The sequence below is a fragment of the Aulostomus chinensis genome, chromosome 21 (assembly GCF_037954235.1).
Source record: "Aulostomus chinensis isolate RoL2024-O1b breed Wild chromosome 21, RoL_Achi_v1.0, whole genome shotgun sequence".
NCBI classification, from domain to species: Eukaryota; Metazoa; Chordata; class Actinopteri; order Syngnathiformes; family Aulostomidae; genus Aulostomus; species Aulostomus chinensis.
The window spans coordinates 23414385-23486473 of NC_141340.1; the positions used below are offsets into that span (position 1 = coordinate 23414385).

The 72089-nt window shown below is 45.6% G+C and overlaps 1 protein-coding gene across 2 annotated transcripts; it reads left to right on the forward strand.

Moving 5' to 3' along the window:
• The first annotated feature begins 16305 nt into the window (after window positions 1–16305).
• Window positions 16306–22724, forward strand: hccsb (holocytochrome c synthase b). 2 transcript variants are annotated; one of them, XM_086191063.1, is made up of 8 exons: window positions 16306–16463; window positions 16934–17057; window positions 17131–17178; window positions 17257–17390; window positions 17701–17849; window positions 18284–18403; window positions 18483–18569; window positions 22180–22724. In XM_086191063.1, exons 2-8 carry the CDS (start codon window positions 16955–16957, stop codon window positions 22376–22378), a joined length of 840 nt encoding a protein of 279 aa, XP_086047189.1. In that variant the 5' UTR covers window positions 16306–16463; window positions 16934–16954; the 3' UTR covers window positions 22379–22724. The 2 variants fall into 2 exon arrangements, with proteins under 2 accessions (XP_086047189.1, XP_086047190.1); XM_086191064.1 differs by lacking the exon at window positions 16306–16463 and adding an exon at window positions 16565–16583.
• The last annotated feature ends 49365 nt before the right edge of the window (window positions 22725–72089 follow it).

Genomic DNA, 72089 nt, shown 5'->3' on the forward strand with positions numbered 1-72089 from the left:
GAAAGACACCAGATGTGTCAAGATGATCTTTAACTCCCACCTCTGGCAGAGCTTTGAACCCATCCTTGGGGCTGTGGGGGACACTGAGTCTGAATGGAGCCTGTTCCGCTCTGCCATTGTCAAGGTGGCTGTAATGGAGGATGACTATCGGTTGGTTCCGACGAGGTTCTGGCAAACCATCTCTTGCCACAGGGAGGGAAGACAGCAACTTGCCCACACTGTCTACAGTGGGGACAGTGGCTGCTGACGTCAAGTGGGGAGATAATTGGATGGTGGAAGGAATATTTATAAGAACTCTTCAATCCCACCAACACATACTCCATGGAGGAAACAGAGTCAGGGGAGGACTTGGGGAGGGGTCATCTAATCTCTGGGGCAGAAGTCACCGAGGCAGTGAAACAACTCCGTGGCGGCAGAGCTCCGGGGCTAGATGAGGTATCTCAAGGCTCTGGATGATGTGGGGCTGTCTTGGTTGACATGTCTCTGCAACAGTGCCTTTGGAGGGGCAGACCAGGGTGGTGTTCCCCATCTTTAAGAAAGGGGAGCACAGGGTGTGTTCCAACTAACGGGGGATCACATTCCTCAGCTTCCCTGGAAAGGTCTATGCCAGGGTACTGGAGAGGAGGGTCAGGGCGATAGTCAAACCAAGGAGGAGCAGTGTGGTTTTTATCCTGGCTGTGGAACCATGGACCAGCTCTTTACCCTCGCTCGGGTGCTTGAAGGATGCCCAACCAGTCCAAATGTGCTTTGTGGATTTGGAGAGGGCTTATGACGGTGTTCCCAGGGGCATCCTGTGTGGAGGGGGGTACCCTAGGAGTATGGGGTGGATGGCCACTTCCAAAGGGCCATTCAGTCTCTACTGAAGGAGTGAGAGCCTGGTTCGCATTGCAGGCAATAAGTCAGACTTGTTCCCAGTGAGGCTTGGACTCCGCAACAGCTGCCCTTTGTCACCGGTTCTGTTCATAACTTTTATGGACAGAATTTCTGGGCACAGCCAGATGGTAGAGGGTGTCGAGTTTGGTGGCGGGAGGATGCCATCTCTGCTTTTCTTTTTAGCTCCATCAAAAAATGACCTCCAGCTCCTGCTGTGGCAGTTCAAAGCTGATTGTAAAGTGTCTAGGAAGTGTCTAGGCAGCAAGCAGCATTCCAGTGGATGGTGTTCCACTGACATGGTGGTAAAGCAATGACTGCAAATACGCTCACATTGCCATTACGGCAAGACGCTATCTAGCTGTGCCTGCTACTTCAGTGCCTAGAGGTCTACCCTCTCCCCAGACAGTGTAGCTACCCTTATCTTTCTGAAGAAGAAATTGAAATTATAAGCTCTGCTTTGTTTTCCTTCTTCCATTCTTTTTTGATGATGTGGGCCTAGGCTAGTTTTTAATTCACTCTCTCTGTTTAAAAGAAGGCAAGGCAATTTTATTTGTAGCCCGTTTTCCCCACCAGTTTGTCTCAAAGGGCTTCACATGGCATCATAACAAAATCCTCTGCCCTCAGACCCCCACATGGACTGAAGAAAAACCCCATAGAAAACCTTTAACAGGGAAAAATCTGAGAAACCTCAGGGTGAGCAACAGAGGAGGGATCCCTCACCAGGACGGGAGAGGAGGGGAGAGAAGAGGGCTCCATGTAACCTGATGTGCCCCCCAGCAGTCTAAGCCTATAGCAGTGTTGTGCGCTGAAGAGCGAATTGGTCAAAAATAATGATAATTGATAATTATGAATGTAATTATCGATTAATATATAAATTACTAATTAATATTAAATATTAATTATACAGGGCACCACCCTGATGAGTTCAGGGAACTATAATACGACCGAACTTGTAACAGTTACCAGTCTCTAACAGAGTTGATCCACTAACAGTCAATATCCTGTACCATTAACTACCTGGGACAGCTCTGATGTTGAAGGAGGAGATCAGAGCACTGCTGATGCTGAGACACGTGACCACAAGTTGGTACACAAAGACACTACGACTTCTCTCATGTAATAAAAATATATTTATAAACACAGTGTATCAATCAATCAGCAACACGTTGGTACAACTGTTATCTAACGAAAGACACAAGTGATAATATGTGTGTGTGCGTGTGTGTGTGTGCGTGTGTGTGTGTAAGTGAGTGAAGCAGGGGAGGGGGAGTATGGTTGCCTAGCAACCAGTTAGCGTCGCAGCAGGGCTAAAAGCTAGGCTAGTTAGCTGAGGCTAGCTAGCCGCTAGTTAGCACGGTGGAGGTAGAACTTACGGAGTGTTAATCACTAAGCGGAGCGCTTAGCAAGAGAGAGAGAGAGAGAGACAGACAGAGAGAGAGAGAGAGAGAGAGAGAGAGAGAGAGAGGAAGGAAGGAAGGAAACTTCTTGAGAGGTCACGGTTATGAATAACTAACATCAATAAATAATATATAATGCAATGTCATTTCTGCTAATTACAGGACTTCGTCACATCAACAGAGCATTCATAGACATTATACAACACACTCAGCTATTTCTCTGCCCAGAAAATGCCTAGTAAAGGGAATCCTTACTTGACTCAGTGGAGCGGTAAGGGATTCAGTTTCCGTGTTCCGGAGCGCGGTTCGGCTCGACTCGGAAGGCAGCAGAGTGGCGGCGGGGCAGCCTGCAGGGTCTGCTGGAGTTACTGGTGGGAAGGATGAAGACGCTGGGATGGGCTTTCTCCTGGGACCAGTTCACGCGGGTTGCGTGGCTCGACGGTGGCTTCTCTGGACGAGTGAACAGGAGGGAGAGAGCTGTCCTTCTGGAGACTCTGTCGTCGCTACACTGTACTCGAGGTCCGAGGTGGAGAACCGGAGGGTGGGATCTTCTTGAAGACTTGCGAACCACCCGAGGGAAGACAACCACAGAGAGAAGAAGATCACCGAGAGGCGAAAATCACCGAATCTCCTTCGCGCTGAAGTTTTGTATATGGAGGCCGATGATGTCACTTCCTGTGGGATGATACTGGCTCTCAGCCAATAGCATTTGACAGGTTCTTGGATGTAATCAGTGGCCAGAGTTCTCAGAGGAGGGCCAGTGGTCAGTGTGATAACCCCCACTTTACGATTCTTTGTCTGAGAACATGTGGTCACTTGAATTCGGGCTTTGAAAAGGGGGTGTTAGGCCTCACAGGCCGTAAGCCTTTCTTCAGCTGGACTGATTGTCACATTTCTGAATTAATCTCTTGGTCTGGTTGAGTTGGCACAACAGCAGCATAGCTATCAATGGTTCAGAGCTACCTGAACCAGTCCTGACTGAAAGCTCTGTCATAGAGGAAGGTCTTAAGCCTGGACTTAAAAGTAGTCAGAGTGTCTGCCTCTCTGACCCATGGAGAGATGCTGGTTCCACAGTAGAAGAACCGGTACCTGAAGGCTCTACCTCCCAGTCTGTTTTAGATAGGATGGAGCTTCATCATTGAGAGCCTGATGAGTCAGCAGAAGGATTTTGAAGTGGATTCTAGATCCTACAGGAAGGAGAGAAGCTAAAGTGGAGAGATGTGTTCTCTCTTCTAACTCCCTTCAGAACCCTGGCTGCAGCGTTCTGGACCAGCTGGAGACTCTTTAGAGAGTTGTTGGGACATCCTGACAGGAGAGAGTTGCAGTGGTCCAGCCTGGAAATGATAAATGCATGCACCAGTTTCTCAGCATCACTCTGGGAAAGGATGTTCCTAATCTTAGTGATACTGCAGGTGGAAGAAGGCGGTCCTGGTCACATGCTTTATGTGGGAGCTGAAGGAAAGGTCCTGGTCAAAAATGACCCCAAGGTTCCTTGCAGTTGTCCTCAGGGTCAGGGTGATGCCATCTAGAGTAGTGATCTGGTTAGAGAGGTGTCCCTGAGGTGTTTAGGTCCAAACATGATGACCTCAGTTTGATCTGAATTTAGCATTAAGAAGTTAGAGGACATCCAGGATTTCATGTCTTTCAGGCAGTCTAGCAGATTAGTAAGCTGGCTTGTGTCGTCTGACTCCATCGACCAGTAGAGTTGTGTGTCATCCTCATAACAGTGGAAGTTGACTGAGTGCTTCTGGATTGTGTCACCTAATGGGAGCATGTAAAGAGTGAAGAGAATCGGTCCTAAAACTGAACCCTGTGGTCCACCATATGTAACTCTGCTATACTCAGAATGGTCATTATTAATATTAACAAACTGAAACCTGTCTGATAAGTAGGACTTAACCCATTTTAGGGCAGTTCCTTTAATACCAGTTTCATGGTCTAGTCTCTGTAGCAGGATGCTGTGGTCGATGGTGTCAAATGCAGCACTGAGGTCCAAAAGGAAAGAGACAAGACCTCTGTCTGAAGCTATAAGAAGATCATTAGAGACTCTGACCAGTGCTGGTTCAGTGCTATGGTGTTCCCTGAATCCAGACTGGAAGGCTTCAAAGAGCTCGTTGCTGTGCAGATGTTCATGTAGCTGCTCCAGGACAACCTTCTCAAGGATCTTGGAGATGTAGGGAGGTTGGATATTGGCCTATAGTTGGCTAACACATCTGGGTCAAGAGAAGGTTTTTAAGTAAAGGGTTGATGACAGCCACCTTAAAGGCCTGTGGCTCATAACCTGAGACTAAGGAAAAATTAATTTGGTTCAATATGGACGTGTTGACTAGAGGGAAGGCATCCTTAAGGAGGCTTGTTGGGATGGGATCCAGCAGACAAGTGGCTGACTTGGAGGAAGTGACTGCAGAAGTTAATTCTGACAGGTCGATGGGGGAGACGCTGTCCAAGTGAGCACCAAGTCTGGGAGGTGCTTCTATGGGGACTGTAGTCTGTCCTCCATTACTGGCAATCTTTGTTCTGATGTTCACAATCTTTTCAGTAAAGAAAGATAGGAAGTCGTTACTGCTGAGAGTTGGGGGATGCATGGCTCAACAGCACTATGGTTCTTGGTGAGCCTGCTCACGGTGTTGAAGAGGAACCTGGGGTGGTTCTTATTTGGATATAATTTTTTAGGGTAAATTCAAATGTGGTTAAGGAGTGATCAGACAAGACTGGGTTCTGAGGAAGAACTGTGATGAGGTCAGCTTCTATTCCATAAGTGAGCACTAAATCAAGGATGTGATTAAAAGTGTGAGTGGGTTTGTTTACCCTCTGACAGAAGCCAATGGAATCAAGAAGCGACTTAAACGCAGTGGCCAGAGAATCATCATTGACGTCCACATGGATGTTAAAGTCACCCACTAGAATGACTTTGTCTGAGTTCAATGCCAAGTTAGACAGAAAGTCAGGGAGTTCTTCTAAGAACTCAGAATAAGGTGCAGGAGGACGGTACACCCCAGCAAGTAAGAGTGGTTTCTCTGCTTTCCAGTCTGGGAGGGAGAAGCTGACAGTCAGGCTCTCAAATGAATTAATGAACAATTAGGTGGAGGGTTAATGAGCAAATTTGACTGATAGATTGCAGCTCCTCCTCCTCTGCCAGTGGTGCGAGGTACATGGTAGTTAATGTAACCAGGAGGGCAAGATTCATTTAAACTAACACACTCATCTTGCTGCTCCCAGGTTTCAGTGAGTGCTAATACACCAATCTGGTAATTAGTAATTAAATCGTTCACTAGGAGAGACTTGGATGGGAGAGATCGAATATTTAGCAAACCACATTTAATAGTTTTACTGGGTTGGTTTGCTGGAGCAGTGGTTTTAATTTGAACTAAGTTGCTATAAATTACTCCTCCAGATTTGGGTGTAGGGTTATACAGCCTCGGGGCAGACACAGTTTCTATAGGCTGGGTGGGTGACAACACCAAGGAACCAGCAGAGGGCGTGCTAACCTGCAGCTCTGCCTGCTGGTCTGAACTCTGGGTGCTTGTCAGGGATTAGTATTGCTAATAAATTGGCCTCTGTTCCTAGATAAGAGAGATGCACCATCCAAAGTAGGATGGACGCCATCTCTCACAATCAGACCAGGCTTTCCCCAGAAGGAGCTCCAATTGTCTGTGAGCCACGTTATTATCTCAGCACCACCTGGACATCCAGCGATGGAATGAACGCATGCGGCTAAACATGTCGTCACTCGCTAAATTGGGCAGCAGGCCAGAGAAAACTACGGAGTCCAACATTGTTTTAGCGTAGTTGCACACCGAAGCCATGTTTACTTTAGGTCATTCTGACTGGCGAAGCCGGGTGTCATTAGCGCCGACATGTATTACAATCTTCCTGTATTTAACCTTCCGTTTTGACAGAAGTTTTAGATTTGCCTCAACGTCGCCCGCTCTGACCCCTGGGATGTACTTTATGCTGGCTGGAGTCTCTACCTTCACGTTGCGGAGAACAGAACTGCCAATAATGTCTAGGTTTCCCTCGTGATGTCACCCAGCGGGACTGGCTAGTTCCCGGCTGCTCGGGAGCTGCGGGGGAGCTGCTAGCGGTGGCTAGGCTAGGTGGCTCCGCACCCGCTAAGGTAGACTGAGAAGCTCCTGAAGCTAAGGGACTAGCGCTAGCCTCCATGGTGCGGAGCCGAGTCTCTAACTCACTAAGCCTCGCCTCCAGGACTATAAACAAACTACACTTTTTACACGTACCATTAACACTAAAGGAGTCAGAGGAGTAACTAAACATCTGGCACATGGAGCAGGAGAGGGAGGGAGAGGTGGGGGAGAGGCGGAAAGAGAGAGAGCAGCCATAGCTAGTGTGCTCAGGTGAGCTAGTGGACCTGTGGCAAATATAACAAATAGAATGAAGAAGTTTCAGAGAAAAGTCCTGCTAAAGACTGAAGTGACAGAAACCTATGTATTACACCAAGTCGTAGTATACAGTGGTGCTTAAAGCGATTAAATTCGCAGTACACCTGAGGGAGGATTGAGAGAGTCGAACAACACAGCGACAGTATTACAGGCAGGAAATGACGTAACACGCTCACCGTAAATCTCGAGGAGGGAGGGAGCAAGATGATTGTTACAAGCACAGTGAGTTCTCTGCTAGGCCATTAAAAGCTGTTCATGTGTCATAGTTGGATGGTTTTGATGACAGTGTCATGAGGCATATGCACTTCAACAGTTGCATAGAGTTGTTTTGGTTCATCTCTTCTGTTATAGTTTCTGTAGACTGGAGCAATGTGGACCAAATCAGTGAGGAGTGAGTGGAGCATAGAGATGGAGGACATGATGCCAGCCTGTTGGTGGAGAATGGTAGTGTTTTTTGGCCTCGTCAAGGAGCAGCAAGAGCCTTGAGGGGCTGCAAAGAACCCGAAGAGACATGGAAGAAATTTCCATTGATAAAGGTTGACGTTCAATTAGGTGTGTGTTTGGAAAGATAAAGAGTTGCATACTGCACACATAAGGTACAGACATAAATAGGGACATGTCTTAATTGATCTCTTTTACATGAACTTTGAAGTATCTATGGGTGTCTCTTACAAGAGAAATTAACATAAATGTTAGTTTGATAATTGAGTTCACACAGTTGCTGTAGTGTATTCCAAGACGTCCTCATTTGTAAGCATTTTACCATCCCTATATGTAATAATGCCTTACAGAAGACAAGAATGAATTTGCTACAACAGCAGAGTTGAGTGGATCCAAAGAGGAGTCACAGAACAGGAGGATGCCAAAAAGAAATGCATCCCAACTATGGAATGGGTATGTATTTCACCTCCGCTACTTTGATAATTTGTGAGACGGTATTTTTTTTTAGAAGTTTATTGCCTAAAAATAACAGGCAATTGACAGTACAGAACAGAGTCGCCTTGAGATTGGGCTTCAGTCGACATGTTCGCATGGATGGGGTCACAATGTGCAGAAGAACAAGGGGGGGGGGGGACAAAACACAAATCAAAAGACACATCTAGCTGCATGTACAAATACTGTATTTGCACATATATACATATGTATAGATACATGTACATATCCAAATCTATAAAGGTTATACATTAAAACAATAAGGTAAAAAATTCCTAACTAAGGTGGTAAGTCACTGATGACCATCTCCTTTCAAAAATAACTGGAGTTGGGCAGTCAAGATTTCCATCATGTCGACGTTTGATCTTTTGCATCCATTGATCGATCTTGGGAAAGTTAGACTTCATCCAGTTTATTGTGATCATTTCTTTTAGCAACCATCACCAAAACATGCAGAATAAAACATTTGTCTGTGCCAAACAGATGTCCTGGTAATGCTTCCAATAAGAACAATTGAGGATCGAGGGGAATGTCTGCTTCCAGAATTTTCTCCAACTCTTCTTTGATGTTTTTCCAGAATGTCTGTATTTTCGGGCAGTCCCAAAATATGAGAATGATCACCGACCTTACCACAGTTTCTCCAGCATTTGTTGGTACAGTTATTTTTAAAAACACAGGTTACCAGTGAAGTTCTAAAGAATCTCATTTTTACCATCCAGTCAAACTCTTTCTGACTGCCAACACCTCCATGAGATCCAGAACATACATTTTCCCTATCATCATCCTCTCATTGTATTCAGCTCCAGTTCCCACTGTCCTTTAATATGTACAATTCTACAATATCATTTAGCAGATGCTTTTGTCCAAAGCGACGTACAACACAAGCAAGAATTTAGACCTTTAATTTTTATATAACAGACATACAACATCACACAACCCAGTTAGTGCTACATAATCACTAAGTGCTGGGTCTTGGACCCTCTGACTGATTCTACCCCAAAGAGGAGAAGAGTCAGGTTAAGTGCCTAGGTACTCTCAATGTAGAGTATTTTCTAACTTGTCCAGCATTAGTTTTTGTAAATATGGGATACTGTTTTTTTCCTTGTTGATACAAGCTATTCAGATAACTAAAGTGAGCCTCGATCATGGTTGGTTCTCTCTAATATGATCCCAGTCTACATGTTTTGTGATACAGTGTCTGATTTGCAAATATCTATAGTGATCTCTTACAGGTACACTGTAAAAAATGGTTTGTTGTTTTTACAAAAAACAATTGGCAGCTGTGGTTGCCAAAAATATTTTCCAAAAAATGCAGTACAAATGTAAACAGTTGTACAGAATAAACTGTCAATTTGAGTTTAAAACTGTTAGATTTACATTTAAGATGACATTTAAAGAGGACTTCCGGTTATGGCGTCAAGGTGAGCGGATGTGCTGAGCAAGCGCTCCCAGTCTGATCTTTTAAATCCCCCAGATTTGAGCTATTTCAACCCACAGAATCTCTGAAATCATTATGTTAGGTGGATAATGAAAAGGAAAAACTAGGAACAAGTCAACCCAGAACCAAGAAGAAAGTGGAAAAAGCCCGACAGGAAAAGACAGCGGAGCTGTAAACAACAAGCACGAGTCTGTGTAGGTTCTCATTCATCCAGGTCATCGTAGATCGAAGCGAAGTAAAATCTGGTCAACTGGATGTAAGTTTAAGTTTAAACTTACGTCCAGTTGACCAGATTTTACTTCGCTTCGATCAACGAGCACATGGCATTAGCAATGGAAAACCTGCAAGCTAGCATCGGGGCCATTCACAAAGAAATACAGGCTATTCGAGCAGATGTGAAGGTGGAACTAGGTTGTTTTAGTGACAACCTCACTAGGGATATGAAGAGAGATTTGGCTAGTTTCAGAGAAGACGTTAATGAAAAACTGAACAAAATCATGACCGATTTGAAAGAAACCAGAGAGAGCTGAAGAGGCAACGCAGCGAGTAGCTGACATGGAGGAATGGACCGCCGCGGCAAATGAGGTACTAACTGAAACTCTGAAAAACCAAGAGCAAATGCAAGCCAAACTGACTGACTTAGAGGCCCGCTCACGAAGAAACAGCATTCGCATATACGGGATCCCCCGAGAATCCAAGGGTTTATTGAAAGTCTTATTAAAGCCAAGCTGCCGCTTCAAGACACGGACTTTGGCATACCGCGCTGTCACCGCGCACTGGGTCCCAAATCACCGCAGAATGCCAGCCCCCGCTCGGTTGTGATTTACTTTCAGGAATACAGAACCAAGGAGCTGGTGCTTCGCTCCGCGTGGAGAAAAGGAGAGATTCGTCTCGAGCAACAAAGGTTATATTTTGACCAAGACTACCCAACAGAGATCCAAAAGAAGAGGAGAGCTTACGCCCCCATCAGAAAGCTACTAAAGGAAAAGGGTCTCCGTTTTCAAACCCCACCACCGGCCAGACTCCGGGTGTTTTTTGACAGCGGCCCCGTCATGTATAACAGCGCAGCGGAAGCTACGGAGGACCTAAGAAAGAGGGGACTCGCACCGGATGACATCACCAGAGAGGGGCCCTCTGCAGCGACACCGGCGGAGATACTGAAGAAACTATCCTGGGAGATGGTGAAAGCCAAGCGACGGAACCCAGACACACACGGAGAGAGGGCGTGGAAAAAGGTCAGCGGATTCCGCCGTGACATGGTGGACACAGCCTCCACGCCAAGGTGAACATCACTTCATCAAGTGATTACCTCCGCGGTAAGATCTGCCCACGCACAGTGACTTAAACCAGCACAGGAGTAAAAACTGATCCATTAAAAAAAAATAAGACACTGTGTATCTCTCTTATTTTTGATTCTTTTTATTTTATTCTTTTTTCATAACCCTGTAATCTGTAAGCTAAATACCTACCTGGGTTGAATGCCTTAGTTTACTGCTACTAGATAATATATATCAGACTGCTGGACTGGGAGCCTGTCTAAATTACTCCGAGCGTGCACTGATCTGATACTCACTCCTGAGTTATCCCAGTTTGCACTGGAGGCCCTTCATATATTGCAGGTTTCCCTCTCCAACTTGAACTCCTCTTCAAGAGGAAATTCTGTTATGGAAGCCGTTTCTTTTTTTACCTGTGTGTTCTTAAGTTACAAGTTCCTTGTTACTGTTACTACATATGTTCAAGTGTTAAGGTCATCATGGGTACATATAATGGAGGGGACTACTGAATCCAATGATAAATGCCTCAGCAAGAATATAGAGTCATAACGCTGAACGTTAACGGGCTACAGAACCCAATTAAAAGAGGAAAACTTCTAGCCAAGATGAAAAGAGAACAACAACACATAATATTCTGGCAAGAAATTCATATGGTTAAAACTGAACACGAGAAATTGAAAAAAATGGGTTTTAAAAATACTTTTCTTTTCTTCATATGCAAATGGAAATGCAAGAGGAGTCGCAATACTTATTGCAAATAAGGTGGACTTTCAGCTCTCCAAACAGATCGTGGACAAGGAAGGGTGTTTTGTCTTGGTGAGGGGAACACTAGACTCGAAAGAAGTAACATTACTCAATATTTACAGACCACCAGGACAGGATAAGTCAGAAAGATATCTTTCTGATTTAATAATTTGCAATAATCTGTCAATCCGCTAAGGTCCGCCATGGTCGATTCTGGGCCAACAATGCGCGCGTGTGCCGATTATCTCACATCTGTTTACTAACGGTAAATGGGTCTATAGCTTCAGACAGAGGTCTCGTCTCTGTACTTTTGGACCTCAGTGCTGCATTTGACACCATCGACCACAGCATCCTGCTACAGAGACTAGACCATGAAATTGGGATTAAGGACCTGCCCTAAAATGGTTTAAGTCCTACTTATTAGACAGGTTTCAGTTTGTTCATGTTAATAATGACCATTCTGAGTATAGCAGAGTTACATATGGTGGACCACAGGGTTCAGTTTTAGGACCGATTCTCTTCACTCTTTACATGCTCCCATTAGGTGACATAATCCAGAAGCACTCAATCAACTTCAACTGTTATGAGGATGACACACAACTCTACTGGTCGATGGAGCCAGACGACACAAGCCAGCTTACTAATCTGCTAGACTGCCTGAAAGACATGAAATCCTGGATGTCCTCTAACTTCTTACTGCTAAATTCAGATAAAACTGAGGTCATCATGTTTGGACCTAAACCCCTCAGGGACACCTCTCTAACCAGATCACTACTCTAGATGGCATCACCCTGACCCTGAGGACAACTGCAAGGAACCTTGGAGTCATTTTTGACCAGGACCTTTCCTTCAGCTCCCACATAAAGCATGTGACCAGGACCGCCTTCTTCCACCTGCAGTATCACTAAGATTAGGAACATCCTTTCCCAGAGTGATGCTGAGAAACTGGTGCATGCATTTATCACTTCTAGGCTGGACCACTGCAACTCTCTCCTGTCAGGATGTCCCAACAACTCTCTAAAGAGTCTCCAGCTGGTCCAGAACGCTGCAGCCAGGGTTCTGAAGGGAGTTAGAAGAGAGAACACATCTCTCCACTTTAGCTTCTCTCCTTCCTGTAGGAGCTAGAATCCACTTCAAAATCCTTCTGCTGACTCATCAGGCTCTCAATGATGAAGCTCCATCCTATCTGAAAGAACTCATTAGTCCCTCCTGTCCCACCAGAGCACTCCGCTCCCAGAATGCAGTTCTGTTAGTGACTCCCAGTATCTCTAAAACAGACTGGGAGGTAGAGCCTTCACGTACCGGTTCCTTTACTGTGGAACCAGCATCTCTCCATGGGTCAGAGAGGCAGACACTTTAACTACGTTTAAGTCCAGGCTTAAGACCTTCCTTTATGACAGAGCCTTCAGTCAGGACTGGTTCAGGTAGCTCTGAACCATTGATAGCTATGCTGCTATAGGCTTAGACTGCTGGGGGACACATCAGGTTACATGGAGCCCTCCCCTCCTCTCCTCTCCTCTCCTCTCCTCTCCTCTCCTCTCCCCCTCTCCTCTCCTCTCCTCTCCCCCTCTCCTCTCCTCTCCTCTCCTCTCCTCTCCTCTCCTCTCCTCTCCTCTCCACTCCTCTCCCCTCCTCTCCTCCTTGGTGTCTCTCAGTCTCTCTGTGTTTCCACAGATCCACCAGAGTTCCAACCGCCGCCTGCATCGCCCCCCACCCCCCCTTTTATCCCCTACTATTACACCGGCCTGCGCTCCCCTTCCATGAACCAGTCTACCATCCAGTCCCCCATCAAGCTGGCTTGCTCTCCCTGCCTCCCCTTCCATGAACCAGTCTACCATCCAGTCCCCCATCAAGCTGGCTTACTCTCCCTGCCTCCCCTCCCATGAACCAGTCTACCATCCAGTCCCCCATCAAGCTGGCTCGCTCTCCCTGCCTCCCCTTCCACGAACCAGTCTACCATCCAGTCCCCCATCAAGCTGGCTTACTCTCCCTGCCTCCCCTCCCATGAACCAGTCTACCATCCAGTCCCCCATCAAGCTGGCTCGCTCTCCCTGCCTCCCCTTCCACGAACCAGTCTACCATCCAGTCCCCCATCAAGCTGGCTTACTCTCCCTGCCTCCCCTCCCATGAACCAGTCTACCATCCAGTCCCCCATCAAGCTGGCTTGCTCTCCCTGCCTCCCCTTCCATGAACCAGTCTACCATCCAGTCCCCCATCAAGCTGGCTTGCTCTCCCTGCCTTCCCTTCCAGAAGCTTCCTTCTTCAACTGTTATTAACATTTCCATGTTTCCTCCATTCTGTGTTAAAAACTCTTTTCTTGTCTGTACCAACATCTCCTGTCCGTCTGTCCCTCCTGGTGAGGGATCCTCCTCCCCTGCTCACCCTGAGGTTTCTCCCATTTTTCCCTGTTAAAGGTTTTCTATGGAGTTTCTCCTCAGTCGATGTGAGGCTCTGAGGGCAGAGGATGTTGTTATGATGCCATGAAGCCTGGAGACAAACTGGTGGTGGAAACAGGCCACAAAGAAAACTGCCTTGCCTTGCCTTACCTTACTCTCCACCTCCTTTTCTAGGCTGGATAGTTTCTTTCACTGCCATGAAGCATTAAAACATCCACTTCTGAATGGGAGGAGAACTGCCGTATGTTTGAGTTTTTCTGCTCAACATCTCCCATTTCCTGTCCCTTCTTTCAATGCATATTACATCGGCGTTTATCAGTTCTGAGGCACGTAAAAAATGTTAAAAACTGTCCGAAGAGTCAAAACTGTACACATGACACACAAATATCTTTTCTTTTTGCCTTTATCAAGACAAAGACATCTTTTAAAAAAAGAAGAAAAAGCAGTCCTTTATCTTGGTGAACATGTATGTACTGGTGCTGCTGGTGAGACTTGAACTTTTGCATTGTCTGTTTCTTCTACGCTCTTGGACAGTTGTGCAATGTTTTTTTTTTTTTCATTTCTGACACTTTGGGGGGGGGGGTGGCAGGTGGTTTTCAAACTGAAAGGCAGAGATGTCATTCAAATGCAAAATCAAGATTCAGCATTCAGATGTAGTGTCTCAGCTGGTCCTGGGACTGTGCTCTTCTGGACTGAGACATCAGGTGTTGGACCTGGAACCTGCTAAAGTCACTCTCCCAGTTTGGGATCCCAGCCCCCAGTGGCACTTTTGCTGCCTTCACCCCCACATTTCCTCCAGCTCCTCTTCCAGCTCCTGGTCTCTATCCAGCTCCTGGTACACCATCCTCTGGTGCTGCTGTCTCTTGGATGCTCCATCTGTCACCACCACCACTTTCTTCTGTTTGTGGTCCATCAGCACCAGGTCTGCTTGGTTAGCCAGCACCAGTTAGTTAGCTTAGATCTAGAAGCCCCCCAGGATCTTAGCTGGGTCGTTCTCCACCACCTTAGGAGCGTCTTCCATCCTGACCTTGAGACCTCCAGCCAAGACTCTGAGCAGATGTTCTGGTCCACGATGCAGACACTTGGTTCCAGTGCTCCACTGAGGCTCTCCCTACATGCATCTTCCCCCATGCTGCTATTTGGTAAACTGTGTCAGGGGCATCTTGGCCCAGCTTGATCCTAGGGTCCTGTGTGGTGGTCTAGATCCCGGCCTGCTCCTGGGGTCCAGTCTGGTGGTCTAGACCCCGGCCTGTTCCTTGGGTCCTGTCTGGAGGTCTAGACTTCAGCCTGCTCCCAGGGTCCTGTCTGGAGGTCTTGACCCTGGCCTCTACCCATCTGGTCCTGGTGTCTCCAGTCCAGCCCCTGGTAGGATGCTTGATATCAGACTCTTCTCCTATCTGCAGGTGGTTCCTTCCTTGCAGGAGCTTGTCCCTCCATCATGGCTCCTCCTCTTCCTCTGCAGCATCAGGTTTCTACTGCCTGAGGTTTTCACTCAACAGTTCATCTTTGGGGGACATCTTCCTGATGTAGTTCTGGATCTTGGTGGTCTAGTCCTGGGCAGTGGCTCTGATGCTCACCAGTTCTGGGCCTCCCTTGCTCCTCTTAGAAATCAGTCTCAGGATTCTAGACCTGGGCTGGAACCCTCCCTGCAGGGTGAGGAGCTTCCTGGTCCTGGTTTCAGGGGCCACAATCTCCTCCTTTGGCAGCTGATTATCCCAGCAGGAGATCTGGTGACTGGCTGGGCTATGTGCTGATGGCTCAGACCTGGTTCTTCCCATTCACTTCTCTGGACCTCTTGACTCTGTGGAGGTGTTTATCCGTGGCCAACCGCCTGTGGGCTCCTCATGCTTCCATTAGTCTTGGGGAACCGAAGGTTGTTGTATCTGTCCTGATCATTTGCTGCCTTCTAGTAGTTCAGCCTGTCGGTTCTGACCATCGTCCCTGTCTTTGGTACCATCTGAGCACACTGATCTAGTCTGAATGACATTGACTAGGCCATGTTATATTTAAGGGGTTTTATGTGTACTTTCATATAAATCTCTTTTTCCTCTGTTACCATACAATTGTCAATGACAAACAAAGATCTTGTGACAACTGAATTGTTTTAGTCATCATTCATTTACTGTTCTGGGCCGAACTGACAGAAACTAAACGTGAAATGGCATTTTACCGCCCTCTGGTGGTCACACACGGCAGCTACAGAATAAACATCCATGCATGTTCTCCCTCTTCTCCTGTTAAGTGTGGTGGGGGTGGAGCCTATCCCAGCAGCCTTCCCCCTGGACAGGTCACCAGTCCATGGCAGGGCCAACACATAGAGACAGACAACCATTGGCTCTCCCAGCCACGCCTACGGTCAATTTAGAGTCTGGATTAACCTGGTCCCCTCTTGATGTCTTTGGACTGTGGAGGAAGCTGGAGTACCAGAGAGAACCCAGCAGGAACAGGGAGAACATGGAGACTCACCCAGAAAGACCCCGTGCTGCAGCTGGGGCTCGAACCCGGAACTTCACGGGCAGCAGGCCTGAACTCTCGATGATTAAGTGTGCTTAATATTTAACAGTCCTATTTTTCCAGCAGCTGCATGTAATGAATTTGTCAAACTGTTGTCATGTTTAACATGTCGTTCGTTTTTTTTTTATTAAATTTTGTTTAATATGTTAATTCCAGTATTTTTACTCAAATCCTATATCAATAACATGAAATGTTAGATAAAAAACTATACAATATTTCAACAAACTGATTCAAGTCTATATGTGTTTATTTGTTTGTGTCTCTTAGTTTTACGCACAACTGTTGACTTCCTGTTTTTGCTAGCACTTGTTATGACGTCACACCAACTGTGTCACCATGTGCTCAGTTTGCGTAAAGACACCAAAGGACGTTACGGTCTTCTCGGCAGAGCGTGATGACGAGTCACGTACGTAAGTTCATGTAACTCAAGCGTGTCCTGCACGTTGACATTGGAAAAGAAGCGAGCAGAAGAGGACGAGCGTCGCCGCCCGCTGGTGAGTCTCTCCCCGCGTCCCCGGGTCCAGTTTTCCGGTTGGTGGCGCGGCGCGGACGTGTCGTCCCGAGGACGTCTCGATGACGGATGTGAAACATAAAGAGGCGAAGAGACGGTCAAGGTAGCAGCTAGTGTTAGCGTGGATATTAGCTTAGCTGTTAGCAAGGCTCGCTAAAGCTACTCAGCCCGTCAGTAACGAGCCGGCTGAGAAGGACGACGTACATGTCTATGACGTCAGCCGGGTAGTTACCTTGAAGACTTCGTCCCGCATCATGGCTTTCCGAGACAAAGGGGGACATTACTGGCAGAATCAGCTTCCGTCCCTGCCGGGTGAAGGACTGGCCTTAACGCCAAACCACCACCAGCTGAGATGGGTGTCTGGCGGGACTAGGGGTCGGGGTCCCTACTGTGTTGGATGTGGACATAGAAGTGCGTGTTCCGTGCATGTGCTAATCTTAGGTATCCTTATAGTTTGTGTCCGAGCCAGGTACGATGGGAGCGTCCGCGACCTCACCCGCTGCCCCGACGGTCAGGGCGGAGGCCATGCTGGAAGGCCCCCCTCAGGGCTGCCCCACTCCGGCTCCAGTTGCTACAGGTGATGCACGTCTTCATACACCTGGAGTTATCAAGGCAGAACTGTGGCCAACTCATGTCTGTGTGTTTTTCAGGGGCTCCACCTCCAGGGTGTCCCATGCATCAAGCTCAGCCTGTCCAAGGTGGGACTGCTTGACATGTCTTATGTGTGTGTGATGGTTGGAGACGGCCCAGTGTTGCATGTCTCTGCTCTCTTGCAGTATCTCCCCCGTCTGAGTGTCCCATGCACAGAGCAGAAGCGGGTCCAGCCCACCAGAACCGGGCCTATGAGTTTGTTGAGTGTCCAATGAAAGCAGCAGCAGACGGGAAGAGTGACATCGACCCAGCAAACATGGTACCAGCTCCAGCTACACCGGCTCTGTGTTCCCAGACATGTTCCTGACAGCGCAGTATTCCATGTATATTGTACTTGTTGGTGCTTCAGATCTCTCTTACAATACTGGGTTATTGTAGGAAAGCAAACGTGTTTTATCTGATGTCACATTTTCATTTGCTTGTTTGATGTCAGTTCAACTTTTTGTCCAGGTGGTACTGGTTGACTTTTTGTTCCTGGTCAAAGTGGTTGAGTCATCAGAGACATTATCTGGATTAAGACATCAGGTGTGTGTGCGTGCGTGCGTGCGTGCATGCGTGCGTGTGTCTAGATGCCTCCTCCCAACCAAATCCCTGCTCCGGACCAACCCTTCCAACTGTCCATCTCCAGAGAGGAGTCCACCATTCCCCGCCACGGCACAGAGAAGAACTGGGTTTACCCATCAGAACAGATGTTCTGGAACGCCATGCTGCGGAAGGGGTCAGTTCCTCATCACACACAGAACCATTCTGAGACTCGTGTGAAAGAGCTGCTCACATGCTAGCTGTGAATCAAGCCAAAGCCTCAAATGAGATGGAAGTGTTTGCTGGTTTCCCAGCACCTTTCAGCTCAGTAAACGAGAAGCTGCGTGTTTGGTGATATAAAAACATCAATGAAGACTCAGTCTGTATTTGTACTTCTATTACCCGTTAGTAGTACGGCTGTGTTCCACAGCTTGACTGATGCCCTCAACGTGTTGGGATGTAGCAGGAGGCTACGCATGTCCCCCCACCACCACATACACACACACACACACACACTCAAGATACTGAACAAACAGGTGTGTGCATGTTTGAGAAAGAGTCAGCTGACTAAAGCATCAAAGATGGCTGCAGGGCTGGCATCTGTGTGTGTGTGTGTGTCCCATGCTGCAGGTGGCGCTGGCGTGACGATGACCTCGCCGCTCCAGATATGACCAACATCATTAAAATCCACAACCGGAACAACGAGCAGGCCTGGGAGGAGATTCTGAAGTGGGAGGCTCTGCATGCAGGGTGAGTCTCAACATCCTTGATGTTCATCAGCATCCACATCGTCCTGGTGTGCGAGTCAAGGGCTTCCTCTTCCTTCTAGTGAATGTCCATGTGGACCCACCCTGAAGAGGTTTGGAGGGAAAGCCAAAGAGTACTCCCCGAGGGCCCGCCTCCGCCACTGGATGGGGTGAGTCTGTACATGTACAGGTTGACCTTCCATGGTGACAGGGGTCACAAAACTCATGTTTTTTTGCTCCACGAGGGACTTTTGCCGGAAACTGGTCTTGATCATAGAAACTCAAACCAAGATAATTGTGTCATGTGATCAGAAATTGTGCTGTTTAATCTGCAGTTGAGGTGATCAGGTTATAGAAATAGATCCTCTGACTAATAGTGGTGAGATAAGAAATCAATAATCCACTTAGAGAAATCAGAGCCATCAATAACAATGTCTGCCATTGAAATATGAATTATTGCTTGAAGCTTCAGTTTCAGGTGTATTTTTCTCCATTCAGTCAGAGAAGCAGAGAAATACGGCCCTCAGTGTGATGACACAGCAGAGCAGAATAAAATGTCTTGGTTGTTGTCATTATGAACAAGTGTACCTCCTTGGAATGTAGCATGTGATTCGTCCATATGAAGCAGAGGAAGACGATGATACCAGTGAACGTGTTGATGGGGGAATTTCCAGAGATCATTTTCACTGCCGAGAAGCTTGACCAGATTTGCCGGTCACTGTGTCAGCAGCAACAGGTGGCGTCAAATAGCAATTCAGTTGACTTTATTCATCCCAGCAGTCTAATTTAGCTGCAGCTTACCAGTCACACAAAACAAAGAACAACCTCAATTGCCGGAGCACCCAGACAGCGTGTCACTGGCACCGGAGCAGCAGCCGGCACCACACAGCAGGGACCAGCGCTCAAGTAGATGAATTCAAGATAAATGAATCAGCAACAATATCATACATGGCCTGTTTGGTTTCTGCCATCAGCAGCGTTTCGATGCTGATGGCAGAGGGAATGAAGGAATGTGCATAGCTGTCTGTTTTTCTGTGGGGGGTTGAGCACTGTCCCAGGGCAGTGACCAGAACTCCTGACTGGGAGCAACTCATGAGCTGTCCGGGTGTCTGGACCACTGGTGTTTCCCAGAGTGAGCTGAGGTCTGTCAGCTGATAGTCAGGGTTAGGGCTGGGCTATATCACGATATATATATCGTCTGGACGATAGAAAGTGGAGGAAGAAATAAAAAATAAAATAAACTGTTCATTCATTGAATTTACCAAAAATGAGCTATATGGTGATGTATATCGTATCAGGATATAAAAAGAGCTATATGGTGATGTATATCGTATCAGGATATAAAGTGAGCTATATGGTGATGTATATCGTATCAGGATATAAAAAGAGCTATATGGTGATGTATATTGTATCAGGATATAAAATGTGCTATATGGTGATGTATATCGTATCAGGATATAAAGTGAGCTATATGGTGATGTATATCGTATCAGGATATAAAAAGAGCTATATGGTGATGTATATCGTATCAGGATATAAAGTGAGCTATATGGTGATGTATATCGTATCAGGATATAAAGTGAGCTATATGGTGATGTATATCGTATCAGGATATAAAGTGAGCTATATGGTGATGTATATCGTATCAGGATATAAAGTGAGCTATATGGTGATGTATATCGTATCAGGATATAAAAAGAGCTATATGGTGATGTATATCGTATCGGGATATAAAAAGTGCTATATGGTGATGTATATCGTATCAGGATATAAAAAGAGCTATATGGTGATGTATATCGTATCAGGATATAAAAAGAGCTATATGGTGATGTATATTGTATCAGGATATAAAATGTGCTATATGGTGATGTATATCGTATCAGGATATAAAAAGAGCTATATGGTGATGTATATCGTATCAGGATATAAAGTGAGCTATATGGTGATGTATATGGTATCAGGATATAAAAAGAGCTATATGGTGATGTATATCGTATCAGGATATAAAGTGAGCTATATGGTGATGTATATCGTATCAGGATATAAAATGAGCTATATGGTGATGTATATCGTATCAGGATATAAAGTGAGCTATATGGTGATGTATATCGTATCAGGATATAAAGTGAGCTATATGGTGATGTATATCGTATCAGGATATAAAGTGAGCTATATGGTGATGTATATCGTATCAGGATATAAAGTGAGCTATATGGTGATGTATATCGTATCAGGATATAAAGTGAGCTATATGGTGATGTATATCGTATCAGGATATAAAGTGAGCTATATGGTGATGTATATCGTATCAGGATATAAAGTGAGCTATATGGTGATGTATATCGTATCAGGATATAAAGTGAGCTATATGGTGATGTATTTTGTATCAGGATATAAAGTGAGCTATATGGTGATGTATATCGTATCAGGATATAAAGTGAGCTATATGGTGATGTATATCGTATAAGGATATAAAGTGAGCTATATGGTGATGTATATCGTATCAGGATATAAAGTGAGCTATATGGTGATGTATATCGTATCAGGATATAAAGTGAGCTATATGGTGATGTATATCGTATCAGGATATAAAGTGAGCTATATGGTGATGTATATCGTATCAGGATATAAAGTGAGCTATATGGTGATGTATATCGTATCAGGATATAAAGTGAGCTATATGGTGATGTATATCGTATCAGGATATAAAGTGAGCTCTATGGTGATGTATATCGTATCAGGATATAAAGTGAGCTATATGGTGATGTATATCGTACCAGGATATAAAAAGAGATATATGGTGATGTATATCGTATCAGGATATAAAAAGTGCTATATGGTGATGTATATCGTATCAGGATATAAAAAGAGCTATATGGTGATGTATATCGTATCAGGATATAAAGTGAGCTATATGGTGATGTATTTTGTATCAGGATATAAAGTGAGCTATATGGTGATGTATATCGTATCAGGATATAAAGTGAGCTACATGGTGATGTATATCGTATCAGGATATAAAGTGAGCTATATGGTGATGTATATCGTATCAGGATATAAAGTTAGCTATATGGTGATGTATATCGTATCAGGATATAAAGTGAGCTATATGGTGATGTATATCGTATCAGGATATAAAGTGAGCTATATGGTGATGTATATCGTATCAGGATATAAAGTGAGCTATATGGTGATGTATATCGTATCAGGATATAAAATGAGCTACATGGTGATGTATATCGCCCAGCCCTAGTCTTGGTGCAGACTGTGACCTTGAGGCTGCTCTTGTCCGTCGCAGACACCCATCACACCAGCAGATGAAGGAAACATTGAAAGACTTTGAACGAATGCTGAAACTGCATCAAATGGTCTCTGAGACGGTAAAAGACTGAGAGCAGCTGCGGCGATTCCAAATGATTCCAGCTGGGTGACCGACACAGACCGGCTTACGGCAGCCTGACCACGGTGCCTCGTCCAGTCGTACACATATCAAGCCGCCATCATTAGTTTCACCCGATTTACTCTCAAATAACATCATATGCCCGCTTAATTAAGTGCCGATAAATATTGCAGTTAATTTGTGGTTGACATGCGTGCTTGATGGTGGGGGGGCGACCCGCTGCACCACTACTTGGTCTGCGTGTCAAAGATGGAAGACTCTCTGAACCTGAAACCTTGGTAGACTCGAGGTGCAGAGCCAACTGTGCTCAGAGGGTTGGACCAGCTCCTTGTTCTGTGTCTGCTCCTGATGTATGTCCCTGGTCTTCTCCTCCACTGCAGCTATGAGCTGCCCTTTGACCGCCATGACTGGATCATCGACCGTTGTGGGAAGGAGGTGCGCTACGTCATTGACTACTATGATGGGGAGGTGAACAAAGACACGTACCAGTTCTCCATCTTGGACGTCCGCCCTGCCTTTGACTCTTTAGATGCAGTGTGGGATCGCATGAAAGTGGCGTGGTGGCGCTGGACCTCCTGAAGAAGTGCTGCACACACACACATTTCACTGTAGTAACTTAACACGCACAGATGGTGAGACATTGATGTTGGGACGTGAGCTGCTGTGTAAATGATAAATGGACTCATGAAGAAGTATGTGATTGTTGCCTTCTGCAGAATCTGTTAGCTTGTAGGAAGCTTCACCTGTCGGAGACTGCACCGGTCATTTGTGCTGGTGCGGATCAAACACAAACTTGGTCCTGTCAGCAGGGGGACGAGAGCCAGGGCCTTCAACACAGTACAAGAGTGAAATAGAACTGGTTCCAGCTTTGTGTCTCTAAATGCAAATGAATAAATCTGAACTTTCTCCTGCGGGCTCTGTTGTCTTTGTCCAGAACACAATGAGGAGATGTCAAGGGAAGATCATTGGAGGACAGTTGTGATCCAGAAATGACGTGTCACTCTGAAGGCCTGGAAGTAGAAGCTTGTGTTACAAGTTTGAAGCCTGGTGCAGTGAATGCTATAAAGATGACGGCCCGGTAGCTGTGACCCACACTGACCTACATCAATACATGACCATGGTCGCTAACCCTGCAGATTGCGACGAGGTCGTTAGAATCAGATTCCGATGCATGAAAGCAACATGAAGTGTGAGTACCAGAAATGGATGTGACAGAAGTTTTCAAGGGTAACTTCCTGCCTGTGGACTCAGACCCGGAACAGGACAAGCAGCACAGACGGTGTGACCCAAACATGCTGCTTATTCAGTCAGTGCTAGCTGTTAGCATGCTAGGCCTCACAGCTGCTGTGGGTCCAGGTTGATGGTCATGGTAGACTAATCACTGAAGAAGGAAGAACTGAACATGTTTCTATTCCTCTGTAAAAGCAAGAAATTGGGGTCATGTGGGCGCCTTGCGGTACTTCAGGCCTTCACAAAGCGCTTCCACTTCTCACTCAGCTACTGCAGTTCTGGCCCACCAGGTTTGGCTGAGGGATGAAAATCATATCCCACATCATCAGAAAAACGTTACTAGAGATGCAATGCAAGAATAAGAGGGTCACATGCGAAGGGGTCATTGTGAATGCAGGACGGGTTGGTCCTCTTCAGTCGGCCCTGAGCTGGTCAGCAGGAAACACTGTTTCTTCCCTCGCTGTCGCTCTTGTCTGGAGCTTTGAAGAAGGCGGACGACTTGACGGAGCATTAAGAGTGTATAAGATGCAAGAATGACACAGACATGCTGGATGCTCGAGTCTCTAAGTGAACCATTCATGTAAAGCTGGTACGCAGCTTGTGAATGTTCCATGATGGAAGTTCTTCCACTGTGTCCTGGTTCAACCAGGCTGACCCGGTGCTGGTGTGACGACGAGGAGACGGAAGAATTGAACCAGGTGAGAGGATGAGACCCTCATTCACTTCAGTGCATAAAACTTTGAATTCTTCATGTATTCATAGTTGATAATATCGTAATGAACCAAAATATATCAGTTTTAGGTGAACTTGTTTTGCATGCTATCACATTGAATGCCATCACATCTGTAACGTCCAGTACCATAACATCTCGGAACCAAGCACGTTACAAGTTACGGAATGTTTTAGTATAATTTAATAATTTACTACAAACTAAGACGTAATAGTGGAGCTGACGATCCTGTGAAATGTCATGATGTATATACTGGGTGGGGCAACTCAAACTGGACCAGTACTCAGCATGTTTCCACTGTTACCTCTCCTATAGACCTGAGTCATAAAGGCCGACAGCTACCATGAACTGTCTGAGACCTCACTGAGATCTCTAGACCTGAACCCACATGATTTGCAGAACAAAGGGTCGTAAAAACCAACTAAAACACCCTAAAATGACACCCACACCCGAGTTTTAAAACACATCACTGAAATTCCATGACTCCCACTGGATGAAAAGCCCCAGAAGTGACCCAAAAAACTGTGACTGCACAAAAAGATATATAACTCCAGAGCTCCAAGAGTTCGCTCTCTTCCACCGCAACTCTGGCTCCTACCTGACGTGAACTCCTCTTCACCGCTTACTGGCTCCCCTGATCAGGAAGAACAGCGATTCTGCTGCTGGAGAACCCGTGTTAAAACCACAGTACTTCCTGGCCCAGAGACCACGGATCAACCCTCTCACCTGACTCACACTGCTCATCAGCTGAGCCCAGCCAGCTCTATTTTGATTGATTTTGCAAAGTATAATTAACCCTTCACTCCTTCTGTTCATCCTACATATGACCGCATCTCCCAAATATTGACATTTCTGGATGAACACCCTTTGGAGACTGCCTTTACTATTTTTGGTAATTGGTCTGGCTTTTCCGGCAATGCCCCATTTTTGTTATTATTTTTGATTAATAGGATGTATTGTTGTTCTGAATAATTACCACATTTTCTTTGATTATTGTTAATTATAGCTACTAACTAAATTTCGCTCCTGCTCTGCTCGACTTGATCTACTGGAAGGGAGGTTCTACACCTGCTCTACTAGGAGGGAGGTTCTACACCTGCTTGACTAGGCGGGAGGTTCTATACCTGCTCTACTAGGAGAGAGGTTCTATTCCTGCTCTACTAGGAGGGAGGTTCTACACCTGCTCTACTAGAAGGGAGGTTCTACACCTGCTCTACCAGGCGGGAGGTTCTATACCTGCTCGACTAGAAGGGAGGTTCTACAACCGCTCTACCAGGCGGGAGGTTCTATACCTGCTCTACTAGAAGGGAGGTTCTACAACCGCTCTACCAGGCGGGAGGTTCTATACCTGCTCTACTAGAAGGGAGGTTCTACGCCTGCTCTACTAGTACAGAGGCAGGAGAGTACTTTTGTTGTCGTATACACATAAAATTGACTTGACTTGTTACTCCCAGTAAGGCCCAGCAGAACCAGCAGACATCACTACTTTCTGTCTTGAGTTCACTGGAGTCCAGGTTCCATGTTCCTCGTAGATCGAGAACTTTGGAGCTAATGATCAGGGAGTGAGAACAGCAGTAACTTAAGTCTTTTATTGTTATTTTTAAAGATTTGTTATTTATAAAATAGAGCTTTACTAAGCACCATTGCCGTGGAGTCTGTCTGCAGTTACTGGTGCTGCTGGTCTCTGTGGCTCTGGATTGCAGGTCTGTGCTGTGAGGGAGACTCAAAACCCGCTCCACTAGAAGGGAGGTTCTACTCCTTCTCTACGAGGAGGGCGGTTGTACACCCGCTCTACTAGGAGGGAGGTTGTACACCTGCTCTGCTAGGAGGGAGGTTGTACACCTGCTCTTCTTGGAGGGAGGTTCTACTCCTGCTTTACTAGGAGGGAGGTTCTACACTTGCTCTACCAGGACGGAGGTTCTATACCTGCTCTACTAGAAGGGAGATTCAAAACCCGCTCCACTAGAAGGGAGGTTCTACTCCTTCTCTGCTAGGAGGGAGGTTGTACACCCGCTCTTCTTGGAGGGAGGTTGTAACCTGCTCTTCTTGGAGGGAGGTTCTACTCCTGCTCCACGAGGAGGGAGGTTCTACACTTGCTCTACCAAGACGGAGGTTCTATACCTGCTCTACTAGGAGGGAGGTTCTCCACCTGCTCTACTAGGAGGGAGGTTCTAGTCCTGCTCTACGAGGAAGGAGATTCTACTCCTGCTCTACTAGGAGGGAGGTTGTACACCTGCTCTACTAGGACGGAGGTTCTACACCTGGTCTGCTAGGAGGGAGTTTGTACACCTGCTCTTCTTGGAGGGAGGTTCTTCACCTGCTCTACTAGAAGGGAGGTTCTACACTCGCTCTACCAGGATGGAGGTTCTATACCTGCTCTACTAGAAGGGATATTCGACACCCGCTCCACTAGAAGGGAGGTTCTACTCCTGCTCTACTCGGAGGGAGGTTCTCCACCTGCTCTACTAGGACAGAGGTTCTCCACCTGCTCTACAAGGAGGGAGGTTCCAATCCTGCTCTTCGAGGAAGGAGGTTCTACTCCTGCTCTACTAGGAGGGAGGTTCTCCACTTGCTCTGCTAGGAGGGAGGTTCTACACCTGCTCTGCTAGGAGGGAGGTTGTACCCCGACTCTTCTTGGAGAGAGGTTCTACACCTGGTTTACTTGGACAGAGGCAGTAGTGTATTTCTATTTGGGGTTGGCGCTTCAAATAATAACTTGACTTGAGTTGGCTGTTGAATGGATGGACAGATTGATGGATGATGGCTGTGTGGATGGAAGGATGGATGAAGACAGCATGGTGGGACCATGTGTAGTTTTCAATTAACCTCCAGTTTGTTTAACTTTTTAGTTCTCTAGCGCTCCATTCCTGTTTTATCTTGGAAGTTCTTCCTGTCTCCGTTTCCTGCATTTTTCGTCTCCTTGGCCTCTTAGGTTAATCTGTCCTGGTCTGTCTCAGTCCTGCTCCTGGTGTCTCTCCCCCCACCAGCTCCTTCCCGCCCTCCTGGTCTCCACCTGGCTCTTGTTGTTTTTTTTCGCTGAGTGTAATTGTGTTTGCTCGGTCAGCAGTTTGTTGTTGTGGGACCCTTGTGTCACCTCACATGTGCCAGTGTCTCTGAATGTTTCAGTAAATAAATCTAGTTTAATCACATCCTTCCTGGGCTTCTCTCCCATCTCTGCATTGGGGTACTGCCATCACCTCCTCACATGACAAGCAGTGTTCATCCTCAATTCAAGCTTTTTCATTTATATAGTAGCATAACAGCGTAGCCTCCTTGATTACATTCTCCACGTAACAGGCCATTGAGTGTGTTTGGCAGCGTGTCATGAGGAAAATATTTCTTTTGTACAACTGCAAAAGAGAACAGAAAAATTCACATTAATCGATTTACATGCATTACATCATATCTCTGATTACAACTTCCTGTTGTTCCATCAACTATACCTCATTTCCTCTGGTACAGCTATATGCAGTCACTATTCAGTGACGCCAAAGCACATGAAAAGAAACAAGATCTTATTTCCACCACAGTTACATCAGGCTTACTTCTCATAACCACTAGGTGGCGCTATGACTAAGAGTCAGTACTGACCTTTAGATGTCCTCAGGGTGGGTGGTTGATCAAACCTGAAGACATGATCATGTGGGGGGGAGTTATGACAGTTCTGTTTTTCATTATGAATCATCAAAATTTGCCGGCTTAGACTACAGTGTGACAAAAAAGTCTAAAGGTTCATAATCTAACATGGCTGAGACGTCTTCTATACAGATGGATGGGTTCCTGCAGGACCGACCCTGGAAAGACTTCAAAAACAGAACACTGAGTATGAAGCTACTAGATACTTCTGCTTCCTAGACACACACATCAGTGGCACATTTGTTCCCTGCCTCCATTTTACCATTCATCTTTGAGTTGGACAAGGTCCTAATGGATGGGGATTATAATCTCTATACTGTGCTGGATGTGTCAGAATATCTTGACATCCCAGAGCCTCTGTATAGGTGGTCAAACCTTGGACGTTGATTTACTCATGGCTGTGACATTCACTGTCTTCTTTCAAAGGATGCATGTGTGTGAGCATACGCGTATTCCATCCATCCAATGTCTACCTCTTATCCTGTTAAGGGTCATGGGGGGTGGTGGGGGTGGAGCCTATCCCAGCAGCCTTCCCCCTGGACAGGTCACCAGTCCATCGCAGGGCCAACACATAGAGACAGACAACCATTGGCTCTCCCAGCCACGCCTACGGTCAATTTAGAGTCTGGATTAACCTGGTCCCCTCTTGATGTCTTTGGACTGTGGAGGAAGCTGGAGTACCAGAGAGAACCCAGCAGGAACAGGGAGAACATGGAGACTCACGCAGAAAGACCCCGTGCTGCAGCCGGGGCTCCACCCACAACCTTCTTGCTGGGGGGCCACAATGCTGACCGCTGCTCCACTGTGCCGCCCCTTCTCAATGATGTTTGATGGTAATCTTGTTTGAAATGCAGATATATTGGCACCCTTGTCCAGGCCTTTCATTATCACTGCTCTGTGGTGCTGGATAAAATGGCTCCCCTGAAACTTAAAAAAACATCCCCAATGAACTGATAAGAAGTCTTAGTTGGAAATGTTGAAAGACTGAATGCTTGTGGAAAACAACAAAGCTCAAAGTTCACATACTGCAAGTCAGATAACTTCTGTGTTGTACGTTGCTTTGGACAAAAGCGTCTGCTAAATGAAATTGTAGAATTGTAGAATCCTGGGGACCCTTCATGATACGTTGAAGGCTGAGAGGTATTCTGACTTGTCCACTCCAATATCTTCCAACAAGCATATATGATAAACAGTATTATCACTCTAGGAGCTCCTAACTAACCAGTTTTAATGTTTGCTACCCTGTATGTATGAGACACCAATGCTGTGTTCAGTGCAAGTTGGCACTGATATTGCAAGTCAGAAATTTTAAGGCTGGAAGAGAAACGTATGTAGGCCTTGTAGTTGAGGAGTTCGAAGCCTGAGTCTGATCAGAGAGTGAGAGCAGAGCTGAGAGCTGGCCCTTTAAGAACCCCTCCCCCACTGCTCTGTCTCTGATCTGTGCTAGAGAGAGAGCAGAGCTGAGAGCTGGCCCTTTAAGAACCCCTCCCCCACTGCTCTGTCTCTGATCTGTGCTAGAGTGAGAGCAGAGCTGAGAGCTGGCCCTTTAAGAACCCCTCCCCCACTGCTCTGTCTTTGATCTGTGCTAGAGTGAGAGCAGAGCTGAGAGCTGGCCCTTTAAGAACCCCTCCCCACTGCTCTGTCTTTGATCTGTGCTAGAGTGAGAGCAGAGCTGAGAGCTGGCCCTTTAAGAACCCCTCCCCCACTGCTCTGTCTCTGATCTGTGCTAGAGTGGAGAGCAGAGCTGAGAGCTGGCCCTTTAAGAACCCCTCCCCCACTGCTCTGTCTCTGATCTGTGCTAGAGTGAGAGCAGAGCTGAGAGCTGGCCCTTTAAGAACCCCTCCCCACTGCTCTGTCTTTGATCTGTGCTAGAGTGAGAGCAGAGCTGAGAGCTGGCCCTTTAAGAACCCCTCCCCACTGCTCTGTCTCTGATCTGTGCTAGAGTGAGAGCAGAGCTGAGAGCTGGCCCTTTAAGAACCCCTCCCCCACTGCTCTGTCTTTGATCTGTGCTAGAGTGAGAGCAGAGCTGAGAGCTGGCCCTTTAAGAACCCCTCCCTCACTGCTCTGTCTCTGATCTGTGCTAGAGTGGAGAGAGAGGAGGAGCACCAGGACTGGAGTGGGGACAAGAGGAAGAAGTCAGCATACGCTGGTCAAGAGGGACACAGAACACCATGTTCTTGGAGGGGTTTTTGTCAGGAATGCAGTGGTGTGGTTGGTAGAGCTGTGGGATGGATGGTGTAGACGTGAGAAGCATTTGTTTGACAGTATGAACCTGAGAGGACACCGTCTCCCCATAGGCTTCCATTGGAAGGTGAAACGTGTCTCCCCCACTTTGACGGCTTATGAAATCCAAACCGAGTGACTAATATAAAAACTTTTAACAACTTTTAATCAGCACAGTTGGGAGAGTAATGTGTGAAAATTTGGAAGCGATAGCACGAATGCCCTAGGAGGATATAGATTTGTGTTGGGGGGGTCAAAAAAGTCCTCATTTTGACAGTTTTGTCCAATTTGTGGACATTCTGTTGTAGACAGGTGAGGGGTCAGAGTGTAGGAATTGTTTGTCCTGATGAGACGAGTCCAATGGTCTTGGTCCCATGTTTGTGGGACATTCCTGGGAGGAGTTATAGCGCTCCAAATTATCTAAAATTATCTTTTAGTTGTGTGGCTCCCTAGGTGGCGCTATAGACTTTTGTGGTGGGTTTTTTTGTGATTAGTGAATGTTTAGCCAGACCGGACAAGTGTGGTGAATTTCAGTGAATTTCATTCATGTTCAGGGGGTGAAATTAGACGATGCTCATATTGGGCGCTCATTGACAACAAGAACAGTTTAGTACCAGGTTTTGAATGGTGTGGATGTGAAAACCGGCTCTGGGCTGTCTGGCCCAGCTGCCTCATGGGTGTTGGGGGGGGGGGGGGGCTGGGACACTGTTTTGTGTGTGTTTGTAGTGTTTTTAGTGCTGCTGATGTGTTGCTCTGCCGAGCAAACAGAATAGGGTCTTCACCTGAAGTACCTTCAGGCTCAGGCCCTAACCGAGGTCCGTATTTTCTGCCTTTGTCGGCCTAATCTCTTCGTGAGATAAATGTCTTGTTCATTTTGTGTGTTATCCTACAATTCTACCGTTTTATTTGGCACACGCTTTTGTCCAAAGGGATGTACAACACAAGCAAGAATTTAGACTGGAGGGAAAAACCTAAGTGGGACCAAGTGCTTCAAGTTTCATTGGCTGCATGTGCTACCATCTAGTGGCAGAAGAAGTTTCAGGTTTTTTTTCTTTATATAATTTAATCACAACTAACCAAAACCAATAATTCAACATGAACAGTAACTTTCAACATTCAACACCTTCAGTATTCAATCTTCTCACTGCTGAGTGTTCACTAAGAGCCGGTCTCAGACCTCCTGACTCGTTCTACCCTGAGGACCAGGAGGAGGAGGGTCAGGTTTGAGTGCCTCGTGTTCCCTGAACAGTTGAGTCTTCAAACGTCTCTTGAAAGTAGAAAGGGGCTCTGTGGATCATATGCATTCAGGTAGTTCATTCCACCATGAGGGATCAACAGAGGAGAAGAGTCAGGCTAGAGATTCAGAGCCATGCCGTTCTTATTTTTAATTTATTAGTACCGTCTGCTTGATGGCGGCAGTTTAAACAGGGTGTGTCCTGGTGGGAAGTGTCCTTTATAATCTTCTGAGCTTTCTGAGACAGTGGGTACTGCGTAGGTCTTCCAGTGTGGGAAGAGGGCAGTAGACTGTCATCTGGGCGGTGTTGATGACTCCCTGGAGCGCTTTCTTCTGAGCCACTGTGCTGCTAGTGTACCACACACACATGCAGTATGTCAGTATGCTTTCTATGAGGCACCGATAAAAGGACACCAGCAGTCTCTGGGTGTTGTTGTGCCTCCTAAGTCTGCTCAGGAAGTACAGCCTATGCTGGGCTTTTTTCAGCAGGTCAGGAGTGTTCACGCTCCAGGTCAGGCCCTCCTCAATATGGACTCCCAGGTAGTCCGCCACTCCCTCCACACAGTCCTCGCTGATGATTGGTGGTGGAATGTCTGTTTTATTCCTCCTGATGAGGGGTTCCAGGTAGGCAGGAATCGTTCTTGGCACTGTTTTGTAAGCCAGAAGAAGCTTTAAATTTGATTTGAGCAGCAGCTAGCCAGTGAAGAGGCATCAGCAGCAGGGTGACGTGCAGTTTTGGCCGAGTTAAAGACCAGATGTGCTGCTGCATTCTGGATCATCTGCAGAGGTTTAAATGTACACCAGGGAGGCCTGCTGCCTCTGGAGTCTAGCCAGAAATATTGGTTTTATTTATTTCATTGCCCAGACTTGGTTCTACAGATCAGGCCTATTAAATGAGTGTTGTATTTTGGGTAATTCTGTGAAATATATGAATATGAAAATGAGGGATGTAGCTTATGTGAATGTCAATACATTTTTCTGAAAGGGAACGGGCATGCAGAGACCAAGGTGATCTTGTAGTCTGTAAAAAGCTGTGATTTTCTGGATGGTATAAAATGTGGTTGTGTCATTGTCTTGTTTTTTCTGGTTTCATACATTCCTGATCAAAATCTTTAGACCAGTTAAAATTTTGAAAGAATTTACATTTTGCCCTGTTGGATCTTAGGAAGGTTCTAAGTCGAGCTTCAAAATACAAAAAGAAGAATGGCTCAGGCCCTAACAAGAGAGCAAAAGTTGTGAGCAGGCGATTGATTGACAACAACGATTGAACTGAAACAGGCTGCTGATCAGCTGATCAAAAGTTTGAGACCACAGCCTTTAAAAGCCCAAATCTCTGCAAACATTTGGATTCCGTGTCATTTCCTGTCTTCACACCGTCAAGATCTCCTGATGGCAGCAAAGCTGACTGTCTCTGGAGGTGCTGGATCGTTGAGCTGCAGCAACAACGAGCCACCGCGGCTGAGGTCGGGCGCAGTGAGACGGTCATTTTAACATTTCTCAAAAGATCCTGAGGGTCACGGAACAAGAGAATCAAGTGGTAGAGCCAAAAATCTCACCAGCGCTGAGCAGGAGCATCCGAATGTCTGTCCGTCAAGACACGGGACGATCCTCGTCCCAGATGAAGGCCATTGCCGTTGCTGACTGCAGCCCAATAACCATCAGATGGCACCTGAGAGGGAGGGGCTTCAACAACAAAAAACCTCCTCAAAGGCCGCACCTCCTTCAAATTTGCTCGTTTGGACTTTGCAAGGCAGCACCAAACATGGGACATCCAAAGGTGAAAGAATGTTTTACTCCCTGATTAGAAAGAAATGTAAACTTGAAGGTCCTGATGGCTTCCAACGTCACTGGCATGGTAAGGACATGCTCACGAGCCTCTTGGAGACGCCTGCATCAAGCAGGCCAAACCAAGGTTGAGGTGCTCAGCAGTCCTGGTAGAGCTGCTCACTGCTGAGGTGTTTCTGACAATTAAACTTCTGTTTGAGGAGGTTTTCAGGGTTTTTGAGTTGTGGTCTTCAACTTTTGATCAGCTGATCAGCAGTTCCCATTTCTTCTTTTTGCATTTTGAAGCTCTACTTAGAACCTTCCTAAGATTCAACAGGGCAAAATGTAAATTAATGCAATTTGTTAACTGGTCTGAAGATTTTGATCAGGAATGTATCTTCATCCGTAACAGCTTCACCAACTGATAGGGGAGGAGCCTGATCCTGTCAGGAAGGAGGGGCTTGCTCGCTCGCAGCTCTCTACATGTCCTCCAGCTGATCTAAGCCACACACTCATAGCTGCATCATGAAGGAGATGGCGTCATGTGAGCAGTGTCTAGCACTGCTTAGGTCTTGTTCTGTATAGCAGCACATGTTGCCATTGCACTTTGGAACACCTTATGGAACAAGAAAGTGTGATTCCCTCCACAAGATGTTTGAATGGAGGTTGGGTCAGGCAGCATCAGCGACTGTCCCAGCAGAGAATGAATCAAGATGCATGAGCATGAACGTGATTTTCAGGATGTGGTTGGATAAACACAAGTGTTCATCACTGCTGTGCACCAGAAATCCACCTGTGTCAATTGTAAGTACAACTATGTCCAACTCAAATCTCAGCAATATGGTTGGTGTGATTATTCACGATATGCTACAATGAACATGTATTTGCAGACCAGCTCCTCCTCTTAGCTGTGCCTTGAGGGACTGTGAGGAGCAGCTAACGTTCAGTTGGATTCATCCTCAGATCTTTGTTGTGGAGGTTGCTGAGACTTGATAAGACTGTCATGATCAACCAGAGTGGACGGATGTGGCTCAGCTTCATGCTCTGTCTCACGTCGGCCTTCATTCCTATTATTTTCCTGCCAGCAATGCCCCCTTGCGTGTTTAGGTCTAATTTATCAGAGGGAATCATTGATTTTGATGAAATACTTTGATACGCACATGAAAGCTTGGCTGGGAAATGAAGCTGGGCTTTTAGATGATGATGCCTACCCACTGTCATCACTGCAGCGTTGGCCACGACTACAGTATTCCTGCTCACCATTGAGTCCCTTTATTTGTGGAGGAAGAAACAAAAATATACTTTCATTGGTTTTCATAAAAGTCTCTTCTTTGCTTAACTGCCCATTTCCCAAAGCACACAATGGCGCTTCACATGGGGGAATGAGTTTTCCTGCTTTACAGACAGCTTCCGCCTCGTTGTGAGTCCAATGTAAATACACGCTGTATACACAACACAAGGTGTCTGAATCTTTTTGTGTTGACCGATGAGATCGAATAACCGCACCAAGGTCAGAACTTCTATTTTTTTAAGTGTGTGTGTGTGTGTATCTTTGTGTGTATGCATATCTGTGTGTGTATCTGTTTGTGTGTTCTTGATCCTCTCAGGGTCTGTTGGCGAGCTTCTATTATATGAGACACAAAACATGTCCGAGTAGAAAGGGTGTAGGAAACACCCTCCTTCATCCAAGTTACCATAGTAACACCTTCATGGAATTACAGGCCCAAATTTCTTACTAAATGCGAATATATTTATTTATTTTATTCTACTTTTTCTTTTTTGTGCCAGCTCTTCTCATATTGTTGTGTAATCAGTGAGTGAAACTCATGAGAAGGAATTGTGAGCAGGGATGTTTCGTCACACTGTAGAAGTGTTGTTTGTAGGGTTAATACTTCTGTGTGCACTGAGCGCCTCACAATATCCCCCAAGTCTCAGCTCTCAAACTCTGATTAACTGATGTCCACATATTTAAATCTTGTCTCCCAGCAAATTAAACTTGAGGGAAAAAATCGTCAATTGTCAACAACTCTCCAGGTCAGCTGTTGATGTGTTTGTGCACACAATTAATCTGGCAAGTTTAACACTTTAATTTGAACAGAAACTCATGTCTACTAGTGAGAGTTGAGCAAACAGAGGATGCTCCAGGTTTCCACTCTGAAAACACAGAATTTTATTTGTTGGCAAACCATGTTAGTCACAATATGGCAACAGAACCACAACCAGGCCAGACTCCCTCGCAATGTTGGGGTAAATTTAGACAGCACACAGAAAAAAGCAGGTCTGTTTCATTTCAGATGAGGATTTTGCAGCATGAAGGTGACCCAATACGGAGTATTTGAGTGTGTACCAGCTAACTGTTTGCCACCCATGACAAATCTACAGGAGATGAAGAGCCCCACACTGATTTCATTTCTGGTTCATATTCCTCCTTGAGGGCTGCCCGGTGGAGCAGTGGTCCTCACTGTGGCCCCCAGCAAGAAGGTTGTGGGTGGAGCCCCGGCTGCAGCACGGGGTCTTTCTGGGTGAGTCTCCATGATCTCCCTGTTCCTGCTGGGTTCTCTCTGGTACTCCAGCTTCCTCCACAGTCCAAAGACATCAAGAGGGACCAGGTTAATCCAGACTCTAAATTGACCGTAGGTGTGGCTGGGAGAGCCAATGGTTGTCTGTCTCTATGTGTTGGCCCTGCCATGGACAGGTGAACCGGTGAACCCCGCCTCTCACCCGTTGACGCTGGGATAGGCTCCACCCCCCCGGGACCCTTTATGTAGGAATAAGTGGAAGACAATGGATGGATTCCTCCTTGATATTGTGCCATACACATGCTCGCAGCATGGCTCGCAGCATCGCAGCTTGGCTCGCAGCATGGCTCGCAGCATCGCAGCTTGGCTCGCAGCATGGCTCGCAGCATGGCTCGCAGCATCGCAGCTTGGCTCGCAGCATGGCTCGCAGCATGGATCGCAGCATCGCAGCATGGCTCGCAGCATGGCTCGCAGCATGGCTCGCAGCATCGCAGCATGGCTCGCAGCATGGCTCGCAGCATGGCTCGCAGCATGGATCGCAGCATCGCAGCTTGGCTCGCAGCATCGCAGCATGGCTCGCAGCATCGCAGCATGGCTCGCAGCATCGCAGCATGGCTCGCAGCATGGCTCGCAGCATGGCTCGCAGCATCGCAGCATGGCTCGCAGCATGGATCGCAGCATGGCTCGCAGCATCGCAGCATGCTGAACCACAGGTTACCAACAACCCTCCTCCTTCTGCCTGAGGTTCAAAAGACGCAAATATTTTTTTAATTTGACAAGCAGAACTTGGACACATGAGACATCGCCTTCTTCACTATGGAGTCACAGATTCCTGCTCATCATGGACCGTGTCACCATGGAGAGGGCTGGACTCTGAAGAACTGCAGACATTAGACAGTAAATGGAGAAATAAAAGAGCACTATTTTACTTTTACTTTATATGTGTGCGTGAGCATACGCATACGTGTAAATGTGAGCACAAGTGTGTGTGTGTGTGTAGGTGTGAGTGAGTGTGTGGGTGTTTGTGTGTAAATGTGAGCACAAGTGGGTGTAAGTGTGAGTGAGTGTGTGGGTGTTTGTGTGTAAATGTGAGCACAAGTGGGTGTGTGTGTGTGTAGGTGTGAGTGAGTGTGTGGGTGTTTGTGTGTAAATGTGAGCACAAGTGGGTGTGTGTGTGTGTAGGTGTGAGTGAGTGTGTGGGTGTTTGTGTGTCAATGTGAGCACAAGTGTGTGTGTGTGTGTGTGTGTGTGTAAGTGTGTGTGAGTGTTTGTGTGTAAATGTGAGCACAAGTGTGTGTGTGCGTGTGTAAGTGTGAGTGAGTGTGTGGGTGTTTGTGTGTAAATGTGAGCACAATTGTGTGTGTGTGTAGGTGTGTGTGAGTGTGTGGGTGTTTATGTGTAAATGTGAGCACAAGTGTGTGTGTGTGTGTGTAAGTGTTAGTGAGTGTGTGGGAGTTTGTGTGTAAATGTGAGCACAAGTGTGTGTGTGTGTGTGTGTGTGTGTGTGTGTGTAAATGTGAGGGTAAGTGTTAGTGAGTGTGTGGGAGTTTGTGTGTAAATGTGAGCACAAGTGTGTATGTGTGTGTAGGTGTGTGTGAGTGTGTGGGTGTTTGTGTGTAAATGTGAGTGTAAGTGTGTGTGTGTGTAAGTGTGAGTGAGTGTGTGGGAGTTTGTGTGTAAATGTGAGCACAATTGTGTGTGTGTGTGTGTGTGTAGGTGTGTGTGAGTGTGTGGGTGTTTGTGTGTAAATGTGAGCAGAAGTGTGTGTGTGTGTGTGTGCGTAAGTGTGCGGGTGTTTGTGTGTAAACTTGAGCACAAGTGTGGGTGTGTGAGTGTGTAAATGTGAGTATAAGTGTGAGTGAGTGTGTGGGTGTTTGTGTGTAAATGTGGGCACAAGTGTGTGTGTGTGTGTGTGTAAATATGAGCACAAGTGTGTGGGTGTTTGTGTGTAAATGTGAGCATAAGTGTGTGTGTGTGTGTAAATGTGAGTGTAAGTGTTACTGAGTGTGTGTTTGTGTGTACATGTGAGTGTAAGTGTGAGTGAGTGTGTGCATAAGTGTGTGTGTGTGTAAATGTGAGCACAAGTGTGTGTGTGTGTAAATGTGAGTGTAAGTGTGACTGAGTGTGTGTGTGAGTGTGTGTGTAAATGTGAGTGTAAGTGTGAGTGAGTGTGTGGGAGTTTGTGTGTAAATGTGAGCACAAGTGTGTGTGTGTGTGTAAATGTGAGCACAAGTGTGTGTGTAAATGTGAGTGTAAGTGTGAGTGAGTGTGTGTGTGTGTAAATGTGAGTGTAAGTGTGTGTGAGTGTGTGTGTGTGTGTGTGTAAATGTTAGTGTAAGTGTGAGTGAGTGTGTGTGTGTGTGTAAATGTGAGTGTAAGTGTGAGTGAGTGTGTGGGAGTTTGTGTGTAAATGTGAGCACAATTGTGTGTGTGTGAGTGTGAATGAGTGTGTGTAAATGTGAGTGTAAGTGTGAATGAGTGTGTGGGTGTGTGTGTGTGAGTGTGAGTAATTCCTTCAGCTTAGATAATGTCCCAGTAAGTGTTGGTCTTGGTTAGGAAGTCTGAACTGGAGCTTTGATCTACAGATCCTTGTGGAGTTATGAAATAAGTTCTGATTGTTTTAAACACGCCTGTGGACAACCCCAGCCCAGCCCAGCCCAGCCCAGCCCAGCCCAGCCAGCACTCACCACAGTGAAGCTCAAACCTTCAACTGCAAAAATGCAAAAAACACAAAGAACATCTTTAACTGGAGGCAACTTCCATCGTTTCTTATTGAATGATCCAGTTGTGAGCAGTTCCATGCAAGCAGATGTTGCAGCTGCTGAGAAATCAGTGCAATATGTATTATAGAGCATATTGTACTCAGAATGTCATGAATGTGACAACTTCCTATCCCGAGCCTTGAGCTGCTCACATGAGTTGCTCTGATTGTTCTGAGCCAATTAGCCTCTGACTCAAAGCAGCACGTTTGACCACACTTGGGTTGAACCAGGCCAATTAAAGGCTGTGAGGCTCAACAGCTCCATTCCACCACTAGAGGTGGCTGTTGCTCCGTGCAGGAGCTCTGATTGGCCGGAGCTGCCAGAAGCGTGGGAGGTCCCTGTCAGCACTCATCTCTATAGAAACACAAGTTAATGAAAGCCAGAGAGAGATTATGTGAGCATTACATTTAATTGGACTTCTTTAAATAACAGCTGAATGTGTGTGAGTGTGTGTGTGTCACATAAGCTCTCAGGGAAGGTTGAAAGCACCTCTTGTGCTTGCGCCAGCGTCCTCGTCTTCCATCTCAACATGCTACTAGTTTCGTATTGATATTTGAATGATGTTTGAAAGGAAGCTGCCAGTCATGTTACGATAGCTCTCTCATGCAGTGTCAGTGGAGATTGAACCTGTGACCTGTTCACAAAGTCTCTGTATGACACTGCTGTACATTTATGTGTATTAAATGTCTTTTTTTGTAAAGACAAACTATTTGTATTTGTGACGAGACATTTTACAGACACTTTTGTTCACAACATCTGAGGAATTTCAGATTAATTTGACAGAATATAATTGTACTTGAAAGACTCAAAACTGGTAAATTCTAGATTTTATCCCAACATTCCTGATATGAGGTGTGTGAGCAGCCAGGAGCATCAAAACACACTATTAGTAGAAGATATTGATGAATATTCCTAAGTGAGACGAGACAAGCTGCCGTCTACTGTCTCTCAGATGTCTCTGCTAGCAGGTCAGTGCTCCACTTCTGTGTGTTTGGCTCGTGGGGTTCTGCCGGCAGCCGCCCAAGTCCTTCTGTTCCTCTGATGCCCAACAGGTCTAAAGGGTGACTGCAGACCTTTGATGTCCCAGGAGTGTCTCTGCTACCTGCAAATTCCTTCGACATAAATTCCACTTCATTGTAAGGCAAGGCAAGGCAAGTTTATTTGTAGAGCACAATTCATACGCATGGCAACTCAAAGTGCTTTACAGTTGCAGAAAAATCTTAAAATCACAAAAAGGCAGATAAAATCATAAAACATAAATAGAATCATTAATTTAAAGAAAAGGAGAAGAGTGCAGATAAAATACTTTCAGCTGTCGTATGCACGACTGAACAGAGTAGTTTTCAGCCTGTTCTTAAACATTGTCACAGTTGATGCCTGTCTCACATTTTCTGGAAGACTGTTCCAGATTTTAGCTGCAGAAAACTGGAAAGTAGCTTCACCATGTTTAGTCCTGACTCTGGGCCCCTGTAGGAGACCTCTACCTGAGGTTCTCAGAGACCTGGAGGGCTCATATGGGTCTAACATGTCCGAGATGTACTTTGGTGCTTGACCATGAAGAGACTTGTATACAAGCAGAGCTGTCTTAAAGTCTATTCTCTGAGCAACAGGAAGCCAGTGCAGAGATCTGAGCACTGGACTAATACGGTCGTAATTTCTGGTTCTAGTCAGGACTCGAGCTGTAGCGTTCTGAATGTATTGTAGCTGTTTAACAGCTTGTTTAGAGATACCAGTGAGCAGGCCGTTACAGTAGTCTAACCTACTGGAGACAAATGCATGGATTAGTCTGTCCAAGTCTGATTCAGACACTATACCTCTGATTTTGGCAATGTTTTTTAGATGGTAAAAGGCTGCTGATATTACTGACTTTATGTGGCTGTTAAAGTTCAGATCTGAGTCCAATATTACCCCCAGATTTCTAACCTGTTGTTTTGGTTTTAGAGAAAGGGATTCAAGGTGACTGATCACACTTTCTCTTTGCTTCTGTGGCCCAAAAACGATTAATTCCGTTTTTCTGAGTTTAGCTGGAGAAAGTTGTTTTGCATCCACATGCTTATATGTTGGATGCAGTGGAAGAGTGAATCCACAGGTCCATGTTCACCTGCTGTCAGAGACACATAGATCTGAGTGTCGTCTGCATAGTTATGGTAGGACACATTATGGCTGCTTATTAGTTGGCCTAGTGGAAGCATGTATAGGTTGAACAAGAGGGGCCCCAAGATTGAACCTTGGGGGACACCACAGGTCATGGCCATTTTGTCTGAGGTGCAAATTCCAATTTCAACAAAGTATGTTCTCTCCTCAAGATAGGACTTGAACCAGTTTAGAGCAAAACCAGAGATTCCTAGCCAATTCTCTAGCCTCTGTAAAAGGATCTCATGGTCAACTGTGTCAAAGGCAGCACTCAAGTCAAGCAGGACTAAGACTGAGACTTTGCCTTTGTCTGTGTTTAGGCGGATGTCATTTATCACCTTGATCAGAGCTGTCTCAGTGCTGTGGTGGGGCCTAAAGCCAGACTGGAAAGTATCAAAAGCATTGTTGGACAGGAGAAAGTCAGTGAGTTGTTGATAAACAACTTTTTCGAGGACTTTTCCTAGGAATGGCAGGTTTGATATGGGCCGGTAGTTGTTCAGAACCATGGCATCAAGACTGCTCTTCTTTAAAAGAGGCTTAATGACCGCAGTTTTCAGGGCCCTTGGAAATGTTCCAGTCTCTAGTGAAATGTTAACTAAATGAGTAACTTTTGGTAACAGGCTGCTCAGCACAGTCTTTACAAATCTAGTGGGTAACTCATCAAGGCAGCATGTAGATGAACTCAGACCTGAAATAATCTCTTCGACTGTTTTGTAACTGACAGGAGTGAAATGTGCCAGCTCTAGGTGTTCAGGTGGATGCTGGGCTATCATTTGTGTCTTAGAAATGATAGCTTTTTTAATATCTTGAACTTTATCACGAAAGAATTTTGCAAATTTTTTGCATTTTGATATAGAAATGAATTCTAAGGGCAGTGGAACCGAAGGGTTTGTTAATCTGTTTACAGTAGCAAACAGAACTCGAGAATTACCATTCGAGTTTGTAATCACTTCAGAGAAATACCTCTCCCTAGCTCTTCGTAAAGTCTGGTTAAACATGGATAATTTTTCGCTTATAAATGTCATAGTCAACCTGTAGCTTTTTTGTGCCCTGACAGAGTCTTCATTTCTCCATGGTGCTTTTTGTCTGTCTTTAACTATTCTAACCTTAACAGGAGCAATGGTGTCCAAGACATTCAAAACACTTGACGTATACGAGTTTAACAGATCATTAACATTAGAACCAGAGGTGTTTTCAAAAGCAACCATTTCCATAAACTGTGTCCTTGTTTTGTCATTTATGAGTCTTCTCCGAACCATTGACGACCCATGTGCTGGCTTGGGTATAACAGACAGATTAAAGAAAACACAAAAATGATCTGATAATGCAATATCCATGACATTAACACCTGAAACAATAACCCCTTTTGTAATGAGCACGTCCAGTGTGTGCCCTCTGTTGTGAGTGGGTTCGTTCACATACTGAGTTAGACCAAACGTTTCAAGGACAGCACTGAGTTCTTTAGCATGTCTGTCACTGGCTACATCCACATGCACATTTAAATCACCTGTAATAACCAAACAGTCAAATTCGGTGCACACAGCTGAAAGTAATTCAGTAAACTCATAAATAAAACAGTTCTGTGGTGGCCTATAAATAGTGATATAAACTATGGTGGCTTGTTTTAACTCCAATTTGAATGACAAATACTCAAATGATGAAAAAACTCCAAACGACAATTTTTGTATAACTATATTTTCTCTGAATATGCTACACACCCCTCCACCTCTCTTGCTCTGTCTTGTTTCAGATTCAAAGGTGTAGTGAGGTGGAGTAGACTCAATCAGGACTGCATTACCTGTATTTTTGTCAAGCCACGTCTCAGTTAAAAACATTAAATCAAGATCACGAGAAGAAATAAAATTATTAATTAAAAATGATTTGTTACTTAAAGATCTGACATTAAGCACAACATGTTTGAGATTAGACTGAGTTTCAAAGGACTCCAAGTTCTTCCAAGAGATATGGATTAGATTTCTCTGCTCATCTGTCTGTCTCTCTCTTATCTAATCTTCGTGATATTACAGTAGGTATTGTTTTTGCAGAGAAGTTCTCCTCCCTGGACCTCCAGTTGGGTATACTATGAGTGGTAGCAACGCAGAGGCCCTTTACATCCTAGACAGCAGTGGTGACACTGTTGGAGATTACAGCTGGGCCTGGTGGTGAAGACCGAGCTGGGGGGACTCTGGGGGGAGGGGAAGGGGCACGATACTTCTTTGGGGCTAGAACCCTCGATCTAATCATGTCTGGAGTGAAAGGAACCATTTTCGTGCCTGATTTTATCAAGCTTTCAAGATGGTTTGGAAATCTCAAAGGTGACTGGAGATGGGAATGAGAGTGAAGAGTCTCCGGAGGGCGTAGACACAGCAGGTGGTGCCCAGGACGGCGGTGAGGGAGAAGGTGACAGGGATGCTGCATCCCTAACCTTCTCCGGAGATGCAGGTTTTGTCCTTGCAGCTGCAGCAGAGTTGTTTTCTGAAGATGCTGATGTTGTTGTTGTGGGAGCTGGAGCTGATGCCTTCGCTGGGGATGCAGGTTTTGTTGTTGAGGCTGCTGTGGCTGAGTCCTTTCCAGTGGTTGCAGAAGGTGCTGTTTTGGGTACATCCTTTGCCGGGTCCTTGGGTGGGGAAGAGGGAGCTCCTCTCCCTCTCCTCTTTTCTCTCATCGGTTGCCCGCAAGCCTGGTTCAGTTCAGGCCGGTTCTGATGCCTCAGAGCGTGGAGGAGGTTATCCGTCAGCCTCTTTACTCCACCTCCATTCAGGTGTGGCCCTTTTCTTCTGAAAAGGTCACCTCGATGCCAAAACAGGTTAAAGTTCTCGATGTAATGCAATCCTCTGGACTCGCAGATGTTGGGTAGCCACGTGTTCAACTGAAGCAGTCGGCTGAATTTATTCACTTTCCTGTCCGTGTTTGGGAGGGGTCCACTAATAAACGTGGGTAACCCCACTTTATGGAGTCTATTGTAATGTATTATAAAGTTCTACATTTGGAATCACAAGTTTTATGGGTGTCTGTGAAAGCACAGATCTGCAATCCAGAGCCACAGAGACCAGCAGCACCAGTAACTGCAGACAGACTCCACGGCAATGGTGCTTAGTAAAGCTCTATTTTATAAATAACAAATCTTTAAAAATAACAATAAAAGACTTAAGTTACTGCTGTTCTCACTCCCTGATCATTAGCTCCAAAGTTCTCGATCTACGAGGAACATGGAACCTGGACTCCAGTGAACTCAGGACAGAAAGTAGTGATGTCTGCTGGTTCTGCTGGGCCTTACTGGGAGTAACAAGTCAAGTCAATTTTATGTGTATACAACAACAAAAGTACTCTCCTGCCTCTGTACTAGTAGAGCAGGCGTAGAACCTCCCTCCTAGTAGAGCGGGTGTAGAACCTCCCTTCCAGTAGAGCGGGTGTAGAACCTCCCTCCTAGTAGAGCGGGAGTAGAACCTCCCTCCTAGTATATCAGGTGTAGAACCTCCCTCCCAGTAGAGCAGGAGTAGAACCTCCCTGCTAGTAGAGCAGGAGTAGAACCTCTCTCCTAGTAGAGCAGGTGTAGAACCTCCCTCCTAGTAGAGCGGGTGTATAACCTCCCTCCTAGTAGAGCAGGCGTAGAAACTCCCTCCTAGTAGAGTCGGTGTAGAACCTCCCTCCTAGTAGAGCAGGAGTAGAACCTCCATCCAGAGACAGGATACCCCCCCACCAGCATTCTCCCTCGTTTCTGTCTTTAACTTGTGTAGTTTTGCCATGGCCATTGTGGGCGATCCATCAGAACTTGTGTTATTTGGGATTAAGAACAACAATATTTCCAGAACATTTGACAAACTCCTCCTCGCTCTGCTGTTATCCATTCTAACACCTGTTCGTTCTGCCATGCTACTGTAGAAGTTGTGTGAAAGTGTTCCCCAAAACTCACTGCTATTACTGATGTAACTCCGCTGGTTGTAGTAAATGTAACAACAGCAACATGGACTCTAATCCTGCTCTCACCTCACTTTGAGCCTTAAATTCATTGGGAATTCCTGTTGGTAGTGTCACATTCTGTGCAAGGACCCACACGCAGCACAGCGTTCAGTACAATCAACAGTTTATTTGAACAAGTGTGAAGTCTCTGAGGATGACAGGCTAGCAGTGCCGGTGCTAGCAGCAGGGTAGGCCTCAGGTTAATCCTCCTTGAACTCTGCGCGAGGTCTCGACCCGTTCAGGGCAGAGGCAGAGGCGGCAGGTCAGAAACTCTCCAGGTCGATAGCAGGCAGGCCAAACAGGAATTCCCGTTGTCAGAAACAGAAGGCAGACAGAGTTACCAGGGCAGAGAAGCAGGGAGCAGACCGGGGGCAAAATAGGTTGACACCGGGGGAAGCTACAGCGTTTGTTTGTTCACTTACAGGTGTAGATTTGGACGAGTCATATTTACAGTCTCACAGTCTTGGTCCAGCAGCCCTGGATTCTCAAGCTGGGGTCCCAGCCGTCTCCCATACCCATGTAGTGTGTGTATCTCGTCTAACTCATATGTTGGTCTGTTCTTTAATACTCAGTGTTGGTGTTCTGTGAACCTGTTGTGGGCCCCAGCTCTGCCTGGATGGATGTGTCTGGGTTTGCATCGTACTCATCTGAGTCATTGAGAGTGGCTCCGCCCACGGCCTGCTGCTCTCCTTCCAACATTCTACAGTCAATTGGATCTTCTTGGGCCTGGCAGGGGCTGGTTGGAACTGGCTTTACCAGTCCTAGATTGTCATGTGACATCATCAGGAGAAATGTTGTTACTAGTTTGCGCCTCACAGTCATTTTTCTCATCCTTCTTTATCAGTTCTGTACTGCCCTTCTTCTCCTCTGTAACTTTGGTGCAGTGATTCAGGTGATGCCACTTTGTTTTTCCTTCCACCTGGACAGTCATTGGTGTTGCTCTTACAACCGTGTAAGGTCCTTCACACCTGGCTCATGCTACTTCCGTCGGGAGACATTCACATACACCTTATCTCCTGGCACCACCAGTTGGACCAGATTCTGGTCCTGGTTGGCCTCTCAGGCATTTTCCAGCAAATATATAGTTCTACAGAAAGCAGTTAGTTGTTGCACTGCTCGAGTGACGGTCCCTTATAAGGACCTCTCAGTTGTGGTGCAGGCACAGGTCTACCAGTAAGCATTTCATGTTGGTTGTTAGATGCGTACCTCTTTGCGTTTGCATGTGATAGCTCATTAATGCTGTAGGCAAAGCGTCAACCCAGTTCAGTTTAGTAGAAGCACACATCATCTCCAGCTTTGCTTTTAGGGTTCCATTGATTCTTCCAACCATTCCTTGACTTTGTTGATGATCGACTGCTCCTAATCTCTGTTTGATCTTTAACTGTTGCAAAATACCTCTGGTGACTTTTCTACAAATGCTTTCCTAAACACCTCCCTCCTGGCACAGTGATCTACACTGTGTTCGTCAGGGATCAAAATGGTTAGCAGCGTTACAGGAATCTTCAGACACTGGTAATCTGAAAAATGCAGAGCACAGATCAATTGTTGTGAAAAAAACTTTGCTTCTGGTAGCACGTTTGTGAGCAGCGTATGAGTGTTTGGCACTTCTGCAGGTAAGTCTTTTATTACATCATTAACCGTTCTTAAGTCATGAACCAACCTGTTTCTTAGTTTGTCTGTCTTTAACACTGGAAAAAAAAACTACTCCAGCTTCAATTAATACTCCAGGGCTAAGATTCTTTCGGCAGCCCTAGTAGCTATAATTGGGCCCCACTCATGGGTTTACCGGGCCACTATCACCACCCCCGAGACCAGCCGCAGCTCTGAAAATCCCCACCGATTCGAGGGTATTGGCACTGAACAGCAAAATGTCCAGGTCCAATTTTTCTGTAATTTTCTCCTACTTCTTTGAACATGTTCAAAATTTTTATCACAAGATCTCTTTTCTCTTGACTCTTCTTACTTTTTTCTTTTATGTTCTTTGATTCGCCTTTCCATATCTTCACACACATCAGACGTGCCATTCTTGGGTCATGCTGTGGTCATTCCTTTTGTTTGGTTCTCCCACTTTATGGACATTTTTAAAATTTGTCTTAAAAGCTCTGGGCACTTGGCCCCGATTAAGGTGGTAGGCACAATACTCATTTTACCAATTGTACCTTGAAACTATTCTTCTTCTATGGGCTCTTGGATTAACAAATGTTACTTTCTCTGTGCAGGAGTCGAGGTGAGCACAAGGGAGGGGACACAATTTTTAACTTTCTCTCTGTGTATTTTCTGGCCGATTGCCAACCAATGAGTCAACTGTACTGCAATACCTATGCGCACCTTTATCACGGCCATTGACCATTCGCACCAATCTTGCTTAGAGGAGCCCGGAGGCGTTTCCCCTGCTGTCTTACAAACTTCTCCTTTAACTCTTCAACATTCATGTAACTCCTTTAATTCTGACATCTCAATTATAACTGGTAACAAGAACCCCTCTATCTGCGCCAAAACCTGGCCCACCATCACGTCGGTGTCACCAATTATGTTGCGGCGGAAAAAGGTGGATAAGAGAAACCAGAGGACTGAGTCTCAGGTGTCAGATGGGGAATCTCTTTATTCACAGCAACGGGCCCTACTAGCAACAGAGTTAGAGATATCTACAGTAAACCTTTGTCACTATCGGCGCATGCTGGTGGTTTAAAGGGCTTTACGTGTGCCAGTGTACAGAAGGTAGGTATAGGTGCATGCAGGTGCTAAGTGCATAACACAGCAACTGTCCAGGCAATACTTTTTTGTTGCAGATCCATTTAAGCTACACAGCCAACTCAAATACTCACAACACAGCACATTGGAAGCATCCCTGATGATTGAAACTCTGTTTCCCAAGAGGGTATGAAATCGTTTATCTTCATTCTTTATATATTTCAGGACAGAGGTGCTGTCTGTCCAGAAGACTGAATCTTCCAACTGCAACTGCAGCTCTGCTCTCAACATCCTGTCCACTCGCACAGCAAGAACTGCCGCTGTAAGCTCCAAATGTGGAATAGTGACCTGTTTTAATGGTGTCACTCTCGTTTTTCCAGGCAGGAAGGTGACGTGAACATTATGCTGACAGTTCTCCATCCTCACATAACTGACGACACCATATCCATATTCACTTGCGTCGGAGAAGTGATGCACAAGAGCATGTAAAGATGGTCCAAAATCCTTTGGCTTAATGCACCTCTTGATCTTAAACTCTGCAAGCTTGACAAGCTCCTCCAGCCACTTTGTCCAGTGTTGCTGTTTGTCACTTGGTACGTTGTCGTCCCACCCAAAGTTTCTCCTGCATAACTCCTGCAGCAAGACTTTGCCTGGTAGAGTGATTGGTGCAATAAACCCCAATGGATCATATCTTGCATATCATGTGGAGTGTAAGGTGTTTCGTTCACCAACATCTTAAATTGGAAGGCATCACCCTCAATGCCAATGTTCCAGCAATACGTCCACAACAGCAGAAGGAAGGACAAGATATTGGACAAATGCTACGGTAATATTAATCATGCATATGAAGCCAGAATCCAACCTCCCCTCTCAAACTCAGACCACAATACAATACTTTTAATACCCACATATAAGTCTGCCATTAAGAGATGGAAACCTGTCTCGAAAACTGTCAGTGTGTGGCAGGATACCAACAAGGAGGAGCTGAGTGGCTGCTTCTTTGCCACAGACTGGGAGGTGTTTCATGAAGATAACATCGACAGGACCACAAAGGTGATCACAGATTACATCAATTTTTGTGTTGACTCTATAGTTCCAAAAAAGTCCATAAAAGTATTCCCTAACAACAAAGACTATATCACCCCTGACATCAAGAACTGTATCAGGCGGAAGAAGCAAGCTTTTTGGAGCAACGACAGGATGGAACTAAAAGCTCAAGGATGCCAGAGAGCAGCATAGCACACGTATACAAGAGGCCTTCTCTAACAAAAGCCCAAGGGAAATGTGGAACTCTGTTAGAGAAATGACTAGTATGAACTCTGGTAAAAAAAAAAGACCTACAGATACATAATGAATTAGATAAGGCAAATGAATTTAATTTATTTTATAAACGCTGTGATTCTGATCCTGTTAAGAATGTCCATGAAAGGAGAGAGATGCTAAATACAGTGCTGTGTAAGCCTAGGCATACGATTGTTATTGAACCGAGGGATGTAGCTAATGTTTTTAAAAACTACACATGAAGAAGTCCAGTGGACCTGATCATATTTCGACCTTCCTCCTAAAAACATTTTGTGAGGAGCTAACTCCTGCGTGGACTCCTATATTCCAGAGGTCTGTAGATTCGGGCAGCATTCCAGCCATATGGAAGGAGGCTGTCATCATCCCTGTGGCCAAGAATTCCTGCCCGAAGGAAAAGTTGACCAAAAAGACCAGTAGCTTTAACATCAATAGTTATGAAATCATTGGAACGGCTCATGGTAGGGAAACTGTGTGCGGAAGTAGAGGACCTCTTAGATCCCCATCAGTTTGCCTATAATAGAGGCAGAGGCACTGATGACGCTCGGAACTCCACTACATACCTGATTCTAAGCAACCCAGTCTCATGTCAAAACGTAAAAAGGCTTCGTTTGTCCACAGGTCAAAACCTATCAGTTCTACCATAAAGGCCTAAAAATTGTGAAATGGGTACGTTTTTTTCCCCCCTATTCTTTTCTATTGGAGCGCTGGTAGGTCATGTGACTCTTTCATGCGGGCCTCTCCAAACACAAACATGGTGGCCGCTCCTGTCATTGTCGGAGGAAAGTTCCTTATTCCAAGAGAGTTTTGATTTAATAAAGCATTCTGATGACATTTCTAGCGAGAAATATGCATTTTGTTTTCATGATCTTCGCTCAGTTCTTGTGTATAATCTTTGGTTTGTTTGTTATTACCATGAATCCTTCACCTCTCAGAAGAGAGTCGTTACAGTGCCACCTTTCTGCTGTTGCTATGGTGGTTGCTAAGGATGCTACTAGCGTCATTCCAAGTTTTTTGCAGTTGTTATGGTTCAAACCACGGAAACCTAAATGGCGTTCATGTTGTTGTATTTTGTCGTTACATTGCGTCGTTATCTAGTTGATAATATATTTGTGGGATTGTTGACTAATAAAAATAATATAAAACATATTGGCCCAGGAATTACCATCAAAATATAAAATAGCTACGCTTGTTTGTAGTTGTTTGTGTGATTGTTGACTACAGCTGTTCAATAAAAATAATTACAAACATCTGCAAAATATTTTTAATACTTTATCTTTTGATTAATAAGACAATCAACAAATTGATTTGATTTAGGCTTCCGTGGTTTGAACCATAACTACTGCAGAAAACTTGGAATGACGCTAGTAGCATCCTTAGCAACCACCATAGCAACAGCAGAAACGTGACACTGTAACGACTCTCTTCCGAGAGGTGAAGGATTCATGGTAATAACGAACAAACCAAAGATTATACACAAGAACTGAGCAAAGATTATGAAAACAAAATGTATATTTCTCGCTAGAAATGTCATCAGAATGCTTTATTAAATCAAAACTCTCTTGGAATAAGGAACTTTCCTCCGACAATGACAGGAGTGGCCGCCATGTTTTTGTTTGGAGAGGCCCGCATGAAAGCGTCACATGACCTACCAGCGCTCCAATAGAAAAGAATAGGGGAAAAAACTGTACCCATTTCACAATTTTTAGGCCTTTATGGTAGAACTGATAGGTTTTGACCTGTGGACAAACGGAGCCTTTTTATGTTTTGACATGAGACTGGGTTGTTCTAAAACACCTGGAGGATCCCTCGGCATATGCCAGGCTAATGTTCATGGATTTCAGTAGTGCATTTAATTCCAATCTCCCGCAGACTGTCCTAGGAAGTCTGAAGGAGATGGAGGTCAACCCATATATGATTAATTGGTCCTGTAATTTTCTTATAGAAAGGCAACAGAAGGACAAAGTTAACTCCACTCTCTGACACACAGCTCATAAATACGGGGGCTCCTCAAGGCCGTGTCAGCTCCCCCGTCCTGTTCATCATATATACCAACGATCTGAGGAATCAGAATTCAAACAATTACATTCTCACACGATACAGTAACCCTTAGTCTATTGAAGACATCTGACAACATCACCCTGTATGAACAGGAGATAGGAGGGGCAGTGGGGTGGTGTGACAGGAAGAACCTGTTTCTAAACGTCAAAAAAACCAAGGAGATAGTCTTTGATCCCAGATCTGTGGGGGATCAAAGGCCGATCTTAATCAAAGAAGACAGCGTGGAGCAGGTGGATTCCTATAAATATTTGGGCATTTATTTTGATCGCCAGTTAAGCTGGGCCTGTCAAGTTGACTCTGTCTCTTCTCGCGTCAACCAGAGACTTCATTTTCTGAGAAGGCTCAGGATCCATGGTGTATCTAACAATATCATGATGATGTTCTACAGAGCCAATATAGAATCCATAATAAGATACGGCATGGTTTGGTAACCTGTCTGTCAAACTAAAAACTCAACTTCAAAACTTGATTAAGAGAGCTGGTAAAATCATAGGAGTGCAGCCTCCATGCACCCTCCAGGAGATCTTTGACAGTACAGTACTGAAACAGGGTATTAAAGTCATCAATGAGCCAAGTCATACTTTGTACAGAGAATTCCTACTACTCCCAACAGGCAGACGATATAAGGAGCCACCATGGAGGCTTAATAGGTTTAAACTCTCGTTTGTCCCATTAGCAGTCAAAGCACCAAATAACATAACTACAACTAGAACAGCACAGTACTGGTAGAGTGCGGTACCACACCAGGCATGGTAATGATATTTTATTCACTGTGTGTCTTGTTTGCTCACTATGGTGTATGATTTGAACTGTATGTCTGTCTCATAGGTATGTAATGGATTGGTGTTGGGTGTATGGATTGTATGTACAATAACGCTGTACCTTGTAAGCCCAAGACAAATTTCTCCTTGGAGACAAATAAAGGAATTGATTGATTGATTGATTGATTGATTGATTGAATGCACCACTGCAAACCAAGGGCTCTTTCCATGGGAAGACTGTCTCTGTCTAGATCTAGTTCCTTTAAGTCCTTGGCTCGATGCTCCTCTGTGACAGTTTGCCGCACCACACGGCTATGACTGACCCACTTTGTCAGGTGAAATACTCCTCGTAGGCAAAGAGCTGTGAGATCCTTCATCAGCTGAACAGCTTCCTCTTCAGATGATGTGCTCTTTAAACAATCGTCCACGTAAAAGCTTTGCTTAACTGTATTGGTAACATCAGTAGGAAAGAAGACCTGCCCATCCTCAGCTGTTTTCCTGAGCACATAGTAAGCACAGCTTGGGGATGAAACAGCTCCAAACAAATGGACAGTCATCCTTTTCTCTGTCACATCTTGATTCATGTCACCCTGAGGCCACCACAAGAAACGAAGAAAGTCTTTGTCCATCTCTGCTACCTTGACCTGGTAAAACATCTTCTGTATGTCTGCCATAACTGCCACAGGCTCCTGCCTGAACCTGATGAGCACTCCCAGAAGGCTACTGGTGAGGTTTGGCCCCTGCAGCAACTGACTGTTTAGTGATGTTCTCTAAATGTTGCTGCACAGTCAAACACCACACGCAGAGTATTCTTCCTTGGATGGTAGACTCCATGGTGTGGGATATTCCAGACCTTTCCTTCAGCATAATCCAACTGGTGCTGAGGTATCTTCTCTGCATAGCCATTAGCGATTACATCAGTGAAGAAGTTTGCATATTCCTGATGGAACCGCTCATCTCTCTGAAACCTCCTCTTGAGTCCTAATAACCTTTGCTTGGCCATAGACAGATTGTTTGGGAGTTTGGGACGCTCTTTCCTGAAAGGCATTTTTAGACTGTAATGTCCATCCTGAAGCTTTGCAGAATGACTAACGATCTCCAAAAACCTCATGTCTTCTCTTGACATTTCCTCTTTATCATAAGTCTTTTCACTGAAGTCATGCATGTACTGACTGGTGAGCATTTCCTCCAACTTCCTCACAGAGATCCTGTTCACTGTGGCAGAGGGAAACTCTGTCTCCAAGGCACCACTGCTTCCGCTCAGTGTATGACCATGTATGATTCATCCCAACACAGTTCTAATAGCATATAGGCCATTCCCGTGGCTGTTGATGACCTCCCATTGTTCCAGCAATTTGGGAGCGTGGGTTCCTATCAATAAATCAACATTTGCCTTTGTGTGTGGGATGTGAACATCTGACAGGTTAGGTCATTTATCCAGTTCTTCTGTTGTTACTATGTTATTAGTGGTGACAGGCATCTTCCTTTGGCTCAGAATTTCTGGGAGACGAAAAAAGTCAATGCCATCACACCCAGCCACCTCCAAATCCATGATGGAATAAGCTGGAACAACAGTCTCCTGGCCCACTGTGCTCAACAAAAGCTGGTTCTTCTGCCTGTAATATTCAGCCTCTGCATAAGACCTTTGGAGCAGAACGTGGTTGAGCTGCCAGGGTCCAGAAATGCACAAGTTTGTATAATCTCAATTCCCTTTGCAGACATCACACTTCCAGGAAGAATTGGAGGAGCACAGCCATCCTTACCAGCCCCTGTATGACCACATGTTTGGAAAGAAGCTGGCTGTTTACTGAGTGGGCCCTTTAACTGTTGTGAAGCTGGTTGTTTCTTTTGCTCCGGAGCTGCTGGTTGTCTATTAATGTGCAGCACAGTGGGATGAGTTTGACCACAGACTTTACACGTTAAGCGCCTCTCACATTCACGACTCACGTGACCATCACATAGGCATGCAAAGCAGACTCCCTTTTCCCTCAGAAGTTTAATTTTCTCCATATGCCTTTTCCCATTAAACTGTTTACACTCCCCGAAAGTGTGACTGTGTGAACAAAAATTACATCCAACTTTGACTGACTTTCCAAGCTCCACTGGTGACTCCTCCCCCCTTTCTGACGAGGTCATGGCTGTTACAATGGTGGCAACAATGTTTCCTTTCACTCTGTTTTCAGGATAAGACTTAAACCAGGTGAGCGTCTTTGTGCCAGCTGCACCAGATACCGGATCTTGGATGTCACCAAACAGAGGATCAGAAAGAATCTTAACTTGATGCTCCGCAAATGCAACCAAGTCAGTAAAGTGAGCTCTCTGTTGTGTTCGCTCCATGATTCCATGAGCAACGGATCTCCATTGCTCCCTCAGCTTGTATGGCAGCTTTAAAAGCATGGCTCTCATACTTTTGGGCACATCCAACTCTTGCATCTACTCCAATTCCCCCATTACATTACAACAGCCATGCAAGAACAAAGAATATGCTTGGAGTGCTTCAACATCTTCACCCTTGATGGACCGCCAAGCTGTTGTGGTTGTCCTCTGGTAAATTGCTCCAGATAGAAAAGACAATCTGCTGCTCCTGCTTTATCCTCCACTCCTTGCTCGAATGCTTTTATGAATGCCCTGTACTGCAGGGGGTTCCCTTCAAAAATAGGACTGTCTCTGGGTGGCAGAGATCTTGTGATTTACTATTGCACCAAAGCAACTGTTATTTTGTTTTGTCTGTGCATGATAGTAAGTATGTCCTCAGATACAATTGGATTCATGCGAGGTTGAGTGAATTGATGAGTGATTTGGGGTTGACTAATCTCCTTGTTGAATTGAAAATTTGTCATTTGACTTTTATGTTGATGTGAATTTCCCATGCTTTCCTGCTGGTAATACATATTACAGCGATGTTAAGAAGCCGTTTTAAAACTTGAGCCATGTTCCTTTGGTCGCACATCAAGCAGTTTATTTGGATTTATTGAACACTGTTGTTGTGTTGATTTCTACATCCAGGCTGATATTCATTTGCCACAGGATTTAAGACATTCACAGACTAATTTTTCCCTTTTTTATTTTCCAGGTGAGAGCCCATGGCATTCTTTGATCCTGAACCAGCACTTCTCACTTCAGAAGATTGCAATACCACCAACTTAGCATTTGTTACAGCCATTTCCACTTCTAAGTCAAGCTGTTTTCGTTTCCTCCTTAATTGTTGCTCCTGCTCCTACAATGCGTACCTTTCCTTCAAAGCTGCAGCACGGGCAATAAGAGCAGCTTTCTCTGCTTCAGCTCTTATGTGTGCTGAAGCGGTGCCTGATCTTCCACTGGCTCTACTTCCTTTACTTGAGCGTTTGCTTCCCACATTAGAAATGCTGCCATTTGGGCTTGTGTCATCCACCACCAGCCCAGTTGCATGAGCATTGTTGTCATCGTTTGTGACATCACCATTTTGATTGATACCAGCCTCATTTTTATTTGCATCACCCTCATTGTTTGTATCACCAACATTTTCTTGTAAATTACCTTCAAAGTTTTAAACCCACATTTCTGCGCCATGAAAACATTCATTTAAAGACAGTAATTTTGCTTTGCACCATAGTTAATGTTTTTCTTGTTCATCACCTGGCATGAAACCCAACAGTCGTTGATGTATGGATTTTGCATCATCACAGACCAACCTTAATTTATTCAAAGCATCACAAACCATTCTTTTGTCACCCTTTATAATTAGATCTTTCATTGAATTTTGTATATTGGCAGCTTTGTTCAGCTTAGCCTTTTCTTCTGCTTGCAACCTTGAGAGTTTATCAGCAAGCGCCTTTTAAGTCATTTTAACCTTTCATCCGCTTACGGTTTCTGTGATTACAGCAGACACCACGGCCGCACGTACTGGTTTTTGGTCCCGCCACAGTTTGCAACCACAAACAAAGTTCATTTGCATGCAGGTGTCAAGTGCATAACACAGCAACTGTCCAGGCAATAGTTTTTTGTTGTGGATTCATTTAGGCTACACAGCCAACTCAAATACATACTCACAACACGCAAACAACACGCATATGCTCTGACCAGCGGTCAAAAACCAAATGAGGTCCCCAGTGTGCGCAGCCTGCACTGATTAACCCACCTACACAGAATTAGGGAAATATCCTAAGCAGACACCGCCACCTACTGACACAAATGTGTACAACACTCCAGAACAATTGAAATGACCAATCTGGCTCCCACAATATCTTCTAATGTTGCAGAATGTGACATACCTTTTATACTGTAGACTGGCTGTGTCTGTGTGTGTGTGTTCATGTGGCGTGATGGCTTCATCCTTTTTACCAGACTTCTAGGTGAGCTTAGATACCAGATAAGAATGGGACATTTCTCAGTTTCAGTTTTGATTGGACTACGACCAAATGTGAGTGACGTTTCCACACTGAATGTGTGTGTGGTGTACTTGGCTTCTTTCCCAAAGCTTCCAGAGGTCACCTGTATGATTGGGTGAGTTGACGTGTTTAATATCAGTAAAGGTCAAATGATCTGCCACCCATTTATGGTCATAGCCACCCAACTCTCATTCTCCTACAGACTCAAGGCCCTGCACAAGTTTATAACAATTAAAGTCAATCATTATTCTGGATTTAACCAATGCTGAAAATAACACCAGCGCATCATCCCCAGGTTGGTGGTCAACCTTGTTCTTCCTAATGATGTAAACCGCTATCTTAGCTTGGCCTAAAACAAAGTTCAGCAGTTTGCACTCATTCTGCCTGTGTTGAACATATTAAAAATCAAAGATGAACGTTTCCTTTGTAAAGTTTTTGTTAAAATAAAAACACAAAGGGTAGGCTGCACGGTGGTGCAGTGGTTAGCACTGTTGCTTCACAGCAAGAAGGTTGTGGGTAGAGCCCCGGCTGCAGCACGGGGTCTTTCTTTGTGAGTCTCCATGTTCTCCCTGTTCCTGCTGGGTTCTCTCTGGTACTCCAGCTTCCTCCACAGTCCAAAGACATCAAGAGGGGACCAGGATAATCCAGACTCTAAATTGACCGTAGGCGTGGCTGGGAGAGCCAATGGTTGTCTGTCTCTATGTGTTGGCCCTGCCATGGACTGGCGACCCGTCCAGTGTGAACCCCGCCTCTCGTCCGTAGCCGCTGGGATAGGCTCCAACCCCCCTCCCCCCCTCCGCGACCCTTAACAGGAATAAGCGGAAGACAATGGATGGATGTTGCAGGGTCAAAAACAAAGGCCTCAGCCTCACACAGTGCATAAAAAACATGAAAGACAGTCTCTCTTAAAAAACAAAAGGGACATTCTTGACCAGTGCCTGGATTAATGACAGATTTGGAACAGGAACAGGAATTGGTAGCAGTGGCTCCATGGAGAATTCTCCACTGCACATCACCCACCCTCTTGACCAATGGTGGCTTGTAAATTCTGGGGTCGCCCCCTGACCCAATTTCAAAACATTGCGCTAGGATGTGTCCACCCTCTTGTCCAAGACCCTCTCATTAAAAACCCTCACGCAAGCTTGGTACAACTGCTTACCATTAACACTGCTAAAATCCAGATCAGATTCCTTAGTTGTAAGAATGCACCAGAAACCCCATTCAAGTTAGGGGAGAATTTTGGGAAGTCATCCCGCACATTAGGGCTAGTAATCCTTGCACAGTAACCATGAAGCATCTTAAGTTCATCTGCAGTGAAAGCAGCTTGCCACTTCTTTAACAGTTAGGCAGTTATCCTGGCAGATCTTATCCCTAAGAAATCTGACACATTTTTCACATTTAGAAAGTCTGGACTTGTCAGATCCAGCTCATGTTTTAAAAATATAACTTTTGAGTTAAAAATAATTGCTTCAGTGAAGGAAAACCACCAGAAGCAGCATCCAGACATGCTCCACAGACCAAAGGCTCCTGAAGAAGCCAATGTAAAGAGATGGTAGGTCCTTTCTTCTGCACCTTAAAAAGGTCCCATATTTCAAAGAGGCTTAAAAAGGTGGTAGTTCCAGGTTGTCCATTTTGCTAAATGCCGTTATGAACAGGGACTTGTTCAGCCGCGGCCCGCCAAAGGTTTGCAGGATTCTTTAACTCAAAGACCTCCAGTCCACATCTGAAGGCCTCGTTGACAGAGTCTTGACAAACTGCAGACAAAATGCCACGGTCCGACTCTGTAGGTGTGCAAGCCCTTACCCGCTGTTGTAAAGATTCAATAATTTTGCCTTATTTTTTTCACTTCCTTTTCCATCACCTGACTTCCTGCCATCCCTTTTCCTTTTCACTAATTGGTTGGCTGGTTCATACTTCATTAGCTTGATTTATATCACCTCTGCATCTAGTCCTATTTTAACACATCCCTCACTGTCACAAACCCTTACATATCTACGACAGAACTGGTAAGAAGATTTTTTTGCACCTTTTATCCTTGGTTTTGTTGAAACAATGTTTCCTTTTTAAAGATATGAGAATAATTCTCTTTCATTAGGGCCTGAGCCTGAAGGCACTTCAGGCGAAGACCCTTTTATGTTTGCTCGGAAGAGCAACACATTATTTAATCTTGTATTTCTTTTCTTTCAGATATAGACCCATGTGTGTATTCCCCCTTGATTTTCCCCATACACTTCTACTATCCACATTATCAAATGAATATCTCAAAAGTGAATTCAAGTTTTAATAGTCTCCTTTATACCCATCCTGACTGATGCCAATCACAATGGTTTAAATCCTGGAACCCTCCTATTACATACCCACCCTCATCCGTGGGCAAAAATAAAATCGACTGTGGGATCCAGTGTAAGTTATTCCAGAAAAAGTTGACCATTACAGAATGCATTTGATTTAAAAGATCTGGTGGAGGATCTACACAGGCTAAAAGATGCCATAAGGATGAAGCAAACAAGTGTGCGACCCCTATAAGACTTCTTTGGAAGCCACCATTTCCATCTATCCAGACACCCCCTGACTTTCTCAAGTGCTCCCTCACAGTTCTCTGAGCTATAGCAATTTACCTGAGCAATTTACCTGGAAAGTTTCTCTGAACCATCACTGTAATTAGGGCCTGAGCCTGAAGGTACTTAGACCCTATTCTGTTTGCTCGGCAGAGCAACACATCAGCAGCACTAAAACACTACAAACACCCACTAAACAGTGTCCCAGTCCCCCCAACACCCATGAGGCAGCTGGGCCAGATGGCCTGGAGCCGGTTTTCACATCCACACCATTCAAAACCTGGTCCTGGACTGTTCTTGTTGTCAATGAGCACGCAATATGAGCATAGTCTAATTTCACCCCCTGAACATGCATGAAATTCGCTGAAATTCACCACACTTGTCCAGTCTGGCTAAACATTCACTCATCTAAAAAAAAAAAAACACCACAAAAAGTCAATAGCGCCACCTAGGGAGCCACACAACTAAAAGATCATTCTTTTATAATTTGGAGCGCAATAACTCCTCCCACGAATGTCCCACAAACATGGGACCAACACCGTTGGACTCTTCTCATCAGGACGAACAATTCCTACACTCTGACCCCTCACCTATCTACAACAGAATGTCCACAAATTGGACAAAGCTGTCAAAATGAGGACTTTTTTTACTCCCCCAACAAAATCGATCTCCTCCTAGGGCATTAATGCTATCGCTTCCAAACTTTCACATATGACTCTCCCAACTGTGCTGATTAAAAGTTGTTAAAAGTTTTTATCTGAATTACCGGGTTTGGATTTTACAAGCCGTCAAAGTGGGGGAGACACGTTTCACCTTACAATGGAAGCCTATGGGGAGACGGTGTCCTCTCAGGGTACATACTGTCAAACAAACGCTTCTCACGTCTACACCATCCATCCCACAGCTCTACCAACCACACCACTGCATTCCTGACAAAAACCCCTCCAAGAACATGGTGTTCTGTGTCCCTCTGGACCAGCGTATGCCGACTTCTTCCTCTTGTCCCACTCCAGTCCTGGTGCTCCTCCTCTCTCTCCACTCTAGCACAGATCAAAGACAGAGCAGTGGGGGAGGGGTTCTTAAAGGGCCAGCTCTCAGCTCTGCTCTCACTCTAGCACAGATCAAAGACAGAGCAGTGGGGGAGGGGTTCTTAAAGGGCCAGCTCTCAGCTCTGCTCTCTCTCTAGCACAGATCAAAGACAGAGCAGTGGGGGAGGGGTTCTTAAAGGGCCAGCTCTCAGCTCTGCTCTCCACTCTAGCACAGATCAGAGACAGAGCAGTGGGGGAGGGGTTCTTAAAGGGCCAGCTCTCAGCTCTGCTCTCCACTCTAGCACAGATCAAAGACAGAGCAGTGGGGGAGGGGTTCTTAAAGGGCCAGCTCTCAGCTCTGCTCTCACTCTAGCACAGATCAGAGACAGAGCAGTGGGGGAGGGGTTCTTAAAGGGCCAGCTCTCAGCTCTGCTCTCCACTCTAGCACAGATCAAAGACAGAGCAGTGGGGGAGGGGTTCTTAAAGGGCCAGCTCTCAGCTCTGCTCTCACGCTAGCACAGATCAAAGACAGAGCAGTGGGGGAGGGGTTCTTAAAGGGCCAGCTCTCAGCTCTGCTCTCACTCTAGCACAGATCAAAGACAGAGCAGTGGGGAGGGGTTCTTAAAGGGCCAGCTCTCAGCTCTGCTCTCACTCTAGCACAGATCAGAGACAGAGCAGTGGGGGAGGGGTTCTTAAAGGGCCAGCTCTCAGCTCTGCTCTCACTCTAGCACAGATCAAAGACAGAGCAGTGGGGGAGGGGTTCTTAAAGGGCCAGCTCTCAGCTCTGCTCTCACTCTAGCACAGATCAAAGACAGAGCAGTGGGGAGGGGTTCTTAAAGGGCCAGCTCTCAGCTCTGCTCTCACTCTAGCACAGATCAGAGACAGAGCAGTGGGGGAGGGGTTCTTAAAGGGCCAGCTCTCAGCTCTGCTCTCACTCTAGCACAGATCAGAGACAGAGCAGTAGGGGAGGGGTTCTTAAAGGGCCAGCTCTCAGCTCTGCTCTCCACTCTAGCACAGATCAAAGACAGAGCAGTGGGGGAGGGGTCCTTAAAGGGCCAGCTCTCAGATCTGCTCTCACTCTCTGATCAGACTCAGGCTTCTAACTCCTCAACTACAAGGCCTCCACACTGGACCAGGACACCCTGGGATTCAGGCCAGGGGCTCAGGCCCTCACAACGCTGCTTGCAGCTTGAATTAAATTATAACTTCACATTATATTAACCCATGTGCATTTCCTGCTCCATAACTTTCTCAGCATTTCCCAAACTTTACTTAAACATTTACTTCTCCTTTCCTTAATCTTTAACCTCTTCCACTCACAGCATATTTTCAGGAAAAAAACGCCTAAGAAGACATACCCATAGTAAATGTGTAATTACTACACTTTACTAAAGGTTATATGCATGTTCTTGGTGTCCTTGGACATCTAGGGACTTCAGAGAATGTGTTCCAAGTGTCAGAAGTGTTGTATCTGTCATTAAGCCTGAGTAAATTGGAATAAACCAGAGGAAAAATCACGTTTTTTTTACTCTCGCCAAAATACTTTATTTTTTTGACAGAGGAAAACATTATGCCAGCAATGATTTCATGCACCCAGACACCACTGATTAGCTTCATCCACTCCTTGACCACAAATGTACACAAAGTTGATCGAATTTGGGCTCACAGTGAAGCCTACATCAAAGATTTTGCAAGGATACACCCTTCTCTTTGGCTGTGGCATCGGCTTGTTTGATTACATCCTCCTTCGGCCATTTCGGTTTCAGGTAGTCCTGTAAGGTGGGCAAGGTGGTTCTGAGCTTCCTGCCCATCAGGAGTCCGGCTGGACAGGCCGCAGTAGAAGAGGAGGGTGTGGCTCTCTATGTTAATCGGGCCAGGAGGGGGTCTTGTCCTGTCTCCGTATCCCTTTTGCTATCTGGACAGCCCTCTCTGTGTGTCCATTACTCTGAGGGTAATGTGGGCTCGATGTCACATGGAGGAAGTCATAGTCTCTGCTAAACTCCCTCATGTCTGCAGATGCTAGCTGGGGCCCATTATCGCTCACCAGCACTTCAGGGATACCATATTGTGCAAAAGTAGCTTTTAGCCTAGCCAATACCTGACTGCTTATGGTGGTTGGCAGATTTAGGATCTCCAAATATCTGGAGTAATAGTCAGACACTATTAAGTCGTTCTGCTTTTTGAACTTACATAAGTCAGTTGCAATTTTCTGCCAGGGTCTGGATGGGAGCTCACTTGGCATTGAAGGCTCTTTTCTCTGTGTGTTCTTGTTTTTTATGCAGACTGCACACTGCTGCACTTTCTGCATGTTGTGATTTTTTCTGACATTTTAGGCCACCAAACAGATTGATGAGCTCTCTCCCTCTGACTGGTCTGATCAGCCAGTCACTCCAACTCCCAGTAAACTATTCAGTTGAAAATAATAACAAGCTCCATAAATCTCCTGAACACATAGAGGGACAATCCCTCAGAATTAGGACACAAAATAAAATAAGATAAATGCTTGTATAGAATAATTCCCTGACTGAGGACAACTAACCAGATCTGACACTTGAGAATCAGTCCTCTGATTCCTCTCATCCACCTTTTCCGACACAACATAATTGGTGACCTCGACATGGTAGATACTGGAGCAACTTACACATAAGTAAGTCCGAAGTATGCCGCACACCTCCCCATGTCCAAAAAAATTTGTTGAGACAATAGGATTCTCGGGAATGAAGCAGCTGATTCCCATGACTGCTCCAGTGATAATTAACACTAATGAGGTTGAAACCAAAATTCCAATACTAGTATCAAGTCAGACCCTGATCAACCTGTTAGGAAGAGATACCCTGTGTAAATTAAATATCAAACTGTGGTGTTCTCCCTTGGGAGTGTATATAGATAAAGAAGGCCTGGACTATCACATGATGATGGGAAAACAAGCAGAAAAAGCCAAAGTTTACACCAGTAACAAAGGTGTTGGAGAAATGGCGAAAATACATCCCGGCTCGAATGCCAAAAGCCTTTGTCATCATTTGACTACCATTCTACCGTGTTCTATGATGACACAAAAAGTGATACTTTTGAAGAAGAGTGGGAGAAATCAATGAGGGATATCAAGGTCGAACTGACCTCTAAATATATTGTAACTGGGCAAGAAGGAGCAGCGCTTCAAGTGGAATGCAACCCATTTCTCAGAAAATGGTATAATGTAGCAGGATCCGTGCCACACGTCATTTTATTGATAAATGAAAACTTTGCAGACAAAGACTTGAGACCAATGATGAAGACCGCCTCTGCACTCAATTTGGAAGAAACCAACAACCCCTTAATTTTGCAGTCCACAGAAGCAAATATGATAAAGACCTTGTGTAGCAAAACGATGTTGGCGGAACCCCAAGAGGTGATACTTATGCCGACTCAGGCCATTTTAACAACCAGTGAGGCAGAGCAGGTAAATGTGGAGTTGAAGGAGGACATGTTAGGACAGGTTTCAGACATGTTGTGGTCCAAACATGATGCAGATGTTGGTCTTGTCTAAACTGCGAATCCCGTGCAGGCAGAGTTAAGGCCGGGGGTGCGACTCCCTCGCCATGCTCAATACCCATTGCAACCAGAAGTAGAACAAGGCATAAGTGAAACAATAGAGGGACTAATTGAAGCTGGAGAAGTTTTTCCAGTGTTGAAGCATGACTTAAGAACGGTAAATGATGTTGTAAAAGACTTATCTGCAGGGGCCTCATGTATCAATACTTGCGTGGATCTCATACTAAAAACTTGCGGTCGCAAGAAGAGAGAGAGTTGCCTACGCAAAAAAAAAATCCGGATGTATCAATATGTGTGAACCGCGGGATCCACGCACATTTCCTTGATACATCCCAATCGGCGTGGAATTGAGCGCAGATGTCAGAGCGACGTATAAATACGCAAAGTCATTTAAAGAGGGTCTCCGCTGTCGGAAAACAATGTCAAAGAAAAAGAGGTTCACGGCGTGGAGCTGGAGGTGCTGGTAGGAGAGGTGGAGGAGAGACAGCAGATTCTGTTGGTCAGCCTGTCCAGTGGTGTCAGGATGAACAATGAAGGTTGAGAGTGGAGAAGAAGTGAGAGAGTGAACCAGGTGGGTTCAGAGCAACACACCCCCGCAAGATGAAAAAAAAGTGGTCAGACCTCTTCAGGTCTGCAGCCTCCTCCAGCAGCACCAGGATCTGGGATGAGGGGAGAAGAAGAGGAGTTAGTAATATGTATGAGTATGATTTATGTATGACAAATATAGGAGGACAGAGCGGAGTCAAGAGAAGCCCAGTGCATCATGGGAGATCCCAGCAGTCTGAGCCTATAGCAGCAGATCTAAGGGCCAGCCTAAGCAGCCCAACTATAAGCCTGATAGCTGAAGGCTCTGGCTCCCATTCTACTGTTACAACTATTGGAACCACCAGGAACCCCGCATGCTGGGAGCGAAGGGTTCTAGCTGGATCATAGGGGACTAAGAGCTCTGTCAAATATGAAGGTGCCTGACTGTTGAGGACTTTGTATGTTAGAAGGAGAATTTTGAATTCTATTCTGAATTTGATAGGGAGCCATGCAGAGAAGCCAGGACAGGAGAGACACGGTCTGTTCTACCAGTTCTTGTCAACACGCAGGCAGCAGCGCTCTGGACCAGCTGGAGAGTCTTTAGGGACCTACTGGTGCTGCCTGATAGGAGGGAATTGCAGTAATCCAGCCTGGAAGTGACAAAGGCATGGACTAGTTTTTCTTCATCTTTTTGAGCCAGGATGTGTCTGATCCTAGCGATGTTACGTAGATGGAAGAAAGCAGTCCTAGAAATTTGCTTAATGTGGGCATGAAAGGACAAATCCTGATCAAAGAGAACTCCTAGGTTCCTTACGGTGGTGCTGCGGGCAAAGGTAATTCCTTCCAGGGTACCTATCTCATTAGATAGGGTGTCTCTAAGATTTTTTGGGCCCAGGACAATGACTTCGGTTTTATTGGAGTTTAATAAACGGAAATTAAGGGTCATCCAAGTTTTCCTGTCCTTCAGACAGGCCTCCAGTTCAGTCAGCTGGTTTGTTCCATGTGGATCATTGATGAGTTCAGCTGTGTGTCGTCTGCATAGCAGTGAACATTAATGGAGTGTTTCCTGATCATGTGACCTAGAGGAAGCAGGTACAGGGTGAAGAGGACTGGTCCAAGCTCAGACCCTTGTGGAACACCTGAACTGACTGTAGTGGTCTCAGAGGAACCATCATTAACTGGTACCAACTGAGATGACCTAGTAAATATGACCTAAACCAGTTTAGTGTGGTTCCTTTAATACCAGTGACAGGTTCCAGTCTCTGTAGAAGGATATGGTGGTCAATGGTATCAAAGCTGCACTGAGATCTAATCAGACCAGCACAGAGACCAGTCCCTCATCTGATGCTAGTAGGAGGTCACTGGTAACTCTGACTAGTTCTGTTCCTGTGCTAGGATGAACCTGGAACCTGACTGAATCCTCCAATCAGCTGTTGCTGTGGAGAAGTCCCAGAGCTGTTTTGCAACTGCTTTCTCCAGAACCTTGGAGAGAAAAGGAAGATGTGATGTTGGTCTGTAGTTGGTAGAACTTCTGGATCCAGGGTTGCTTTTTTGAGAAGGGGTTTAATTTCTGCTACTTTAAAGGACTGTGGGACGTAACCAGATACCAGCACCACATTGCTCATATCTAAGAGGGAGGGGCTAACGAGGGGTAGAGAGTCCTTAAGTAGCTTGGTTGGGATGGGGTCTAGGAGACAGGTGGATGGTTTAGAGGAGGACATTATTGAACTGTGCTCATGAAGGCTGATGGGAGAAAAACTATCCAAGTGTGTGTCTGGTCCTCCAGCTGCCTCTAAGGCTTCTGAGGTTATAGGGGCCATGTTGTCAGTTGATGGCAGGAGGAGGTGAATTTTCTCTCATAAGGACAACTTTGTCATTAAAGAAGTCCATGAAATCTTTGCTGCTCAGGGAAACAGGAATGCTTGGTCCAGTAGAGCTGTGGCTCTCTGTCAGTCTGGCTCCAGGACTGAAGAGGAACCTGGGTTGTTCTTGTGTTCCTCTATTAGTGCTGAGTAGGCGGCTGCTCTCGCTATACAAAGGGCTTTCTTTTAACTTTTAAAGCTGTCTTGCCAGATGATTTGAGACTCCTCCAGTTTGGAGCAGCACCATCTTCTCTCTAACTTCTGGGTTTTTTGTTTCAGCTGTCTGGTTTCTGAATTGTACCAAGGTGCTTGTTTCCTTGGATTTATAGATTTAGTTTTTAGTGGGGCAAATGAGTCCAAAGTTGATCCTAAGGTGCCTGCTGCTCTATGGATAAAAGGATCAGTTTGGGAGGGACTAAGGTGGACAACAGCGCCCTCTGTTACAGTGGGACACGACACTGATTTTAGCACCAATGGAACCACTTCCTTAAATCCAGGTGTTGCCTGATCAGACAAACATCTGGAAACTACAGTTTTCCTGAGTGGAGTGTAGCTGATCAGTCCAAATTCCAAAGTGATTGATTGGTGGTCTGATAAAAGCGTTCTGTGGAAACACAACCAGATGTTCAGCTTCAGTTCCACATGTTAGGAGGAGGTGGAGGTGTGGTTGTGACAGTGAGGGGTTCATGGACAGACTGATGGACACCAGTTGAGTCTAGAAGAGAGAGAAATGCAGTACCAGACTGTGGTTATCAACATCCTCATGAATACTGAAGTCTCCTCCAATCATGACTTGATCTGATTTAGAACTAAACTGATAGAAACTCTGAGGATTCAGATCAGAATCCAGAGTCAGGACCAGGAGGACGGTCCTCAATCATCAATCAGAGAGGCTGGAGAGTTTCCAGGCTGGAGGAGACAAACAGAGAATCAGGCTCTCAAATGAATTGAAACTTGTTCTGGGTTTGGGATTTATTACTAAACTGGTGTCAACAATGGCAGCAGCGCCACCTCCTGGGCCAGAGCCTGGAGGAATGTGAGTGTTCCTGTGACTGGAGGAGTGGATTCATTCAGGCTAGCATCCTCATCATCACCTGCCAGGTTTCAGTGAGACTCAGCAGGTCAACACAACTGTCAGATATCAATTCATTAACCAATTCAGTTTTTGGCGTCAGAGACCTGAAATTTAAAAGTCCACATCTAATTTTTAGATTTTTTTTAGTTAATTTAGTGGTTGAGTTAATTTTGATTAGGTTTTTCTAATTGACTCCTCTACAAGTAGAATTGGAATGAGTAAACTGACGTGGTGGGGGACAGACACAGTCTCTATGTAGTTTTGGGTGGGTAACTGCCCCCTAGTGGACGTGCAGAGAAGCGTGTAAGACGGCAGCTCTGCTTCCTGGTCTGAACTCTGGGTTCTCAGGGTTCTGGTTCTATTATAAACTGGGTCATATTTCTAGAAATGAGTGCCGTCCCTCCTAATCAGACCAGGTCTCCCCCAGAAAGTTTTCCAATTCTCAATGAAGCCCACTTGGTTTGCTGGACGCCACCTCGACAGCCAGCAGTTGAACGATGACATGCAGCTTAACATGTGGTCACTGGTCCTATTAGACAGGGGTCCAGAGACACTACGGGGTCCAACATCGTCTTCTCAAATGTACACAACTCAATATTAATTTTGGTGACCTCCGATTGGCGTAGTCGGATGTCATTACCGCTGACGTGGATAATGATTTTATCGTATTTACGTTTACTTTTAGCCAGCAGTTTTAAATTTGACTCGACGTCGCCCCCTCTGGCCCCTTGACTGTTGGGGCTAAGCTAAGACGGTCCGCACCAGCTAACGGGGACTGGCTAGCTCTAGCGGCTAATTGTTTGGATCCATCGGTGCGGAGTCACTGCCAGTCCAATTCAACCTCGCTAAGCCCCGCCTCCAACACTACAAACAAACTACATTTAACGCACTTATCAGTGCCACTACAGGAGGCTGAGGAGGAACTGAACAGTGGCCCACTGAGCAGGAGAGAGGAGAGCGAGAGGGAAGCCATCGCTAGCTTAGAGTGGAGAGTTTACAGAAAGAAAGACTGTCGCTACAAGACAGACGGTCTTTAAACTTCAGCCAAATAAAGCAAATAGATATGTAGTTTGGGCAGGAAATTAGTCAACGAATGAGGAATTAGCAGACTTATCCTTATCACACTTTAGCTAGCGCAACAAAGCAAGGCTACTAGGTCCAGCAACACACAGAAACAGGAAGTGAGGTCACACACTTACCGCAACGCAGGTAGAGAGGAGAAGAACTCTACTGGGACCAGTGACCAAAAACTGACTCAATTTATACTTTGACTTACAAAGGATAATAAATACAATTGCAATTACATTTTCATCATCATCATATCGACATAAAAATGAGGAAAGGGTTTACATAGCTCCATTATTATTATCATCATTATCGTCGTGGTTGTCTTCCGCTTATTCCTCACTAGTAAGGGTCGCGGGGGGGCTGGAGCCTATCCCAACATCTACAGGCGAGAGGTGGGGTTCACCCTGGACAGGTCACCAGTCCATCACAGGGCCAACATACAGAGACGAACAACCATTCACACTCACATTCATACCTTCGGTCGATTTAGAGAATCAATCAGCCTCGTCCCCAAATTGATGTCTTTGGACGGTGGGAGGAAGCTGGAGTACCAGAGAGAACCCACACAGACACAGGGAGAACATGGAGACTCACACAGAAAGATCCCATGCCCGAGCCGGGACTCGAACCCGGAACCTTCTTGCTGTGAGGCCACAGTGCTGACCACTGCACCACCATGCAGCCCCTATTATTATTATTGTTATTATTATTGTTATTATTATTATTATTATTATTATTATTATTGTTGTTGTTGTTGTTGTTGTTGTTGTTATTGTTATTTATTTGTAACCTACACAGAGTATTGAAAATAATAATTTAAAAAAAAAACAATTCAAGAATACAGAAGAAAAGAAAAAAATACAAGAATTGAAATAATTAAACCAAAATACATTAACAAAATAGTTTGACACAAATCAATTCAATTCATGAAATATTGAAAGATGATGTTTTACCTTGATCTTAAAACCTTCCTTGGTGTTTACCTGCATTATGAAACCTGGTAATGAATTCCACCGTGCAACAGCTCTGTACATAACAGTTTTCTGTATAACCGATGTTCTCACTTCTGGTAAATTGAACCTACCTTCTATTGCATGTCTTGTTTGATATTCATGACAGGAAAAATGTTTTAACAAACTTTTATAGAGTATCTTTGGAGATTGTGTAACTTTAATGTTTCAGTCAACATCTTAGTCTATCATGCATATCTTTTACATTCGTCCTATAGGAACAGTTTAATGCACAATGTGCTGCTTTGTTTTGAACAATTTTAGTTTCTTTATATCAGCCACTGAAGCACGAGACCAAATGACAAAGCAATAATCAAGCTGTGACAAAACTAAGGCATTTAGGACCTGTTTAGTGACATCTAGAGGCAGACCTTTAGAGACTCTTCTAGTGACTGATACAGCCTTGCCCATTTTGCTAACAATGTTATCAACATGATGTGACCATGATAAAGTGTTATTAAAGTAAATACCTAATAGTTTAGTCTCTTTTACTTGGTCGAGGGGAATATTATTTATATTTAGATTTAATTTTGGTTTTATATCTTATCTGGTACCTTGTTCCCATTCGTATAGACTTTGTTTTACCAGCATTAAGTACAAGTTTATTACTATTCACCCACTCTACTATTGACTTTAGTTCATATTCTAAAATGGAATTCATCTCATCTGTAGTAGTTCCTGAAAAATATATTGTTGAGTCATCAGCATACATTGAAATTTGAGCTTTATGTAGTACTAAAGGTAAATCATTAATAAAAACTGAAAACAATAAAGGCCCAAGGCAACTTCCCTGAGGGACCCCAGAGTTAACAGGACTAACATTCGATAAGCTACCATTAAAGAAAATGGTTTGCTTTCTGTTACTTAAATAAGTCTCCATCCATTTTAATGCAGTTACAGTGAAACCATATAGTTTAAGCTTTTCTAATAGTAAAGGATGATCAATCAAATCAAACACGGTCCTATAATCAAGTAAAACAGCACCCACCAATCTTCCCTTATCAATATCACATTGCCAGTCATCGGTCATCTGTGTGAATGCAGTGCATGTAGAACATCCAGGCCTGTAGGAATGTTGATAATCTGTGTTTAAACCATTTGCATCAAAATAAAATTACATTTGTTGAAATATAATTCTCTCCATTACCTTTCCTAGAGCTGGTAACAAACTAAATATGTATATACCTATATACATGCACACATGTAACTCCATATAGCCATATCATGTAAATGATGGTTGGAAGAAACACCATATTATGCAGTACAAATTATCCTGCCATGTTCATATAATTTCTGTAATCCTTGGTTGAGCATTGTGAGAATGTGTTGTGTCGACGGTTCCTGGTTCAAGGTGACTTGAGATGTTGGTCGCTGGTGGGGGAGGGGCCATGGGAGAATTTTCCTCCTAAACGGTTTTTGGCTCCCATACACCTCTGAATGGTGACCTGTCTCATGTACTCCAATTGCCTTCTGATGAGTGTTATCATTGTAAAAATAAGTCTGTACTTAAGCTTATTCTGAATATGGTCTCATTTTACTGCTTAAGGTTGCTAAGTGGTACATTGTCCATCACCCATGTGCCCATACAGTTTAAATCCCTGTAGTGATTTCAGGGGGGACATGTAGGAGAATGAGAGCTGGGACATGATGACCAGAAGTGGGTGTGTGGTCGTTCTGACCAGTACTGGTAATAAACTGAAATTTAACATGTCAACCCATCCCACCACAAAAGGAGACATCTGGAAACATTGGGAATGGAGCTGAGTTCACCACACACACCTGCAGTAGGAACATCACTCCCATCTCCCCTCTGCCAAAGCATGGGACTCTTATCAAGATGGCGGCGCGCGTGGTTGCAGCGGCTTACGGCTCCCCATTTCGGTGCTCTTTTCTTTTTCTGTTGTTTTTATTTCTTCTGAGCACCATCTGTACTGCAAATATCCAGTACACCCGCCAGTCGCTTTCTGATATCGGAAACCTATACCAAATATCAGTTTCGAGCGACTTTCACTTCAGACATAACATCCCTGACGACATAGCGAGACCGCCGGGCTCTCCGTGGATTGTTGTCAGGTCTGGGAGGCGGCGCAGACGGAGGAGGGAGAGGAAGCAGAAGCGGGGCCGCAGGTCCGGCGTCACGCTAAGGCTAAGACGACAACCACACAAGCCACCTCTACCGAGCCTTTATCTCTCCAACGCCAGATCCCTCGCGCATAAAATGGATGACCTGGAATTACAGCTCTTTGCAAATCGCTATGCTCGCGACTGCTGCGTGGCGATAATCACCGAAACGTGGCTTCGCCCGGACATTCCCGACGCTAGCGTGCAGCTACCAGGCCGCACTCTGCTCCGCTGGGAAAGGAAGAAGGACTCCAGCAAGAGAAGAGGAGGGGGACTTTGTATGGATGTGCATGATAACTGGTGCAACAACGGGACAATTATAGACCAACACTGTTCCCCAGACGTTGAGTACATGTCTGTAAGATGTCGGCCTTTCTTTCTTCCACGTGAGCTGTCTGTTGTGATCATCACGGCTGTTTATATTCCACCCGACGCCAGAGTGAACACAGCGCTCTCTCTCCTGCAGGACACCATAGAGGAACAGCAGCGGGTTCACCCCAGTGGTGTTCATGTTATTGCAGGAGACTTTAATAAGGCCAATCTGAAGACTGTTCTCCCTAAGTTCTACCAGCATGTGAAGTGTGCTACAAGAGGGAAGAACACCCTGGACCACGTCTACTCTAATATTAAGCACGCTTACAGAGCCATACCCCTTCCCCACCTTGGCCAGTCAGCCATCTTTCCCTCCTGCTTTCCCCAGCCTACACCCCCCTCAGATGCCAGTCCAGGCCCATCACAAAGACTGTTAACACCTGGCCTGACGACGCTCTCCCCAGGCTACAGGACTGCTTCCAACGGACAGACTGGGACTTATTCGCACAACAGGAGCTGGCGACACTCACAGGAACGGTACTGGACTACATTCAGTTCTGCATCGGGAATGTGACTGAGGTCAAAACTGTCCGGGTTTTCCCAAACCAGAAACCCTGGATGACCAGCCAGGTCCGCACACTCCTCAGAGCCCGCGATGCAGCCTTCAGGTCAGGAGATAGAGCACTGTACAGCTCTGCCCGAGCTGACCTGAAGAGTGGAATAAAAAGAGCAAAGGCGGACCACAGGATGTGCATAGAGTCCCACCTGTCCAGCAACAACTCGCGGGAGGTGTGGCGGGGAATACAAGACATCACCAACTTCAGAGGCTGTGATGCACCTACTCCAGACCTGAGTACGACGCTGGCAGAGGAGCTTAACTGCTTCTTTGCTCGGTTTGGATCTCCCCAGCAGCACTCATCTGCTCCAGCCCTGACCCCCCACCCCCACCTGGCTCCTGCACCACTCCACTCACTATACAGGAGCACGATGTGAGACAGGTGCTCCTGGCAGTGAACCCCAAGAAGGCTGCCGGCCCAGACGGTGTACCTGGTAGGGTCCTCAGAGCGTGCGCCCACCAGCTCGCCCCCACCTTCACCAGGATCTTCAACCTCTCCCTGGCCCAGGCAGTCATCCCGTCCTGCCTGAAATCAGCCACAATAATCCTGGTACCCAAGAAGTCTCCCATCACCAGCCTGAACGACTACCGGCCGGTGGCTCTCACCCCGGTAATCATGAAGTGCTTCGAGAGGCTGGTTCTTAAACACATTAAGGACCACCTCCCCCCAGACTTCGACCCCCACCAGTTCGCATACCGTGGGAACAGATCCACAGAGGACGCCATCGCCGTAGCTCTCCATTCTGCACTAAACCACCTGGAGCAGCAGCAGAGCTACGTCTGGATGCTCTTTGTGGATTACAGTTCGGTGTTTAATACTATAATTCTGGACAGACTCATCACAAAACTGGACACCCTCGGCCTCCCCCCTCTCACATGTGCCTGGATCAGAGACTTTCTCACGGACCGACCCCAGACTGTGAGACTTGGCCCCCACCTCTCCTCCACCCGCACGCTGAGCATCGGCTCCCCACAGGGCTGTGTGCTGAGCCCCCTCCTGTACTGCCTCTACACCCACGACTGCAGCCGGGCCCACAGCGGCAACCTCATCGTGAAGTTTGCCGATGACATGACAGTGGTCGGGCCCATCTCCAGGGGTGATGAGGCTGCCAACAGGGAGGAAGTCCTGAAGCTGACAGCCTGGTCTTCAGAGAACAACCTCGCTCTCAACACCAAGAAGACCAGAGAGATCATCATTGACTTCAGGAGGCACT

Coding starts and splice junctions, on each gene's coding strand:
- hccsb (XM_086191063.1), top strand. CDS start 16,955: ATGGGAGCGTCCGCGACCTCACCCGCTGCCCCGACGGTCAGGGCGGAG. Junction 18,404..18,482: donor TGGGAGGCTCTGCATGCAGG/GTGAGTCTCAAC, acceptor TCTTCCTTCTAG/TGAATGTCCATGTGGACCCA. Junction 18,570..22,179: donor CGCCTCCGCCACTGGATGGG/GTGAGTCTGTAC, acceptor CCTCCACTGCAG/CTATGAGCTGCCCTTTGACC.